We start from the raw sequence: 72089 nt of genomic DNA, 5'->3' as shown, positions 1-72089 counted from the left end.
TGTCCCGGTAAGTCCCCACTCCACCAGACCGGTCACGGACACGATTTTGGAGGCAGCCATGGCGCTAATAGCGCCATGGCTGCCTCCAAAGTCGTAATGAGGATAATGGAGTTTTTTTATCCCCGCCAGAGCCCTCTGTGTGTTTTTGTCGTGCTCCCTGGCCGGATCGTGAAAAATGTCAACCCCCAGGTAATGAAATGTGGTCTTACTCCAATTTAAGGCCAGCACTGGCAATTGGTTGGGTTGTGTCTTAGCCAGGCCGGCCAGTGGCAACAGCAAAGATTTTGCCATGCTAACTGTGATGCCCAAGATCTGTGCAAATCTGGCAAGGACCTCAAGTATCAATTCAAGGTTATCTTAAGGGTTTTGCACATATATGAGTGTGTCGTCCACATACATGGAGATCAGGTGGTGTGTTCCCATACCGGTATACCCGCCATGATATATTGCGATCATAAGTATGCAGCCACTGGCTCCATCGCCAGAAGGTACAGCAGCGGGGATAACGGCAGCCCTGTCTAGTGCCCTTTTCCAACACCCAGGGTTTAGAGAAGTGCTTCCCTTTTTTGACCCTTGCCACCGGCTCCTTTTATATTATTTCCACCCAGCACAAAAAATAAGGGCCGAATCCCAACCTGCGTAGAGTGGCTGCGTAGAGTGGCATGCAGCCAATCCCACTTAATAGAGTCAAATGCTTTTATCACGTCGAGGTCAGCAATAACGTACAGTGTCTCCCAAGAGGCAGTGCAGTGCATAATATGATGTAAATGTCTTAGATTCCAGGACATATTCCTATCCGGCACATAGCCCGTTTGGCCGTGGTGCATCAATGTATGTATTACTTTCTTTAACCTATTAACAATGTTGCCGTATAAATTGAGCATGGACAAGGGTCTATATGAGCTACATTCCTGTTGAGGCTTATTGGGTTTTAGCAGGGGTATTATTGTAGACTCTCTAAGGCTGAGCGGGAGGAGGCCGGAGTCGTACGCCTCGCTCTGGGCACTCAGGAGGTGGGGGGCTAATTCTGTAGCAAATTCTTTATAAAACTCTCCGGGCAGACCGTCTGTGCCCAGAGTTTCCCTGTACAAAGTGACCTTATTGTATTAATCAGTTCCTCTGACGTTATAGGGGCATAACTCCCTGACCGCCCCCGCATCCAATCTAGGGAGGTCTATGTCACCCAGTACTTCCTCCAAGACCATGTCTGTAGCCCAGGGCATTTCTTGGTATAGACTACTATAAAAATCGCTGTGCCCTGATGTGTCTGTATTGAGTAGATGGGTTTACGCTGTCTCTCTACATATCTGGTATCGCTGTGTTTCCCCAATTGTTCCCAGCAACTCAGACATTGTTGGCACAAGGCTGCTTCCTTCGCTACCCTTTTTTCTGGGTCTATGTGGGATTGAGTCAGCACTTGAAATGCGTCCTCCGCTGCGTACAACTCCCCACAAAGCATGACTTGAATGCCCCCTGATTTGGCAATTGCTTTGCCCCTAACAGTCACCTTTAGGGATTCCCAGAGGGTACCGGCTCCAGGTACACTGCCCTCATTATATTGAAAGTATTCCTTGAATACAGTCTCTCAAGTGGTCCCGAAAAGCAATGTCTGATAGGGCCTCACTTCTCAATTTCCATGTAGGGATTGGGGCTTTGGAAGTGCATACCGCCACTGCAGCTGCAGAGGAACATAGACAAAACCGTACTCGTATAATCTGCCAGCATGGAGTTGTTCATTACGTCCTTTCCCACAAAGAAATATCTAGCCTAGTGTGTACCGTGTGTGCGAGTAGTGTCTAGAACTCGGTGTGGAGTGCTCTCCAAATGTCCACCAACTTGAATGATGTCAGTAGCGACTGTAAGGCCCTAGCAGACGAGGAGGGTTTCTGGGCCCTGGAGAACAATCTGTCCATGCAAGGATTTAGGACACAATTAAAGTTGTCCTCCCATATGACTGTGCTATCTCTGTAGGGACCAGGTCTAGGGTACAGTGTCTGAAAGAAGGCTGCTGTGTTGTGATTAGGTGCATATGTATTTATTAGACAAGTGCCCACGTTCTCCAAGCGCCCTTGTACCAGCACCATTCTCCCCTCATTATCTGATCTAGACTGCGTCACCTTTAAAGGTACTGTAGGTACTATCCAGGTCAGTACCCCCAGTGCATACGCTGAGTATGAAGAGCCTATGATTCCCCCCACCCCCTTTTTCTGTTAAGTAGCGCTTGCTCTTCCGGCATAAGGTGTGTCTCTTGTAATAGGTCTATTATCTATTTTATGTTTGCGGAGGTAGGTGCACACTCTAATCCTTTTAACATAATTATTCAGTCACCGGACGTTCCATGTTAGCAGTTTTATCTCGCTAGCCATCATTACTCGTTTGCATTGAAGGAGGCAGATCTGCCCGGCCCCCCTTCCCTTTTTTCACTGTGCCTCTTATGCCTGACCTACCGTTGAAAAGATGGATCTGCATCGCTGAGGCTACTATCGGCAACACCAAATTCCTTGCAACTTCCCCAACTACCCCATCTAACAACAGTCGCCCAGCATAGGAATCCATGCTCAGGCGTGCCCGCTCTTCGCCACTACCAATGGGAAATCGTCCCTAGGTAGCATGCAACGGTTGGGCACAAAAACAAGTGCCTGGATAAAGGAAAAACCAAAATTGTGGGTGGGTTAGTAGCAGCCACTGGAGCAGTCCGCTTCTACAAAATTAACAAGTGCAACCATGGTGTGCATCCTGCCAATGAGCAAGCTATGCAGTAACTTGGGCCCGAGGGGAAATCTGTCAATTCCATTCACATTGTCTGTCCTAGGAGCATTTGTTGGATTACTGCCATCTGCACCACAGTATAAATGCGCCCTCTCTCTGTTCAGACGTCAAGTTCCACTCGGGTCTGCTTTTGAGGAATCCTTATGTTTACTTGGAGAAATGGCGTTGTCTGTCCATGGGTTAATCTCCATCCACTGCTGCAACTCTTAGGGATGATCAAAGTATAGAGTGCGGTTCTTGTGAAAGACTTTTAGTCGCAAAGGGTACATTAGCAAGGGTACATTAGCATGTACTTCAATCCAGCGTTGCACAACCTAGCCTTGGCTAAGGAGAACTGTGCTCTGCTTTTCTGGACCTGGAAGGTGTAGTTTGGGTATACTGCTAGGTTTGCAGATGCCCTCTTCAATGTGCCGCCTTGTCTGGAGTAGGCCAAGATCTTCTCGCCATCTCTGTAATTTAACACTTTAGCTATTATTGGACAAGGAGGAGCGTCGGGTGGCGGTTTCCTGATGAGAGCTCTGTGCGCCCTTTCTATTGTGAAACCTTGTGAGAGGTTTCCCGGCCCTATGTCTTGCATAGGATTTCAATGTAAGTCGTGGGGTCAGCGACCTCTTCACCTTCAGGTAGGCCAACAACGCAGACGTTGTTCCTTCGTGCCCTCCCCTCCTCATCTTCCGCTCTGCTCTCTAGGAGGTTTTCCTTTTGCTGCAAAATTTGGATCTGGGGGCTGTTGTCCTCTGCCATTGTACTGTTGTCCTTCTATTTAGCTTCCAGTTCGGTGGTCCTCTCTGATAATTTCCGTACACCTTGCCGTAACAGCCCGACATCTATTATTACCTCGTTGATCTTGACACTCAGTGACATCTTCAGTTCCGCAATTGCCAGTAGGACTTGGTTGTTGGCCTCTCCTGTCTCCATTTCGTTGACTTACATTGTAGCCACATTGTTTGGGGCTTGTGGAGCGGGGGTGCGGTAAAGTCGTCCAGTGTTTTTTGGCTGCCCTTCACTTTGGCCGCCTTAGGAGGCATCTGGCTTGTTGGGGTGTGTCATTATTGTAAATGCAGTGTAGGGTATGCCTGTTTTATTTTCGAGGCACACTGTGCTTATCTGAGCAGTTGGGTTCTCCTGCTGGTCCTCCTGCATGCACTGTCCTATCGCTGCCCAGAGGTGGATCTCAGGGTGTGGGGGGAAAGTAGCAGTATAAGTGGGGCGGGAGGCCCCTCGCCTGTAGTGTCTCTAGCTCTGTTCCGCCTGTCCCCCCACCGGGCATGTGCACTTCAGAATCCTCTTGCGTGCTAAAGTATGTTTGCCTAGGCGAGGCAATACAAGTATTACTTGATGGCGCCACGCGGTTGGGGTTATCTTGCAGAAGGCATGCAGTCACAGGGCAACAGCCACCCTGTGCTTCTTTTCCTTGTCCCTGTTAACACTGTGTGTGCTTGGTTACAGCTGTTGAAGATGTTTAGTCTATAATGCCTTGGGTCAGCTGCCTGCGCGCATTCACGGACTTCGCAGCAAAATGTATGCACTAATTACATGTCTAACTTGCCTTCTGTTTGTTGGGAGTCCTATCCTCTCCACTGACCTCCATAGGGGTGTGTAGGAACTAATGCGGGGCTCCGCGCTGCCAGTCTTGTAGTGGCACACTGGCCTCCCCACCGCCAGCACCCTCCAGCGATAACGATCCAGAGGCTGGTACACACATGTTGCTCCTTCACACCAGCCTGTTCACGCTTGCTTCACCTTTAAAGGATAGTTCCGGGACTTTTTTTTTATTGTCCCTACGGGTCGGCCATGTGTTTGTAAGCATAAATCGGTAGATCGTAGGAAACTTTCCTATGGACCTTACCCGACTTTTCGCCCATTATCGCACTCGAAATCAGCCTCCATTTTGTGATAATCCTATCATTCCGCCGCATCGACCTGGCTCACCTGCCTTTGCGGCACTAAATCAAATCCCCCGCCCCTGAGCCTGACATCAGCAGACGCGTACTGCCCATTTCAAGCACGTCTCGTGTCAACAATCGCTGCGCCTCAGCTATTGACGTGTTGCCATGGAAATGGCAGGACGCCTCTTTCCCCAATAAGTATAAACAGACCGTTTCACAACACACAGCAGCAGATTTTCGATTCCATTCCTCTCTCTGTGTTACTTTGAGTATTCTGTGACTCGTTTCAGTGCTCTGGTCAGCTACCTTCGCCGCTTGTAGCCCGTGTGAACACCTGTACCATCTCTGTAAATTATTTTACTATCTTTACCGCACAATGGCCACAATAATGCCGTATATGTACGAGCCCGAGTACACCGAGGAAGAACTACTGGAAAGTCAAGCACGCGAAAACGATGGGGATTCGGACGGCAGTTGGGAGGACCAGTCAACGGATGAAGAGCCTGGACCATGTCGCATGGACGGCGTCTCCACCTGGTGCACGTGCAATCGGTGCGAGCTAATGCCAACTGAGGAGGAGAACTGCTGCTGCCGTGAAAATTCCGGGTGCTTGGCCTACATTTCGGAAAGCGAGCAAAGTCTGCAGGAAGGCGAGCAAAGTCCGCAATGCATCACCGAGCTGCCAGAGTTCAGGGAAGCCTGCCTCTCACGGACCGTGTTGAGGATGATGATGGTGCTTATGCACGAACTTCGCGGCACTGTTCGTCCGCGTAATCCGAGTAACGAGTAAGTATACTCTGTTTGTGATGTCAGTGATGCCACCACTATTTCATGGTCGTCTCCCACATATAAAATTACATTTACATATCATTCGAACGCATGTAAATTTGTTCCATATAGTGCATTTTCTAGATATAATTTTTTTCTAAGAAAAATGACATGTGTTACCTGAATCGACATTGATAAGAAAGTTTGGTCAGTTTAATACAGTTTGCATCTTTTTTTTTCACAGGTGGTACAGGCTGGTGGCCTATCGTTGCTTCACTTGGTGGCTTCACGGGAGGCTCGGACACCGCGTTCGGAGAGTAATACCTGCCTGTGCGGTACTTGCCATTAGACAACATTTCCCCAGTGACAGTGGACAATACCGCGGATTTTCCCTCGATGTGCTGCAACCTCAACTTTACAATGTGTAATGTTTATTATTTATGTTTAATTAAAATCTAAAATAAAGCCCAACATATATTTTAACAATGGTTGTTTTGATTTTTTAAATGAATCTAGTGTATATTCTCCTGGGAGGGTGAGGTATTTATAAACTCACCCCCCTGCATTCCATGTAGTAGATCCTGCAGCCATCCTCTTACATTCAGTTAGATGGCCTCTCCTTGGTGAGGCCCTGCGGCAAACTGGTCTTGTCTGCACGACCACCGCCCCGATCCACCCCCCGCCCTATCAAAGGCAGTTCGCACCGGGGTACTTGTGCTGGCAAGTGGAGCTGTCAGGGAGCGATAAAGGCCAAGAGGTGCCAAAGACCATGTACACTTCAAAGTGGTCTATAGAGCATGGGTTGTTGTTCCCATGTCTACCTACAGACCCCGTGTCTCCTGCCAAGCATCCCCCCTCACGCTGGACGGCCCCCTGCAATCCACATAAGTGTGTCTCCATTCACGAGTCTTCCTGTGTCTTGTCTGCACGACCACCGCCCCGATCCACCCCCCGCCCTATCAAAGGCAGTTCGCACCGGGGTACTTGTGCTGGCAAGTGGAGCTGTCAGGGAGCGATAAAGGCCAAGAGGTGCCAAAGACCATGTACACTTCAAAGTGGTCTATAGAGCATGGGTTGTTGTTCCCATGTCTACCTACAGACCCCGTGTCTCCTGCCAAGCATCCCCCCTCACGCTGGACGGCCCCCTGCAGACCGCATAATGCCACGACATATACACGTCATTCATTCACAAACACACCCCTGTTTCGAATTCTTTATAACCCACTTCATATTTCTAATGAGAACTTCTTTGCGCTTTGCTAGTCAACCCGTGAAGGTGCTGGTTATCTGCTCTTCGTCTCTGTGAACTTCCGTGACCACTTTGAGCAAACTCGTCAGTTTGCAACCTGTGAACTGCTCCCTGTTCTACGACAAGAAACTACTCTGATCCCTGCATCCAACTGTTTGTTCGTCAAGGTAAGTCCATGTACCATAATCATTTTGCGTCCAATTTTTTAATTTATATCTATTTGCTAGTAGTCATCAAATTGCATCCATGTTTTCTTTTCGTTCACGACAGTACATGCAAGGAACTAGTCACATGTTCTGAGTTTAGTCAAATTACTTTTTCTATTTTTTGAAAGTTATTGAAATACTTATCCGCATGTGAATAACGTGTATAGTTCCAAGAACCAAAACGGACCTTGCATTGAACCTTTTATGTGTCATTTAATGTTTTAACACATTGGTATTCATAGAGAATTGTTGATCTTTACTTTTCAGAACTTTCCATAATGCCTGCCTGTTCCATTGGCGGTTGCCCTTCGAAGACCCATAACAAATCTGAAGGTACTATAATGCATGTTTTCCCTAAGACAATAGATCAGATAAGAGAATGGGTCCGATATTGCGGATATCCAGCCTCTGAGATAGAAAGTAGAGTCCTAGAAGTCTTTGCGGACAAGAGGGGTGATCGATACCGCATCTGCAGCAGGCACTTTAGCCCAGACATGTACTCCACATCATTGCTAATAAGGACGAAAACACCGCGAGCGAGGCGAAAATTGCTCTCAACCGCTATTCCCACTCTATTCGTCCACATCCCTCCACTGGTGAGTCAAGTTTACGTATTTATCTCTCGGCATTGCGGTAGTGTGTAGCATTAGCTAACAATAATTTCCCCATTTATGTATCCACTCAATATGAAGGCTGAAGATTCTCCATCCGTGTCGTTATTGCAGTCATCAGCCACTTCAAGCGCCTATCGGGTAATCTTACTTAGCTATTCTGACACTGACTTGTTTTAGGCATGTAAATCAATAGTTTTAATTGATCGTGTAATTATTTTACCTAATGGTACACCACAGTACTCGTCCTCTAGTCTTTGTTTTCAGTTATAATTATTGTTATCCAAAATAATGCAAGTACTGTCTTTCAGGGAGATGCTGAGGAGTCCAACGCATTGACGACAACCGTAGATGTCACTCAGATGCTCGAGGTACGTTTCCGGACAGTTCCATCGATGGAGATCATCAGATCTTGCATTCTTGTAGCGTGATTGTTACACACAATGTTTCTTTCGTTTTTAGCCATTGGTATGTCCTTCTGTCGTCGCCCTCCTATGTGTCTTCTTTTTTCAATATTGTGTTCATTACTAATGAAAGTCCTATGTTTCAGGGAGTCGATGGAGCATTAGTCCAAGAGGAAGGGGGAGCATGCAGTTACGGGTCGGCGCAACAGCTTGCAGAAGTGTGCACCGCAGTTACAGCGTCCCTTGATGTTCTTATGCATTTCGAGGTATGGATACTGACAGATCAATCATGCGAGATCAAATGACGTGATTACATCCGCTATACTTCCTTCTTTATTAACGCAAGTACTATGTTTCAGGGAGCTGACGGAGCTTCTTCAACAAGAACATCACCCCTAGTAGTTGATGCAGATCTCTGGGTGGTGACACTTCCAACGATGGAGCAAATCGAATCATATTTAGATATCCATTATTTATTTTAGACAACTGATCATTTGTGCAGGTCTATTTAGATGAGCCGTTGACGCCTGCAGAAAGTTTATGTTCTTTTAAACAAAATACAAAACCATACTAATGCAATTACTGTGTTTCAGGGAGTTGCTGAAGCCTCATCTTCAATAATATCATCAATGGAAGTCTATGCGGAGCCCGAGGTATGGATCTTGACAGTTCAATCTAACTAGATCAACAATGCGTGAACTATTGTCGTTTGAATGTTCTACACAATGCGTTCATTCGTGTTTTGCTATTGAGATGTACGTATGGGTATTGGTCCCCAAGTACATTTTGTGTTTTCAATATTATTATACATACTAATGAAAGTTCTATGTTTCAGCGAGTCGATGGAGCCTCAGTGAGTGATGGATGTGCTTATCATGAAAGTATAGTCGTTGCAGCGCGAGAGGAAGTGGAGACATGCACACACGAGTCGGAGCAACAGCGTCCAGATGTTGAAGTTCGAGGAAAGAAAGTTTCAAAGAAAAGAAAGCAAAAGAAGGTTAGTGTCCTGTTCACTATATTATGTTGTCTTTCACTGTCAATAGTTCAATACTGTAAGTTGTGTTTAAACTGAACATCCCTTTTCTAATCTGTCCTCTAGTTGCGAGTGGGTGTAAGAACTAGATCTACACAGACAGTGAAGCGAACGAGAGATGTTGCTTGTCAAACCTTTTGGCAGGGACTTGAGACTGGAGATGCATCGTGCCAATGGGAAGAATATGAAGTGATTGACAACGGAGCTATACCACCACCAGCCATTGATAGTGAATGTCCTCCTGGTAGTTTGGATGCAGTCGTAGATCAATTCACAGAATCCACACCCGCAAAAAATAAGAGCACGCGAAAGTTGAAGACATTGTTTTTTTCTCCCATCTCCGGACAAGGAACAGATGTTGCAATGGAAGAGAATGAAGTGGACGACAATGAAACACCATCAATATCACTCAGCATAGCGGAAGACGATATCAGAGATTGTACCTTTCATGCGAGTGACATGTCCTCAACGTTACAGGCCGAACCAGCTGGGATGCAGAGTGACAGTATAAGGAAAGAGGCCAAATTCATTGTATTCGATAGCTGTTTGATGGATATTATTATGATGATGAAATGTGGGCATTGGGTTGGTGGGGAAGTATGTGGGGAGCCATTGATTAATGTGACTCGTGCAATTCGAGGCACTAACCTTAAAATACATGCCACCTGTACACAATATCATCCGTTCGCATGGTCTGCACAACCCATGCTGGGGCAACTGCCAGCAGGCAATCTACTTTGTGCAGCGGCCGCACTTTTTAGTGGTTCAAGTTTTAAAAAGTTACAGTATTTCTTTCAGTTTGTGAGAATCCATTTCATTGCGAAAAGTCAGTTCTACAAATACCAAACCGATTATCTATTTCCAGCCATCAGCGAAGCTTGGAGAATGGAAAAAATGTCAATGGAAAGTACATTCGCGGGCAAACGCTTCAGGCTAGCCGGTGATGGACAATGCGACAGTCCAGGATTTTCAGCCAAGTACTGCACCTACCACTTTCAGGACATGGAAAGTAAGAAAATTGTGAGTTCGGTGGTCGTGCAGGTGTCACAAAGTACATCCTCAGTGGCCATGGAGAAAGTTGGCTTTGTAGCATCATTGCAAGAACTACAATCGCGGGGAATGGTGATCGACCTGATAGCCACGGACAGACACGTTTCAATTGCCAAGACAATGAGAGAACAGTACAAAAATATAAATCACCAATTTGACGTTTGGCATCTTGCAAAATCAATCAATAAAAAATTGTCGGCTGCAGGAAAAAAAAAAGATATGCAAGGTATTTCACAGTGGTCCAAGTCAATCAGCAACCATCTTTGGTGGAGCTCAAAAACATGTGAAGGGTCGTTGGAAATTCTACTGGAAAAATGGCGGTCAGTAATGTTGCACTGTAGCAACGTACATCGATGGTCGACAAATGAGCATTTCCACAAATGTGAACATGGCCATTTGTCCACAGAGGAGGCACGGAAGAAGAAGTGGTTGATTCCTTCATCACCCACTCACAAGGCCATTGAAAAGATTGTATTTGATAAAACTATAACAAGAGATTTGAGGGGACTCACGGAATTCTGCCACACAGGAGATTTGGAGGTGTTCCACAATATGTGCCTAAAGTACAGGCCCAAAAGATTGCATTTTGGCATGGAAGGCATGATAAATCGGACTCTTCTAGCGGTCTTGGCACATAACCATAATGTTGGCCGTCAACAAAGTAGGACGACCGGAACTTTAGGGACGCTTCGCTACAATAAGGCCTTCACTAAAAGAAGTAAACAATGGGTGATCAAACCAGTGTTTGAGGATATGCAATATGAGTTTATTGAGAGACTTATCGTAGATGTCCTCGATAGGCACATACATGGAGTGGTGAACGAACCTATGCAGGGGACAACTGCATTGCCACCCAACATTGCCTCTGTTCCATGTCCACCTAAAGCAGAGCTCATTGAGAAATACACATCACGGTTTAAATGATTGTAATTCGATTGTCTGTTCTCTCGAGTCTCCTCATGTTGCAGGCCCATTGCAATTAAACCAAACAGTAATATAAATCATTTTTACAAAAATTATAGAATGTTTCCGTATTACAAACACATGGCCGACCCATAGGGACAATTAAAAAAAAGGCACGCAGACAAGATGCCCTTACACTAACTGGAGCTAACTAGAAATGTGTGCTCGCTCAAAGTGAAGGTCAGCTGCTTTGATGTTTTGCTCGGGTGGCGGAACGGCCCACGACCCAATATAAGGTTCTATTGTGATTTGACCTTGACAGGCCGGGACCATCCTGAAAGACTAAGAAAAGATAATGAATAAAATTTCAGAAACGAAACGATGAGCCACGTTCATTAGAAGAAGTAACGTCGGCAAAGAAGGAGTGGTGTTTCGGGTCTGCCCTACACAGAGACACAATGGAAAATGCAAATATAATGTAAGTAACTTTTGATGAGTTTATACCGCAATTTCATTACTATACAGTGGCTTTAAAGACGGGTTCAGTTGTACTTGTTCGTTCTATGTGGCATAGTGTTTTCTACCGCGCACTATCTGGAGGAGAAACATCTGCTTTTACTGAAGCACCTCAAAACCTTCCTCTTTGCTTCTGCTTTCTCTCTCCCTCTCCCCTGCTACAACTGGTCCACTGTCTGCGACCTCGGTCCTGGGCCCTTCCACTCTCCACCTGCACTGCCTCCCTGTCAACCCCTGCACTGGGGGACTGTCTCAGTATCCTACAGCCCCCCCTTCCCAGCACTTGTTCTGCACTTACCTTGCACTTGCCACCAGCTGGCCCTATTTATTTATTATTTTATGCTACTTACCTTGTACTCCACTCCCCCCCCCCTCCATGCCTCGCCACGCCTTTAAACACTTGTGTACACCCAGTAGCGCTGTCCTCGCTATGAAATGAATAATTTTAATAAGGATCTGATGGTGAGACTAATTTCATTTTTTATGTTTTTAGGTACATCATTCACTACTGTCTGTGTCACGAGTACCAGACACCGGCGGACGGCTTCTACAGCCGCCAGTTGCTTCTCCGCGTGAACAACGTTACCACCCTGACCATTTTATGGGACGATCGCCAAGTACAAGTATGCCCTTACGCGGTACTAACGGTTAGATGCAACATACCTACCGTTGTGGTGGCCTAGTGCCTCGTTGTTGGAACAGCCATGCGATTATCAGTGCGACAGAAGAGCTTATTTTTATCGTAAACCAACACCCTGTGTACTGCACACGAACATCGCTTCCCTCAAGACGAACTAATTTGGATCGAGAGCAAAGAAAAATGCAAATCGCTGAATATTCTCTAAACATTTGATGTCCAATAAACGTACTTTGCCAAATGTACAATCTTGCCGTTTGCTTTTAAACCACGGTTTCACATTCCGAATTGTGGTGCTGTATTGTGAGATGCTCTAAGACCCTGTGTACAGCAAAGGACCATCGCGTTCCTCAATACGAACTTTTTGGAACATGAGCAAATAAAAATGCAAATCGCTGAATATTCTCTAAACATTTGATGTCAAATAAATGTACTTTACCACATTTACAATCTTGCGGTTTGATTTCAAAGTACAGTTTCATATTCCGAATTGTGGTGCGCTGTATTGTGAGCTGATCTGTGTTGATTTCCGGGGTCTGTGTGGAGTCGCGTAGAAGACGCCTGGGCGCGTTTGCCTACGCAGCTCAGTCACGTCACGGATAGAGGCGGGGAATATGAATGTTTTGATAAAGTCTGTTTCAGGGGCGGGGGATTTGATTTAGTGCCGCAAAGGCAGGTGAGCCAGGTCGATGCGGCGGAATGATAGGATTATCACAAAATGGAGGCTGATTTCGAGTGCGATAATGGGCGAAAAGTCGGGTAAGGTCCATAGGAAAGTTTCCTACGATCTACCGATTTATGCTTACAAACACATGGCCGACCCGTAGGGACAATAAAAAAAAAGTCCCGGAACTATCCTTTAAGTATTTACTGCCTCAAAGTCCCACAGCGCGTTAAGGGTTCTGATTCCCCCATTTCTGGTTATGGGGGCGTGTAGGGGACAATGCGGCTCGAGCGGCAAGCTGTAATGGCTCTTCCCAGGCTGCTGTTTACATCGGCGTCTTCAGTAGTGGCGTTGGGTGGCAGGCGCACCACTTCAGCTCCTCCTCGCCAGCCGGCTCGACACCGTGCTCCGCACAATCCTGGCTTGTGGTTCAGGGCTGGCTGAAGGAGCTGCCATGGGACAGCAGCGAGAACCTCTCCTCCCCACTCCACGTCCTCACTGCTCCTCCTCCGCCTCGGTGCCTTCTATCGTATTGTCGCCGCACTGACGGCTCAGGTTTTATCTACGCTGGGACTTTGACTCTGGATGAGGCTCTTCTGCTGCGACACTGTTGTCCCCCCTGCAGCGCACGGCTGCCATCGCCACTGCCAGTTGCTGCCTCCCTGAAGTCTCCATCTTGCTCCCTTTGTCTGCTGGGACGGCGCAACTTCGGAGGTTGTTCCCAAGGCAAAGCACGGTGTAGAAACGTAGTGCAGACTAGGAATACTTTGCACTCCTATTCCGACAGGTCCTCTCATATCCTCTACGCCAGCTCGCTATGTCTGCATAAAATGCACGGATTTCGTAGGATCTGGCAGGAGCTCCTCCTAATGCAGCCTCATGCCATGGCTGCTGGCCACGCCCCCACACCCGCCACACAATGTCTTCTGGGGCTCAGCATTCCTTAATGTCTGTTAACCTGGCGGTCCTATCTGAGAAATTTGGGATGAACCTCCGGTAATAACCAATCAATCCTAGGATTGCCCTGAGGTCTCTCTTGGTCTTGGGCGTCTAGGACGGCTTACATTTTTTCTTGCTGGGGCTGGGCACTGCCATTCCCTACAAAGAAGCCAAGGTATTTCATGGCCGATTGAGCCAGCTTACATTTGTATGGATTGTCAGTTAAGCCGACTTCTCTGAGGGTTCTCATAATAGGAGAAAGATGAAAACGATGGTCTTCCCAAGTTTTACTTTAAATGACTGTCGTCAATAGAGGCCCCACAAAAATCGGAGTAGGGCTGTAATATCCTGTCCATAAGTTGTTGGAAAGTGGCTGGGGCTCCATGTAGGCCAATATGGAGCACTTTGAACTGGAATAGTCCCAGGTGTGTTGAGAAAGATGTCTTTTCCTTATCAGGTCCATGTACTGGGACCTGAGGAAGGGAAAGTATTCCCGAAACGCATAGAGCAGAAATACAAGAAAATTGGGTATCTACAATTAACATGAATCTGAATCTGACAATGAGTGACATTGTTTTGGTTTATCTTGTGTAAAACTGGATTATTGGTAATGTTTCATAGAATTTAAAGACACATTACTTGGAAGTTTGTTTTTCTTGGAAGTATATATCTAATTGTACATATGATATTAATTACTACTTTGCGCATTAATATTGTTATATAAACAGAACAAGTTTGTTCTTTAGAAACATCACTTTGTTCAGAATCTTTTTTTCAGATAAAGGTTAAGAATTATTGGTTGTTTCATCAACACACATTGGGTGTGCAAGGGACGGGAGTGTTCCACAAGAGTGTGGACATCTGCTCTTTTTCATTGTTGATACCACCTAGTGTCAAGGCTGGTTTTTCTCCCTTTCACCCCACGACTTACCTTAAAAATGTAACAAATTGCAAAAATACTCTAGGTGTTTTCCTAGTTTTACAGGAAATAGGTCTGTTGTATATCCCTTTGTGATAGGGAGTAACACAACAACCTAGGCAACACCCATACCGAAGGAGGAGAGGCTATGTCTTTAAAAAAAATCAATAGCATAACAGATAAACATGCCACAACACTTGCGTTCAATGAAGAATAAGCAAATCGTATTCTCGGGCTTATAAAAGAAATAGAAACCAATATACCAACATCAACAAACCCTGAGAAACTGATATTACAACTAGAAAGAGTCATCAGGAGAGAAATATCACAGAAGCTTCATGCAACAACATTAGCACAATACTATCGGGCACAAAGGATCCCTCAAGGCTTAAGGGTATACCTCAAACCAACACTCTGTAAGGACAATCCTGACTTTATAAAGAAGTGGGAGCAGGTCTTAAATAAATGCTCACTAGATCTAATCTTGCTGACCATAGAGTGTTAGGCAGAATCCTGTGCAGTTCCCTTAGGGAGCACTACACAAAATTAGGACTACAGGTGAGAACAATAAATCCCCTTTGGTATCAGTCTGTACCACAAAGATTTAGTTGGTAGCTGTGGCTGAGCAGTCAGACTTATCTCAAGAGGGAGATGAGCAGTATTCAGGGTTTACACAATAGGCCTACAGTATTCTGGCACAAGGAAACAAAAGCTTTGTATTAAAAAGTAGATATATATTTATTTTATACACTTCTAGATAAACACATCTATCACAGTTCTTAAAGCAATTTAAATAAGTCAGAGGAAAAATATACACACTCCCTATTTAAATTGTAGACCAAGTGAACCAGAGTGAAAACTGAGCAAAACGGCACAATGAAAACTACACACAAGGGATACTCTATCAATTTCTCACAAGGAGGGAAAGCACAAGTTATATAGAAATAGCTTCTTCAACACCCTAGCAACCCTTCCCATACGTTTGTGAACCAGATTATGCATGACAGTGCATCAGTATAGACAATACTTAAATGAAAACTGAGCAAAATGGCATTTCACAAGGTTTAGAAAGGGGAAGAAAAGGGTAGTTATAAGAAGTAGGTACATCAACACAGTTTTAGTTGAGAAGCAGTCTAAAGAAGGCAGTTCTAACAAATGTAGCCAGAGTCAGTAGGCCTGTGCCAGAGTCAGTGGTACAGGACAAGGGCCCAGGAGCGAAATGTTCTTGTAGCTGCAGTAAAGTTTTTGGTTAACGATTTTGAAAAGGTGGATGCAGAAGTTGAAAGACAATGTTAAGAGGGAGGGGCGGCCGACCCAACAGGTAGGTAAAGGATTTAAAACACCTTTAGTGCTACCGCGAAGAAAGGGCGGCCTGGCGGAACAATGTACTTTAAAATGAAGAAGTGGCTCCTGCGGTGGTGGTTGTTCCTAGTAGTTCCTGCAGTTCGGGTGATCCAGCAGAGTAAGAGAGGCTCTCGTTGAGGAGGAGGGTTCGAGTTACTGCACTACCCAGGGATGAAACCATCCGCGGTGCTGCCCGACGAATAAAAGGTATCCTCCTTTAAATCGCGGTCCGGGTGGACTGGTGTCTGGCTATTCGGCCTCCGAGTACAGGGTACGGGAGGTTCGACCAAGGCAGGTCCGGGAATGCGATTGGGAAACTGGTTGGCCCCACCAGCTCAAGAAAAGAAGGCTCTTGCAGGTGAAGATCTTCTCTCGTCGTGTGGAGAAAAGTGGTGAGACGCTGCAGCAGTGCTTCACCGGTGGTTCAGTCGTTGCAGATGTCTTTGGCTTCTCTCCTCCCCGGCTTCTTAGTTCCAGTAGTGAGGTCTTCCTCTTCCCGTCCTCAGGACCCTGCTTTTATGCAAAAAGATCCCCATTCATACAGCCTAGCTGTCACTCACACAGTGGAGTGGTCAACTTGGCGGGAGACCCTCCAGCCTATCAGGATAGAGTGCGACATGGGTTGTTGAGGCAACCCTTTCCAGGGGTCCTATTCCCCCTCCCACACAATGGACCCACCCCAGACTCAGTGGCGCCGAAAGGAGGGCTTCTCTGCAGAAACCCGCCAAACGGACGAACAAAGGATCCCCGACCTGGGTTCGGAGTTTAGAGAAAGACACGAGAAAGAAGTTATATTAAAGTTCTGGCAAATAAAACCTACCGGAGTAGTTCATATTAAAATACACTGCCAGTATGTTAGAGGCTGTCAGAAAAATTGGTAGCCTCGAACAATGGGAAAATCCCATAGGAAAACATTTGCGGTTGAATATTTGTGGTAGTAACCACTGCCACCAGCCAGAAACTTTTGAGAGAGGGACTGTACGGTACCCTCTTGAAAATGAATATAAGAAAAAAACTATTAACCCTTTCCAGTACCTCCATAGTAAGATGGGTTGTACTGGTTTTGTTCACAGAAATTGACTAGTAAAGTCAATGGGGACTTTACATGCCCTGGGAGACAGTAGTCAGTCCCAGGGTATGGAGTCTATGTTTGGGGGTCGCTACGACACCCCTATGTCACTGCACGGAGGGTGCTGTGTAACACATGTGCATAAAGATGGTTCCTATGGAGGGGAGAGAAACTCCATAGGCATTAAACACAAAAATAGCCTAGAACACACATAGCAAAAATGCCTAAGAGTGTGAATAAGAGTCTCACTCTTAGCAGGAGAAAAAAACAAACCCTTCAAATCTAGCAAAGCTGCTGGGGGACTTTATAGGTAAGGGAAATTAGCCATAAAATGAGAATTCTCCCTAACATAGAGGAATTATCAAAATCAGTGAGTGGTCTAGACAAAGAGATAGAGGAACTGACTGAACAGTTAGCGACATTCAAAAGCACAGAGGAGATAATGGAAGAAGTTAACACCCCCCTCCAGAGTTATAAGAAATATATCGAGCAAAGGAAAGTAAGGAAATTTCAGTGTGATATCTTGGATTAATCTCAGGATATTGTCTATACATGGAAGGAACATTATGGCCAAATGAGACCATTCCCAAATAGGAGACTACCACCAAATCCAAAACCATCCGGCCACGACGAAAGCGATCCCAGTAGTGAAGCCCCAACAAGTGGGGAAGAAACCAGAAAATTGCCATCACATCTACATACATCACAGGAAGCAACACCATCAAATGCCAAACAACCTGCACCTTTTTTAGACAGAGGACAAGAGGAGGCGACAAGAAACCTAAGATCGAGAATAAAAACCGAACAGTTAGTAGTCTACATTTCTTCAAAAAATCTCACAATAAAACAACTGGACATGTTGAAATTGGCACTATCTTTTATGCCAACCCAGAACTCAATTCTGTTAGAAGAGAAAATCAACCTACACAGACTAACTAGGAAAATGAGACTCAAGGTATTCTTCGACAACCAACCACCAATTGAAGGACAGAGGCATGAACATGACTACTTGGCAATCAAACCAAAAAGCCACTTTGATCCACAAATAAAGAATATGGCATAGAGATCTGAGAACAGTGAATTTTACCAAGAACAGGAGCTACAACATCAGACAACATCAAAGCCAGCTAATTAGAGATCGAGCTGATGACCTATAGCTAACCTTGAAACCCGCCTACAAAGGGGGAGCAATTTTAATAATGGATACAGAGTTCTAAGATAACCAGATCAGATCATTACTGGAGGATGAAAATACATATATTAACCCTTTAAGTGCCATGGGTATTTCTCCCCAGTGCCATAGCCTTTTTTGGTGATTTTGGTATGTGGCCATTCAATGGCTTGTAACTTTTTCGTTACATGAGATATCTCGGCCAAATTTGGCTCCTTTTTTTCCCCACATGTAGGCGGTCATAACGCCACCCAGGAATCCCAGGTTGCTGTAGGGGGGTGAGAGAAAATAAGGAAAATGTGCGAAAATTTTGGGTTTTTTCAAAAAATGCCAATAAAATGATATACAAAGAAGCCTGTGGTTTTTTCCTTGTAAGAGCTAGGAACAAATGGTTTGCTGTGCTGAGTTCCCCAATGTGTTGGCTTTCAGGAACAGGTTGAGTGGAAATGGAAAAAAATTATTTTGATGGGGTTATCAACCGTTTGGTGAGAGGTAGCCGATTTTTGCCATTTTTGCCAATTGGACATGCATGGACGGAATGGAAGAAAAGGGCAGGAAAGCCAAATTGGAGGACAGAAAGGCATATATTTCAGAAAAGAAGACAAAATTCCAAGTTTAGGAAGGGGTGATTTGCATAGGTCAGCCAACAACTAGGTAGGGGAAACTGCCATCGAATGGGGGAAAAGCGGGAAAATGACTGAAAAAAAAGGTATTTGTTGGACATGGTTGGCTTGGTACGGCAATGGCTTCTATGAATTTTGAGAAAAGCAATGCTCCGCTACATTCCCCCGACTCTTGCAGTTAGGAGAGCATACCATTTTTGTAGTGTTTGTACAAAACAAGCAATACCACAAGCCAAACACTGAGCCATGGTAAACAGGAGTTTTACGCTCACGGCCTGACCAGACGCACTTAGCATGTGTAAATTAGGAAAACCAATGTGGTGAGGAACGGCAGCCATACATTTTTTGAAAGAGCACAGGCAGACCTTTTCAAGGGTAGGTGACTTGTGCAGGTTACAAAAGTGTATGGTGGCTAAAGCAGCGACTAAATGTAGGTCACATTTGGGAAAAGAAAGGGTTGTGAGACAAAGGGCTCCAGCAAATGGGTCAAAACGTTATGAAAACCACACAAACACAACACATGGCCTACCGTCCCGCGTTCCCACAGGTGTCCCGATGAAAATGGTACCTCACATGTGTGGGTGCACCTACCTTGCCGCCAAGGGGAAAGCCTAAAACACAAGTAACCCCAAGTCTGTTTTCACACCGGAAATGTCACACTCTCACATCATACAGATATGGGCCTCGGGTGTCCAAGCCACCGAGGAAAACATGGAACCCCATGCATTTCCGAAAAGAGGACACTCGTGGGAATCCGCAAAGGTATGATATGCCCAAATTGCCCCAGATTTTATTACCCAGACACCCCCGCAAAGTCCGAAATGTGGGAAAAAATACGCAATTTCCGCACATTTCGCTCGGCTCACCCATCGAAACACGCCCCCAACAACACATGGCCTACCGTCACGCGTTCCTACAGGTGTCCCGATGAAAACGGTACCTCACATGTGTGGGTGCACCTACCTGGCCGCCAAGGGGAAAGCCTAAAACACAAGTAACCCCAAGTCTGTTTTCAGAGGGAAATCTCAGACATTCTGCCAACCGGCACCATGTACAGATATGGGCCTCGGGCGTCCAAGCCACTGAGGAAAACAGGGAACCCCATGCATTTCCGAAAAGAGGACACCCGTGGGAATCCGCAGAGGTATGATATGCCCAAATTGCCCCAGAATTTATTACCCAGACACCCCTGCAAAGTCCGAAATGTGGGGAAAAAACACTGTTTTCGCACATTTCGCTCGACGCACCCTTCGAAACACGCCCCCAACAACACATGGCCTACAGTCACGCGTTTCCACAGGTGTCCCGATGAAAACGGTACCTCACATGTGTGGGTGCACCTACCTGGCCGCCAAGGGGAAAGCCTAAAACACAATTAACCCCAAGTCTGTTTTCACACCGGAAATGTCACACTCTCACATCATACAGATATGAGGACACTCGTGGGAATCCACAAAGGTATGATATGCCCAAATTGCCCCAGATTTTATTACCCAGACACCCCCGCAAAGTCCGAAATGTGGGAAAAAATACGCAATTTCCGCACATTTCGCTCGGCTCACCCATCGAAACACGCCCCCAACAACACATGGCCTACCGTCACACGTTCCTACAGGTGTCCCGATGAAAACGGTACCTCACATGTGTGGGTGCACCTACCTGGCCGCCAAGGGGAAAGCCTAAAACACAAGTAACCCCAAGTCTGTTTTCAGAGGGAAATCTCAGACATTCTGCCAACCGGCACCATGTACAGATATGGGCCTCGGGCGTCCAAGCCACCGAGGAAAACAGGGAACCCCATGCATTTCCGAAAAGAGGACACCCGTGGGAATCCGCAGAGGTATGATATGCCCAAATTGCCCCAGAATTTATTACCCAGACACCCCTGCAAAGTCCGAAATGTGGGGAAAAAACGCTGTTTTCGCACATTTCGCTCGACGCACCCTTCGAAACACGCCCCCAACAACACATGGCCTACAGTCACGCGTTTCCACAGGTGTCCCGATGAAAACGGTACCTCACATGTGTGGGTGCACCTACCTGGCCGCCAAGGGGAAAGCCTAAAACACAAGTAACCCCAAGTCTGTTTTCACACCGGAAATGTCACTCTCACATCATACAGATATGGGCCTCGGGTGTCCAAGCCACCAAGGAAAACAGGGAACCCCATGCATTTCCGAAAAGCGGACACCCGTGGGAATCCGCAGAGGTATGATATGCCCAAATCGCCCCAGAATTTATTACCCAGACACCCCCGCAAAGTCCGAAATGTGGGAAAAAATACGCATTTTCCTCACATTTCGCTCGACTCACCCATCGAAACACGCCCACAACAACACATGGCCTACTGTCCCGCATTCCCACAGGTGTCCCGATGAAAACGGTACCTCACATGTGTGGGTGCACCTACCTGGCCGCCAAGGGGAAAGCCTAAAACACAAGTAACCCCAAGTCTGTTTTCAGAGGGAAATCTCAGACATTCTGCCGACCGGCACAATGTACAGATATGGGCCTCGGGTGTCCAAGCCACCGAGGAAAACAGGGAACCCCATGCATTTCCGAAAAGAGGACACCCGTGGGAATCCGCAGAGGTATGATATGACCAAATTGTCCCAGAATTTATTACCCAGACACCCCTGCAAAGTCCGAAATGTGGGGAAAAAAACGCTTTTTCCGCACATTTCGCTCGACGCACCCATCGAAACACGCCCCCAACAACACATGGCCTACCGTCACGCGTTTCCGCAGGTGTCCCGATGAAAACGGTACCTCACATGTGTGGGTGCACCTACCTGGCCGCCAAGGGGAAAGCCTAAAACACAAGTAACTCCAAGTCTGTTTTCACACCGGAAATGTCACACTCTCACATCATACAGATATGGGCCTCGGGTGTCCAAGCCACCGAGGAAAACAGGGAACCCCATGCATTTCCGAAAAGAGGACACCCGTGGGAATCCGCAGAGGTATGATATGCCCAAATCGCCCCAGAATTTATTACCCAGACACCCCCGCAAAGTCCGAAATGTGGGAAAAAATACGCATTTTCCTCACATTTTGCTCGACTCACCCATCGAAACACGCCCCCAACAACACATGGCCTACCGTCCCGCGTTCCTACAGGTGTCCCGATGAAAACGGTACCTCACATGTGTGGGTGCACCTACCTGGCCGCCAAGGGGAAAGCCTAAAACACAAGTAACCCCAAGTCTGTTTTCAGAGGGAAATCTCAGACATTCTGCCGACCGGCACAATGTACAGATATGGTCTTCGGGTGTCCAAGCCACCGAGGAAAACAGGGAACCCCATGCATTTCCGAAAAGAGGACACCCGTGGGAATCCGCAAAGGTATGATATGCCCAAATTGCCCCAGAATTTATTACCCAGACACCCCTGCAAAGTCCGAAATGTGGGGAAAAAAACTTTTTCCACACATTTCGCTCGACGCACCCATCGAAACATGCCCCCAACAACACATGGCCTACCGTCACGCGTTCCCACAGGTGTCCCGATGAAAACGGTACCTCACATGTGTGGGTGCACCTACCTGGCCGCCAAGGGGAAAGCCTAAAACACAAGTAACCCCAAGACTGTTTTCACACCGGAAATGTCACACTCTCACATCATACAGATATGGGCCTCGGGTGTCCAAGCCACTGAGGAAAACAGGGAACCCCATGCATTTCCGAAAAGAGGACACCCGTGGGAATCCGCAAAGGTATGATATGCCCAAATTGCCCCAGATTTTATTACCCAGACACCCCCGCAAAGTCCGAAATGTGGGAAAAAATATGCAATTTCCGCACATTTTGCTCGGCTCACCCATCGAAACACGCCCCCAACAACACATGGCCTACCGTCGCGCATTCCCACAGGTGTCCCGATGAAAACGGTACCTCACATGTGTGGGTGCACCTACCTGGCCGCCAAGGGGAAAGCCTAAAACACAAGTAACCCCAAGTCTGTTTTCACACCGGAAATGTCACACTCTCACATCATACAGATATGGGCCTCGGGTGTCCAAGCCACCAAGGAAAACAGGGAACCCCATGCATTTCCGAAAAGAGGACACCCGTGGGAATCCGCAGAGGTATGATATGCCCAAATCGCCCCAGAATTTATTACCCAGACACCCCCGCAAAGTCCGAAATGTGGGAAAAAATACGCATTTTCCTCACATTTCGCTCGACTCACCCATCGAAACACGCCCCCAACAACACATGGCCTACTGTCCCGCATTCCCACAGGTGTCCCGATGAAAACCGTACCTCACATGTGTGGGTGCACCTACCTGGCCGCCAAGGGGAAAGCCTAAAACACAAGTAACCCCAAGTCTGTTTTCAGAGGGAAATCTCAGACATTCTGCCGACCGGCACAATGTACAGATATGGGCCTCGGGTGTCCAAGCCACAGAGGAAAACAGGGAACCCCATGCATTTCCGAAAAGAGGACACCCGTGGGAATCCGCAGAGGTATTATATGCCCAAATTGCCCCAGAATTTATTATATTACCCAGACACCCCTGCAAAGTCCGAAATGTGGGGAAAAAAACGCTTTTTCCGCACATTTCGCTCGACTCACCCATCGAAACAAGCCCCCAACAACACATGGCCTACCGTCCCGCGTTCCCACAGGTGTCCCGATAAAAACGGTACCTCACATGCGTGGGTGCACCTACCTGGCCGGCAAGGGGCAAGCCGAAAACGCAAGCAACCCCCAGTCTGTTTGCAGAGGGGAATCCCAGCCATTCTGCCGACCGGCACAACATACAGATATGGGCCTCGGGTGTGCAAGCCACCAAGGAAAACAGGGAGCCCCATGCATTTCCGAAAAGAGGACACCCGTGGGAATCCGCGGAGGTGTGATTTGCGCACATCGCCCCAGATTTTTTTACCCAGACACCCCTGCAAAGTCCGAAATGTGGGGGAAAAAACGCTTTTTCCGCACATTTCGCTCGACGCACCCATCGAAACACGCCCCCAACAACACATGGCCTACCGTCCCGCGTTCCCACAGGTGTCCCGATGAAAACGGTACCTCACATGCGTGGGTGCACCTACCTGGCCGGCAAGGGGCAACCCGAAAACGCAAGCAACCCCCAGTCTGTTTGCAGAGGTGAATCTCAGCCATTCTGCCGACCGGCACAACATACAGATATGGGCCTCGGGTGTCCAAGCCACCAAGGAAAACAGGGAGCCCCATGCATTTCCGAAAAGAGGACACCCGTGGGAATCCGCAGAGGTGTGATTTGCGCACATCGCCCCAGATTTTTTTACCCAGACACCCCTGCAAAGTTCGAAATGTGGGGGAAAAAACGCTTTTTCCGCACATTTCGCTCGACGCACCCATCGAAACACGCCCCCAACAACACATGGCCTACCGTCCCGCGTTCCCACAGGTGTCCCGATGAAAACGGTACCTCACATGCGTGGGTGCACCTACCTGGCCGGCAAGGGGCAAGCCGAAAACGCAAGCAACCCCCAGTCTGTTTGCAGAGGGGAATCTCAGCCATTCTGCCGACCGGCACAACATACAGATATGGGCCTCGGGTGTCCAAGCCACCAAGGAAAACAGGGAGCCCCATGCATTTCCGAAAAGAGGACACCCGTGGGAATCCGCAGAGGTGTGATTTGCGCACATCGCCCCAGATTTTTTTACCCAGACACCCCTGCAAAGTCCGAAATGTGGGGGAAAAAATGCTTTTTCGCACATTTCGCTCGACGCACCCATCGAAACACGCCCCCAACAACACATGGCCTACCGTCCCGCGTTCCCACAGGTGTCCCGATGAAAACGGTACCTCACATGCGTGGGTGCACCTACCTGGCCGGCAAGGGGCAAGCCGAAAATGCAAGCAACCCCCAGTCTGTTTGCAGAGGGGAATCTCAGCCATTCTGCCAACCGGCACAACATACAGATATGGGCCTCGGGTGTCCAAGCCACCAAGGAAAACAGGGCGCCCCATGCATTTCCGAAAAGAGGACACCCGTGGGAATCTGCAGAGGTGTGATTTGCGCACATCGCCCCAGATATTTTTACCCAGACACCCCTGCAAAGTCCGAAATGTGGGGGAAAAAACGCTTTTTCCGCACATTTCGCTCGACGCACCCATCGAAACACGCCCCCAACAACACATGGCCTACCGTCCCGCATTCCCACAGGTGTCCCGAGGAAAACGGTACCTCACATGCGTGGGTGCACCTACCTGGCCGGCAAGGGGCAAGCCGAAAACGCAAGCAACCCCAAGTCTGTTTGCAGAGGGGAATCTCAGCCATTCTGCCGACCGGCACAACATATAGATATGGGCCTCGGGTGTCCAAGCCACCAAGGAAAACAGGGAGCCCCATGCATTTCCGAAAAGAGGACACCCGTGGGAATCCGCAGAGGTGTGATTTGCGCACATCGCCCCAGATTATTTTACCCAGACACGCCTGCAAAGTCCGAAATGTGGGGGAAAAAACGCTTTTTCCGCACATTTCGCTCGACGCACCCATCGAAACATGCCCCCAACAACACATGGCCTACCGTCCCGCGTTCCCACAGGTGTCCCGATGAAAACGGTACCTCACATGTGTGGGTGCACCTACCGGGGGCGCAAAAGGAAAAGGGTAACCGACTGGGAACCCCAAGCCATTCGCCACTGCCCATTTTGTTCATGTGGGCAACCTACAGATTTGGGCCTAGGGTGTCGCAGCCAGCAAGGGAAACAGGGAACCCCATGCATTTCCCAAAAGAGGACACCCGTGGGAATCCACAGAGGTCTGCCTTGCGCAAATTGCCCCAGTTTTTATTAGCCACAATCCCCGACAAAGTGTGATATTTGGTGGGGAAAAAACACAATGTTCACTTTGTCTGGGGTTCTGTGTAATAAATTCTGGCCCGCTTCGCGCAAATCAGACCTCTGTGCTTTCCCACGGGTGTCCTCTTTTGGGAAATGCATGGGGTTCCCCGTTTTCCTTGCTGGCTTGGACACCCTAGGCCCAAATCTGTAGGTTGCCCACATGAACAAATTGTGCTGTGGCGAAAGGCTTGGGGTTACCAGCAGGTTACCCTTTTCCTTTGTGCCCCCGGTAGGTGCACCCACACATGCACCGTCCACACATGTGAGGGTCCCACCTCATGCAACCCTCCCTGGGGACAGATATCTGCTCCTAGGAAGGGGCATCTGACCCCAGGGAGGGATGCATGAGGTGAGGCCCCCCCTATCTGCGCCCAGGGAGGGTTGCATGAGGTGGGGCCCTCCATTTGGGGTGGGGGGGGTTGAGGGCCACCCCCCGTTGCGGTACATCATGCGCTGCCAATTTAGGGTGGCCCTCAGCCCCCCCTAAAAAGCAGCCTGTGGTTTTGACCCAACTTTGCTTGGTGCAGATGGGCCCATTAGTGTGGCTATCTGCCCCCAGGGTGCCCAAACCCTACTGCCCCATCTATTGGGGGTCCTGCCCCACCTTTTGGGGTGCCCCCCCACCCCACCCCCAATGGCTGGGGGACAAACCTCATGCAGGCCTCCCTGGGCCTCCTCCAAACGGCTGCGTGAGGTACACCCCTCCTCCATTTGGGGTGAGGGGGGAGAGGGCCACCCCAAAAGGTGGGGCAGGATCCCCAATAGATGGGGCAGTAGGGTTTGGGCACCCTGGGGGCAGATAGCCACACTAATGTGGCCATCTGCACCAAGCCAAGTTGGGTAAACAAAAAAAAAAATACAAAATCACAGGCTGCTTTTTAGGGGGGGCTGAGGGCCACCCTAAATTGGCAGCGCATGATGTACCGCAACGGGGGGTGGCCCTCAACCCCCCCACCCCGAATGGAGGGCCCCACCTCCTGCAACCCTCCCTGGGGGCAGACATCTGCTCCTAGGAAGGGGCATCTGACCCCAGGGAGGGATGCATGAGGTGGGCCCCCCCCTATCTGCCCCCAGGGAGGGTTGCATGAGGTGGGGCCCTCCATTTGGGGTGAGGGGGGGTTGAGGGCCACCCCCCGTTGCGGTACATCATGCGCTGACAATTTAGGGTGGCCCTCAGCCCCCCCTAAAAAGCAGCCTGTGATTTTGTATTTTTTTTTTTGTTTACCCAACTTGGCTTGGTGCAGATGGGCCTATTAGTGTGGCTATCTGCCGCCAGGGTGCCCAAACCCTACTGCCCCGTCTATTGGGGGGCCCCCCACCCCACCCCCAATGGCTGGGGGACACACCTCATGCAGGCCTCCCTGGGCCTCCTCCAAACGGCTGCGTGAGGTACACCCCACCTCCATTTGGGGTGAGGGGGGAGAGGGCCACCCCAAAAGGTGGGGCAGGACCCCCAATAGATGGGGCAGTAGGGTTTGGGCACCCTGGGGGCAGATAGCCACACTAATGTGGCCATCTGCACCAAGCAAAGTTGGGTAAACAAAAAAAAATATACAAAACCACAGGCTGCTTTTTAGAGGGGGCTGAGGGCCCCCCTAAATTGGCAGCGCATGATGTACCGCAACGGGGGGTGGCCCTCAACCCCCCCCACCCCAAATGGAGGACCCCACCTCATGCAACCCTCCCTGGGGGCAGATAGGGGGGGGCCCACCTCATGCATCCCTCCCTGGGGTCAGATGCCTCTTCCTAGGAGCAGATATCTGCCCCCAGGGAGGGTTGCATGAGGTGGGGCCCTCCATTTGGGGTGGGGGGGGTTGAGGGCCACCCCCCGTTGCGGTACATCATGCGCTGCCAATTTAGGGTGGCCCTCAGCCCCCCCTAAAAAGCAGCCTGTGATTTTGTATATTTTTTTTTGTTTACCCAACTTGGCTTGGTGCAGATGGGCCCATTAGTGTGGCTATCTGCCCCCAGGGTGCCCAAACCCTACTGCCCCGTCTATTGGGGGTCCTGCCCCACCTTTTGGGGTGCCCCCCCCACCCCACCCCCAATGGCTGGGGGACACACCTCATGCAGGCCTCCCTGGGCTTCCTCCAAACGGCTGCGTGAGGTACACCCCACCTCCATTTGGGGTGAGGGGGGAGAGGGCCACCCCAAAAGGTGGGGCAGGACCCCCAATAGATGGGGCAGTAGGGTTTGGGCACCCTGGGGGCAGATAGCCACACTAATGTGGCCATCTGCACCAAGCAAAGTTGGGTAAACAAAAAAAAATATACAAAATCACAGGCTGCTTTTTAGGGGGGGCTGAGGGCCACCCTAAATTGGCAGCGCATGATGTACCGCAACGGGGGGTGGCCCTCAACCCCCCCCACCCCAAATGGAGGGCCCCACCTCATGCAACCCTCCCTGGGGGCAGATATCTGCTCCTAGGAAGGGGCATCTGACCACAGGGAGGGATGCATGAGGTGAGGCCCCCTATCTGCGCCGGGCTCATAATGCTTGGGTGGACTTACCTGCAGCAGACCATGCTGCTTACTTGCCTGCCAGTTGAGCCTCTGATCCTCTTCTGTTTGGAACTACTTTTCCTGTTGGGTGGGGCAGGAGCCACTCCCTAGATTCAGAACACTGGAACTCTTCTGGAAAGCAGGAACTCTTTTCTTACCTAGGCGTGGCTGTGGAAGGAGACACCTAAGCACTACAGGAGGCTATTTAAACCACACCCGATGGATGAATCTTGCTTTGCGTTATTCTGCATCCTCTGCAGCAGAACGCTCCTCGTGTCTTCTGCATCTGATCCTGGGCCTAAGGAAAAAGGCTTACCATCCTGAATCCAGTCTTCAGCAACACCTATAAAGACAAGAAAGAACAGGTTAGCATTACGGTCTTCAGTGACAGCTCTTCACTTACCTGGTCCATCGGCTGTCACCAACGCCTCGCGCTGCATTCCGGCATCTGAAAGACAAAGGCTTACCTACTCTTCGTGCGCTCCGGAGGTCTTCACACTGCATTCCGGCATCTGAAAGACAAAAGCTTACCAACTCTTCGCACGCTCCGGAGGCCTTCGGCGCTGCATCCCGCATCTGAAAGACAAAACAAGGTGCGTTTAAAGACATTGGGGAACTTTAATACTCACGTGCCATTACTCCTTTCCACATCTAACCCAGTTGGTATTCCGGCACCCTGCAGCCGCTCCGAACTTGTACCTGCAAAATAAAAAGACAGTTAGAGCGCATCGTGAAGCAGGCAACAAGCGCTTACTTACGTGCTTCCAGGCGCTTCTATTCATCACACAGGCTCCATCTTCAACTCACTTCAGCCCGTCATCCGCCATCGCCGGAACCCTGCAAAACAAGAAACATCATTACTAAAGACTTTAAAGACATTAGAATTACTCGAAACTTACCGTTCGTGCAGTAAACGACGGACAGCAGTCCTCTGAAGTCAAGAGGCCTACTCCCCTTATCCAGTGAAGAAACTGGTTACAGCACCCTGCCCCGAGGCAGATGGAGAGCACGGCGTTCACTTACCTAAGGTGAGAGCGTTAACCTTTGGGGTTCTACAGGAGAAGAGAAAGGGAAGAAGAGAGAGACATTCAATAACCCAGTTCCTTAATCCCATATTTTCTATCTGCAGACATCTTGTCCTTCAAGTCAGACATACAGTGCACAGAGGTCCAGCCCAAAGAGCCAGCCGTGTGATACACATCACCTTTGAAGATACGGTATACGCCCAGTCAAGACCGGCGCCTCTACGGGAATCAGGTGAGCGTTACAGAACGCAAAGCCTACCACAAAACTTCCGTCCAGGCGCTATGGAAACCTCGGATACCGACCAGCTAGCCAAGTTACTTGGGGAACTAAGGGCAGAAGTCCATGCAGCCCGTCAGGAAACGAACGCTCTAAGAAGGGAACTGATTATTTCCAAGGAGCGAACAGATGATCTCGCTAGACAATTGCTACAGTCACAAGCCGGACAGACCCCGTTACCCGCATCTGGGGGAAATCTTCCTTCTACATCCTCTATGAATCCAGTGCAGATCAACCTACCTGGGAATGTACCTCTGGCTCCGCCCGAACGATTTTCTGGTGACCCAAAGAGGTTTGCAGTATTTATCAATCAGTGCCGGTTGCATTTCTTATGCCGGCCAGCAGCCTTTCCAACTGATCAAGCTAAAGTAGCTTTCGTGCTTTCGTACCTTAGTGGCAATGCGGCAGACTGGTCGATCCCTCTAGTAAATCAAGATGATCCGGTCCTCCATGATTTTCAAGCTTTTCAGCTCAGTATGGAAAAACTGTTCGCAAGACATTCACAGGGGCAGGCCTTGGACAATGAGCTTCTTTCGTTGCGACAAGGTAATCAAGACCTTTTGGCTTATATTGCGTCTTTCAACAGACTGATAGTGGAAACTCAATGGCCTGAGGACAAAAGGATTACGCTGTTTTATAGAGGTCTACGTGGAGAGCTCAAAGATGTGTTAGCCCAAGTAGTGAATCCCCCACAAGATTGTTCGGACTATATAGACTTAGTCGTTCAAATAGATCACAGACTGCAGAACAGGAAGGCCGATCATTCCAAGTTTGATGCTCGAGTATTTTCCAAACCGCCAACTCCTTCCAAAGGAGTAGACTCCGGGGAACCCATGCAAATAGGGGGTCTGAAAGGTCCTCTAACACAAAAGGAGCGGGAAAGGAGAAAACAGTTGCAATTATGCCTCTATTGCGAAAACTCAGGGCACTTTCTTCGAGACTGTCCGGTGAAACCTGCCAAGAAGGCAGTAGGAGCTGCAGTTACCAAAGTTACAAACTCTGAGCAGGGAAACGACCTCGCCCGACAAGAATAGAGGTCCTCTTGCCGAGCGTGAAAACCAGTTCCGTGACCTCGCATTTCGTGATACCTATGGTCCTCATTAGCCCTGATAATCTGGATCGATTACATGCAATTGAAGCTTACGTCGACAGCGGTGCCATCGGCAATTATGTGGATCATGAAATGGTTTTGAGGATGAATCTAACTCTTTGTCCCAAGGCTGTAAAGGACGTCATTACTACGGTGGATGGTACGGAGATAGCCTCCGGGCCAGTAACGCATACCACTCAAGAGGTGACGCTAGTAAGTCAAGATGGACACCATGAGAAGATCGTGTTCGATGTGATCAAGGCCCCTCAGTTTCAGATTATTCTAGGAATACCTTGGTTAGAGAAACACAACCCTCTGATCGATTGGCGAGCAAGAACGGTCCAGTTTCCAGAATGTGTCTCTACTTGTCACCCTCCACCTGGTGTTGCACTGGCAGCAATTTCTTCAGAGACTCCCCAGTTACCTCCCGAATACCTAGAATACCAATATGTTTTCCGGAAGGATCAGGCTAACTCTCTACCTCCTCATAGGTCTTATGACTGCCAGATAGACCTGATACCTGGATCTACTCCTCCTTGTAGTAGAATTTATGCCCTCACCGAGCCTGAGAACCTTCACCTTCGACAATACCTGGATCAATACCTGGCAAATGGGTTTATTCGTCCTTCCAAGTCCCCTGCTTCTTCAGCTTTGTTCTTCGTTCCAAAAAAGGAAGGAGACCTTAGAACTTGTATAGATTATCGCTCCCTGAACCAGATCACCGTTAAGAATAGATATCCGTTACCTTTGATCCCTGAACTCCTGGACCAGGTCAGAAAAGCATGCATATATACAAAGCTGGATCTTAGAGGAGCTTACCACTTGGTACGAGTAAAAGAGGGCGATGAATGGAAGACGGCCTTCCGCACCAAGTATGGGCTATTTGAATATCAGGTCATGCCCTTCGGACTTTGCAATGCCCCGGCCGCCTTTCAATATTTTATGAACGATGTCCTCAGAGAGCTCATAGATGTGTGTGTTGTTGTTTACATTGACGACATCCTCATTTATTCTTCATCGGAATCTGAACATCGGAAACAGGTGAAAATGGTCCTCGAAAGATTGCGTCAACACAAACTTTTCGCTAAGTTGGAAAAATGTGTTTTCAACGTGACTGAAGTTGAATTCTTGGGATTCATATTATCACCTGGCGGAGTGCGTATGGATTCAAAGAAGGTCGATGCAGTTCTCAAATGGCCATCACCATCCTCCGTAAAAGGTGTGCAAAGCATGTTAGGCTTCGCTAACTTTTACCGCAGGTTTATCCCCGAATTCTCTCGAATAGTCCAGCCCATCACTGCCTTGTTAAAGAAAAACAAACGTTTTGAATGGTCTACCGAGGCGGAACAAGCTTTCCAGGATTTGAAGACTAAATTTATCTCTGCACCAATCTTAAAACACCCTCGCCCCAAATTCCCGTACATCGTGGAAACTGATGCTTCAAGCCTTGCCATGGGGGCAGTTCTATCACAAAAGGACCCGGTAACCAATCAGTTGCATCCCGTGGCATTTTGGTCCCGCAAATTCTCGCCTCCTGAAATCAATTACACGATTACTGACAAGGAACTTCAGGCTATCAAGTCTGCCTTTAAGGCTTGGCGGCATTATCTGCTGGGGGCTCGACACACCGTTACTGTGATTACGGATCACCGAAACCTGCAATATTTGAAAACCGCAAAAGCCCAATCCTCTAGACAACTCCGTTGGGCATTATTCTTTGCCGAGTTTGACTTCATAATTACCTATCGACCTGGTACAAAGAACGGTAAAGCTGATGCCCTTTCTCGGATGGGAGTGGAAGAACACTTGATCAACCCTAAACCTGTACCAATCATTCCCGAACAAAGAATTCTGGGTGTAATCGCCACAGAATCCATAGAGGAAGTTAAGGATAAAGCCAGGCAACTTGTAACTCCAGCAGACATACAGAATTGGCATCTGCAGGGAAAGGACTTTGCAGTAAAGGACAACTTATTGTATTTCCAAGAACGATTATACCTACCCAGCACAGATTTACAGAAAAAAGTAATCTCTTGTTATCACGATTCTTTAATGGAAGGACATCCCGGTATGGCCAAGACCTCAGAAAAGATCAAGCGCTACTTCTGGTGGCCGTCTTGGAAAAAAGATATCAGAGACTTTATAATGTCCTGTGGAGTATGCACCCAAAACAAGAGTCAAAAGGAAAGACTAGCAGGCCTCTTACGCCCTATTGACATCCCACCTCGCCCTTGGCATATGCTTTCTATGGACTTCATCACCGATCTACCTCCATGCTCCGGATACAATACGATTCTAGTAATCGTGGACTTATTCTCCAAGATGGCGCATTTCATTCCGCTCAAAGGCTTGCCAACAGCAGCAACTCTGGCCCGAGAATTTCTCGAAAACATCGTCCGACTGCACGGTTTTCCTTCGGTTCTAATTTCGGATCGAGGTAGTCAATTTATTTCTCATTTTTGGCGAAGTTGCTGTCGGTCGGCTCAAATTGATGTGAGATTATCGACCAGTCACCACCCTCAGACCGACGGACAAACCGAGAGGACCAATCAAACTCTGGAACAGTATTTACGCTGCATGCTGCAACAAACTGAAAAAACTTGGAAAGACATCCTTTGGATAGCCGAATATGCCTACAATAACTCTGTCCATTCGGGAACTGGGAAAACCCCGTTTTTTCTTTTTTACGGCAGTCGCCCTCGAACCTCGGAGTTGGATCCCCTCCCAAGATCTTGAAACACCAGCAGTAGACTACCTGCATTCTACAATCACCCAAGCCTTTAAGGAAGCTGTTTCTCACCTTCAAAGGGCTAAAGAACAATACAAGAAAGGAGCAGATCAACATCGGAAGGAAGTCCCTCAATATCAAGTAGGGGATCAAGTCTGGTTATCCACCAAATATCTACCTCTAAAAGGGCCACGCACATTCAACCCAAGATACCTTGGTCCCTATTCCATCACTACCATAGTAAACCCAGTAGTGGTCAAGTTGGACTTGCCCCCGCACATGAAGATACATCCGGTCTTCCACGTCTCTCTATTAAAACCCGTGCAACCTCAAACCCGACTAACTAAATCTCCAAAACCTATCCTAGTTGATGGAGAACTCGAGTTTGAAGTCAAAAGCATTCTGGACTCCAAGATCTCCAAATCTAAACTATTTTACCTAATTGACTGGAAAGGCTACGGCCCCCAAGAGAGATCCTGGGAACCTGCTGAATATGTCCACGCTCCTCGCCTAATCAAAAGATTTCACCGAACATTTCCTGACAAGCCAAAACCCCTGGAGAAGCCCAGTTTGGGAGGGGCCTTGAGGAGGGGTACTGTCATGATCTCTGCTTCCAAAAGGTCAGGGTTTTCCCAACTCCCTTGGAAGCAGATCCATAACCCAGGTTCCGAGTGCCAACCAGTCCCAATTGGGACCTTTTGGACCCAGTCCTGGCGCCAGTGACACCAGGCTCATAAATATGCCCAGTCCCAGCGCTGGAAGCGCCGGGCTCATAATGCTTGGGTGGACTTACCTGCAGCAGACCATGCTGCTTAATTGCCTGCCAGTTGAGCCTCTGATCCTCTTCTGTTTGGAACTACTTTTCCTGTTGGGTGGGGCAGGAGCCACTCCCTAGATTCAGAACACTGGAACTCTTCTGGAAAGCAGGAACTCTTTTCTTACCTAGGCGTGGCTGTGGAAGGAGACACCTAAGCACTACAGGAGGCTATTTAAACCACACCCGATGGATGAATCTTGCTTTGCGTTATTCTGCATCCTCTGCAGCAGAACGCTCATCGTGTCTTCTGCATCTGATCCTGGGCCTAAGGAAAAAGGCTTACCATCCTGAATCCAGTCTTCAGCAACACCTATAAAGACAAGAAAGACCAGGTTAGCATTACGGTCTTCAGTGACAGCTCTTCACTTACCTGGTCCATCGGCTGTCACCAACGCCTCGCGCTGCATTCCGGCATCTGAAAGACAAAGGCTTACCTACTCTTTGTGCGCTCCGGAGGTCTTCACACTGCATTCCGGCATCTGAAAGACAAAAGCTTACCAACTCTTCGCACGCTCCGGAGGCCTTCGGCGCTGCATCCCGCATCTGAAAGACAAAACAAGGTGCGTTTAAAGACATTGGGGAACTTTAATACTCACGTGCCATTACTCCTTTCCACATCTAACCCAGTGGGTATTCCGGCACCCTGCAGCCGCTCCGAACTTGTACCTGCAAAATAAAAAGACAGTTAAAGCGCATCGTGAAGCAGGCAACAAGCGCTTACTTACGTGCTTCCAGGCGCTTCTATTCATCACACGGGCTCCATCTTCAACTCACTTCAGCCCGTCATCCGCCATCGCCGGAACCCTGCAAAACAAGAAACATCATTACTAAAGACTTTAAAGACATTAGAATTACTCGAAACTTACCGTTCGTGCAGTAAACGACGGACAGCAGTCCTCTGAAGTCAAGAGGCCTGCTCCCCTTATCCAGTGAAGAAACTGGTTACAGCACCCTGCCCCGAGGCAGATGGAGAGCACAGCGTTCACTTACCTAAGGTGAGAGCGTTAACCTTTGGGGTTCTACAGGAGAAGAGAAAGGGAAGAGAGAGACATTCAATAACCCAGTTCCTTAATCCCATATTTTCTATCTGCAGACATCTTACCCTTCAAGTCAGACATACAGTGCACAGAGGTCCAGCCCAAAGAGCCAGCCGTGTGTTACACATCACCTTTGAAGATACGGTATACGCCCAGTCAAGACCGGCGCCTCTACGGGAATCAGGTGAGCGTTACACCACCTCCATTTGGGGTGAGGGGGGAGAGGGCCACCCCAAAAGGTGGGGCGGGACCCCCAATAGATGGGGCAGTAGGGTTTGGGCACCCTGGGGGCAGATAGCCACACTAATGTGGCCATCTGCACCAAGCAAAGTTGGGTAAACAAAAAAAAATATACAAAACCACAGGCTCCTTTTTAGGGGGGGCTGAGGGCCACCCTAAATTGGCAGCGCATGATGTACCGCAACGGGGGGTGGCCCTCAACCCCCCCCACCCCAAATGGAGGGCCCCACCTCATGCAACCCTCCCTGGGCGCAGATAGGGGGGGCCTCACCTCATGCATCCCTCCCTGGGGTCAGATGCCCCTTCCTAGGAGCAGATATCTGCCCCCAGGGAGGGTTACAAGGTGTGCCCCCTTTCTACTTCGGTTGGGGGGGCACCCCCCATGGGGAGACACCCCCCCCTTTCATTCAGTAAAAAATCCATGGTGGCTAGTGGCCCCCACCCCTTCCCCCAACCCTGTTTCCCATCATTTCATTTTTATTTTTTATTTTACATTCCTTGGGGCAGATGGTCAGCCATCTGCCCCAGGGTTCACATGCACGTGCCCCCATGCTTTGGGGTCGGGAGGGGGGAGAGGGCTGCTTACTTGAAGCAGCCCCCTTCCCCCCCACCTCACAAAGAGATCCATGGTGGTCTAGTGGGTTGCTGGTCACGGATCGAGCGCTCTGCGCCGATCCGTGACCAGCAATGCCTCATATGTGGTGTCCTTGGAAAGGGGAGAAAGTCCCCTTTCCAGGGACACCACTTTCTGCTCAATCACTGGTGGCCTAGTGGGCCCCAGGACCCCAAACCCCTCCCACCTCCCCCCATCCCTCGGATTATTATTATTTTTTCTTTTATATATTTCCCTGGGGGCAGATGGTCAGCCATCTGCCCCCAGGGTTCATTTTCATGTGTCCCCATGCTTTGGGGGCCGGGGGGGGAGAGGGCTGCTTACCTGAAGCAGCCCCCCTTTCCCCCCAACTCACAAACAGATCCATGGTGGTTCAGTGGGTTGCTGGTCACGGATCAGCGCTCTGCGCTGATCGGTGACCAGCAATGCGGCATATGAGTGGTGTCCCTGGAAAGGGGAGAAAGTCCCCTTTCCAGGGACACCACTTTTAGGTCAATCCCTGGTAGCCCAGTGGGCCCCAGGGCCCAAAACCCCCTCCCACCTCCCTCCTTCCCTCGACATTTTTATTATTTTTTTTTTCCCCACCCCTGGGGGCAGTGATCATCTGCCCCCAGGGGTCCCTGGCGCTGTGGCCCCATGCTTTGGGGCCACGGGGGAAGGGGGCCACTTACCTAGTAAGCAGCCTCCCCTCCCCCACGCGTCACAAAAGGATCTTCGTTGGATCCGTGACGTTGCTGCCCGCGGATCGAGGCGCCCTGCGCCCGATCCGCGGGCAGCAAAGCCACACAATGGGTATCGTTGGAAAGGGGAAGATCTCCCCTTTCCAGCGATACCCGCCTCGATCTCCAGCTTGAAATACAGCCGGAGATCGAGGCGGAACAAGAAGGTCACTCACCTTCTCTCTCCAACGCAGCAGCCGAAAATGGCTGCTGCGGTGGAATTACTTTCCGTTTCACGCCGACGTGCGTCACGCACGTCGGCGTGAAACTGAAGGAAATCCAACCCCCGGGCAGTGAGGGGGGACCTCCCCCTCACATAGCCCGGGGGTTGGATTACAGCTCAAAACAAGGTGCCGAAAAGGACGAGCTATCTCGTCCTTGGCACTGCGTGTGCACTTCCAAGGACGAGATACCTCGTCCTTGGCACTTAAAGGGTTAAAATAGATCAGGATCCCACTAAGGAGGTGGCAAAGATAATTGAGGAAACCCTAATGAGAGCGCGAGAACTGGACTGGATACCGGAAAAGACAGACATTTTTAACTAATGATTATCCGATCACTCCAGTATTCTATGGATTACCGAAAATTCACAAAGACTCAAGTATGCCCTCTCTAAGACCTATTGTAGCGGGCACTGAAAGCATTTTTAACCCATTAGCTATGTACGCAGACCAAGTACTTCAACCCTTGGTATAGACCACAAACACGTATCTGAGGGACACTACTGATTTTCTCAACTTCATACAGGAACTGACAAATATACAAGAAACTGACATGTTGGTATCATTCGACGTTCAAAGCCTCTACACATCAATTCCACACCAGGATGGTCTGGACCCACTGGAATGGGCATTATTGAGGGTAAATATCTGTGAAGCTAATAAAGTTTTCTTTTTGGAACTAAGCAAGATAATACTAGTGAACAATTTCTTCAGGTACAGAACTCAATTCTTCCTACAAGCCTCGGGAACATCAATGGGGTCGTCAATGGCCCCAGCCTATGCAAATCTATTCATGCACCATTTAGAAATTACAACCATTTTAAGCACTGAAAGGTGGACTGGGAACATCGTCACCTGGAAAAGGTATATAGACGATGTGTTCGTTATCTGGAGGGGGAACCGACTAGATTTGGACACTTTTCTTGAGTACATCAATTCAATTCATGAAATAATTTGATTCACTATAGAAGTGGGCACACCAAAACTGCACCTCTTGGATGTGGAACTTGAAATTAAGAGCAATAAAATACTAACTAACATCTACCACAAAAAGACAAATGTAAATAATGCACTACATTACCAAAGTCATCATCCCCAACATCTAACGGATAATTTACCCTATAGCCAATTTCTTCATCTTAAAAGGATCATTTCATCGGAGGATACATTAGCAACCGAAAATGAAAAATTGACTGCGAAACATGTGAGGTGGTGTTACCCCAATCAAATTATTGATAAAGCAAGAATAAAATCAAGGACTTTGGAAAGAACAAATCTATTGATCCTAAAATCTAAATCTAAAGAGATTGCATTTTTGTATGCTTTGAGGTATTCAGGACAAAGTCATCAATCATGTGACCAGACTGATTAAGAAAAATTGGTGTTTTGTAGAACTTGATCCACAACTCCGACAACTGTTTCCAAAACCACCCATCATAGCCTATAAAAGGGGACGCAATCTGAGACACCAGTTGGTCAAAGCAGAAAGGCAACCTAAACAAAAACAACCAACATTAAGCACAAAGAAAATTGGGACATACATGTGCTTGAATTGCAATAACTGCAATAATGTTATGAAAGGGGCATACGAGAGACATCCTAAAAAGGGCAATAAAATCAAGCTGAAGGATTTTGCAACATGCGCCACTAAATCACTGATATAGGGCTTGAGTTGCCCATGAGGAATCTTTTATGTAGGCCAAACCTCAAGGAAGGCGGAAGAGGGGAGGAATGTACATAAAAGTAGTATAAGAACTAACAACATGAAATCACCAGTGGCCCGGCATTTTAATGCAAATAGACATTCAATTGCGCAACTAAAAGTAATCGTATTGGAAGTGGTGAAAAAAGCGCACAGAGGAGGGAAACATGCTAAACGGATGGACCAGAGAGAAGTACACTGGGTTGAAACTTTGAATAGCCTAACGCCCGAAGGGATGAATGAGGATTTCAGTCTCGGTTCATTCCTGTGACAAACACAATCACATGATTATGTTTCCCTAATGTTATCTAAAGTACTGACAGTGGAAATGGGGACAAAGATTTAAATAACAGACTGTGGCTAACCCCCGATTGGAAGTCGAGATTATAAAAAACTATATGGTTTAATTTGAAGATATCGATAGAAAAAGATGGATACAACATTGAAATCTTACATTCTATCAGTAACAAGGAATCCCATATTAAAGCCATGAGAGAGGGAATACGTGTAAATGTGTTTTGAATCTTGAACGTTTGATAATATGATGTACCACCTGCTATTACAGAGATCACCAAAATATTTAAATTATTTAGCATTGGGACCAGCTGTTAAATAGAACAAGATGAACTCCTGTAGATTGTGAGCATATCTTTGAACAAAAAGCATTGGGATGATGCAGTAAAAACTGACATAATTCTAACCCTAAAATTTAGGAATAATTGAGACCTGTTCGTGGACTGTATAAATATTTTTTTATTATCAGTATCATAAAACCATTGTAATTATTTAACATTTTGAATGGTTATTAATATAACCACAAAGTAGTCTATGGACTTGAAATAACACAAAAAACATGGTAGTTCAAAAAATGTCTCTTATAAACATATGGGAATGATACATGGTAAAAATGAAAACCGGAACCTCAATGTTCTGTTTTTCCACTTGTGTCATTGATTAGAATATCCACCATTAGATGTGACATCATTAGCTATGCAGACGGGTAGATGGATATACTGATATGACTTCTAACTAATGGAAATAGTATACATAATCATGATAATTTTCAGGGAACAACCGTGTGAACACCAAACTAAAAGGTAGCTAATGTCCTGTTCTCTTTTAATTTCTTATTCCTTTTTTGAAATAATGACAGAAAAATGTAAACAATGATGACATCATCACGCTGCGGCGTGATGACGTGGCACTGCATACAGCAAACTCCGCCACCATACTAGTGGGCGACATGAATAGGTGGAGGGGTGACCCGGCGGACAAAGAGGCATTGGCACTAGAAAAAGCCCTGAATAACACAGGTTTCTATGTTGTTAATAATGACCCGACCACACCACAAGGGAACCAGCTGGACTGGGTGTGTACCAATAACGTACAATCAGAACAGGTCTCTACTGAGCCGTGCATCTGGTCCGATCACAGTCTGGTTACCCTGGAACTAAAATTAGACCCCCCACCCCAAAGAAAAGAAAACCCACATATCGGAATTCAGAGCAGAAATTTTAAGAATCTAGGGCCAGAAGTTCTGGCACCGTGCTTACAGCAAGTCCTGAATTCATTTTCAGAAAATGATAGCTGTGAGACCATGCTAGAGAAATACACCTCCGGCCTGCAAAAATTAGTGGACAAGTATGCCCCACTTAAAAATAAGCTAGTCAGAAAAAATAACAATCACTGCAAATGGTACAATGATGAAATAAACATATTGAAACAAGAGAAACGGGCCAAAGAAAGAACTTGGCTGCAGAACCAATCACTAGAGAATAGAGTGGACTGGAAACGAAAGGACCTAGAGTATAGAAAGGCAATCAAAAATGCCAAACTCAATTATTACAACAGAGAAATAGAGTCAGCTGCTAATTCAACGAGTAAACTCTTCGATATCCTTAAGACAATTGAAAAGCCAAAAGCACTCTCAGTACCACATAATCCATCTAAAGAAGACTGCGAGAAAGTACAAGAAGCCTTTGCAGCTAAAATCTTAAAAGCTAGAACTAATATAATTCAAGCAAGGGAATCCACGAGCACGGAAACTTGCCCCACAGCAGAGCCCAAATCAGGTAATAGGGACAGTTTTCAGTTCAAAGCTATAACAGAGGAAGTTTTCTGCCAGGTATTAGCCAAAATGAAACCTACTTCATGCGCTGAGAACATCCTGCCCACAAAAATCATCCTGGATAATAAAGAAATTTTTGCACCAGCTCTCACTAAAATAATTAACACCTCGTTTTCCGAAGGGAAAATTCCCAACAGCATTAAAAAAGTTACAATAACCCCGCTGGTCAAAAAACCGGGCCTAGATCCGAAGGACCCTAGCAATTTACGGCCAATAACAAACTCCAATTTTGTTTTGAAGATTCTAGACAAAATCGCCACTAATCAGCTACAACAACATGTTGAAGCACAGGGGTTGCTACACATACAGCAATCGGGCTTTAGAACAGCCCACAGCACAGAATCAGCTATGCTTGACCTACAAACCCACATGCTAGAGCTGATAGAACGGGGCAAGTCTGGGATGCTCATGCTACTAGATCTTAGTGCTGCTTTCGACCTAGTGGACCATCAACTACTACAAAAGGCCCTAGACAAAACCATCGGCTGCTCTCCAACAGCATTGGCCTGGATAGCTTCCTTCTTAAGTGATAGGAGAGCACGCATTCACTGGGGAGACACTTTCTCAGAAGCAGCTCTCATCCTATTTGGAGTACCGCAGGGAGCCAGTCTGTCCCCTCTGCTTTTTAATATTTACATGCGCAGTTTGTGTGAGTTATTGGAAAACATTGGTGTGTTCTTCACCAACTACGCCGATGATACGCAGCTGGTCTTTGAAATGACGGGAGACTACACACTAGATAGTGCAAAAGTAGAAGAGGTATATAAAACCATTGATATCTGGATGCAGAAGCATTGGATGTGCCTCAACAACAGCAAGACTGAGCTCATGATCTTTGGAGCTCAGCATGCCAGAATCAAACTAGGCGATCAATACGAGGCTTTTAGTATAAAAGATGCCAAAATTCCAGTACTACCCCAAGTTAAAACACTTGGGATGGTGGTAGAAGCCTCAGTAGGGGCCGAATCGCAAGTCAACTTTCTATACAAAAATAATACTTATTACTTGCGCCTGCTGAGAGCCATCAGACCCTACTTAAGTGAAGCAAATGCGGCTAACATCGCAAGAGCGGTCATACTATCCCGTCTTGACTATGGAAATGCACTATTAGTGGGGGCCACCAAGAAAGAGTTGCATCGTTGTCAGGTCATTCAAAATGAGGCAGTCCGTATTGTTAAGGAAATCAAATTTGGAAACCATATTTCGGAGGCAAGGAAAGATCTTCACTGGCTCAGAATCGAAGAAAGAGTCCACTTTAAGGCCATGACGATCGTGCATAGATGCCTATTTGGCACGGCGCCAGGATACCTAAAAAAGAAATTCGCACCTTATACACCTAAAAGAAACCTGAGATCAGCCGACACAGGCCTCTTGGCCATCCCCAGGGTGAAACGAGCAGCAGGGGGGGGGCCGAGCCTTCCCATTTATGGCAGCCAAATTTTGGAACAACCTCCCAGGGAATCTTAGAGTAGAAGGAAATTACGGCAATTTCAGGAAACTTCTAAAAACATACCTCTTCCAATAACCCCCAGTGATCTCAGAACCTCTCACTGGTATCTCGACCCTTCCGGCGTTCGACAAGACTCCTTTCTCAGATGTTCTCCGCGCCCTGATGCCTGCGGGCTGTCGGCGCGTTATAAACACATAGACATAGACATAGACATAGACAGTGGCCATTTTGGAATCCTCAATTCGCGCAGTTCCAGTTTGGAAGCATTCAGCACACGGACATGATCTAAAAAGGTGAGCTCATACCATCAGAGGTTAAAGCCATTATTGGGTAACTAAAAGATCTATTGGATACCAATCCAAGGGGTAGTTTAACATTATGCTATTCCTTATCCTAAAAAACTCCCCTATCTTCTTACAGAATATACCTCTTGATAAAATGAATATCGTATGAAACGCAAAGGAATCATAGACATTCATATCTTCATTAGGTAAGAGCTGAATTTTAATACGACAATGTAATGATACATCTCTAAAATATTAGGAGACTGAAATCCACAGTGACACAGTTTCTTCACCTGTATTACAGGAAGAAACTGGAAATGTAATCAATGGAGTTTATGAGTGGATATTGCACTGACAATAGATTGAGCCAAGTGACCTACAGACGACAGAATCCTCTTTGATCACTTTTGACAGGTACGTTCAAAATTTGATTGAATTTTATCCAGCCCAGGGCTAATTTTATTAGCTTAAAGCTTCGCTCAAGGAGGCATGCTATAGCTTATATTTTTAAAAAATAATCACGTATATCCTCCTATCTTTAGCTGGATCCCGATAGGCTTTAGAAAAACTGAACACGGGACATATTATTCATATTGGAATAACATATCTGCATAGCATCATCCAGGTGATTATTGATATTTAAGAATATATGATGGACAGAATTGTTTTAAATAATCTTGCAGTTTAATAGACACTAAAATATGGTTCTATGTGATTAATTCTAGAAATGAAAGAATTGTAATCAGAGTGAATTAGCAGCTCCTGAGGAAGGGAAAGTATTTCCAAAACGCTTAGAGCAAAAATACAAGAAAATTGGGTATCTACAGTTATCATGAATCTGACAATGATATGATATGGTATTTGTAACGCGCCTATACACATGTGTTTCAAGGCGCGACGAGGCAGGGAGGGGGGGACAAGGGGAGACAGACAACGATCTTACTAGGCCAGGTGTCATTCAGATCGCGCAAGTGCAGGGGTGGGGGAGGGGGAAAAGTGCAAGGGGAAGGGGAGGGGGGGAAGTGCAGTACAAGGTAAGTGGCGTAACGTAATAAATAAATAAATAGGGCCAGCTGGTGGCAAGTGTGAGGTAAGTGCAGAACAAGTGCTGGGGGAGGGGGGGGCTGTAGGGATACAGAGACAGTCCCGCAGTGCAAAGGGGTTCCAGGGCATCAGTGCAAGTGGAGAGTGGCAGGGCCCAGGGCCGAGGCCGTTTAGAGTGGTCCAGTTGCAGGATCAGTGCAGTTTCAGTGAGGAATTAAATTAGCTGTTCAGCAGGGGAGAGGGAGAGAGAAAGCAGAAGCAAAGAGGAAGGTTTTGAGGTGCTTCCGGAACCGGAGATGGTTCTCCTCAAGTTTCAGGGAGGCAGGAAGGCTGTTCCAGAGGGAGGCCCCTGCCGCGGAGAGAGATCTACCCCCAGCTCGTTGCTTCGAGAAGCGGCTAACCCTGAGGGAATTGGAGGCGGATGAGCGAAGGGCTCGGGAAGGAAGATATTTGGGAAGAGAGAGTTGAAGGTATTTAGGACCCAGGCCCCAGAAGGCCTTGTGGACAATGCAGATGGTTTTGAACTTTATCCTCGCAGCCACTGGGAGCCAGTGTAGAGATTTCAGTCCTGGAGAGATACGGTCCCTGGGCTTGAGGCCAAGGACAAGTCTCGCAGTTCTGTTCTGGATGAGTTGCAGAGGGCGGAGAGTGGAGGCAGGCAGATTAAGATAGAGGCTGTTACAGTAGTCCAGCTTCGAGAGAACCAGGGCTTGGGAGACAGTGAGCTTCTGGGGGAAGGAGAGGAAGGGAAGAATACCTCTGAGGAGGTGCAGCTGGTAGTGTGACCTCTTGGCGACGTCAGAAATATGAGGAGAGAAGGAGAGTGTGGAGTCGAAGATGACCCCAAGGTTTTAATGAGTGAAATTGTTTAGGTTTATCTTGTGTATAGCTGGACTATTCATAAAGTTTGCGAGAATTTAAAGACAAATTACTTGGAAGTTTGTTCTTCTTGGAATTATATATATAAATGAACATTTATGATATTAAGTAATACTTTGCGCATGAGTATTGTTTTAGAAACAGAACAAATTTTTCTTTAGAAACATCACTGAGTCAGAATCTTTTTTCAGATAAAGGTTAAGAATTATTGGTTGTTTCATCAACACACATTGGGTGTGCGAGGGACGGGAGGGTTCCACAAGAGTGTGGACATCTGCTGTTTTTCATATACTGGGACCTACCAATATCCCTTGGTTAAATTTATGGTTGATAGAATTGTGGCATTTCCAAGTTTACCTATTAACTCATTGATGCATGGCATTCGATAGACATCGAAGGTGCAGATGGCGTTGACCTGCCTGAAGTCTATTCAAAACCTCCAAGAATGATCAGTTTTAGCTATCAACACAATAGGGGAGGGCCATGTACTTGAAGAGGGCTTGATAATGTTTTCCTTCGGCATTTTTCTCCTTCCTCAACCACTATTTGTTTTTGTTCTTCTGGGAGTCTATATGGTTTCAAATGGACCCCTTCTTCCTTTGGAGTTCTGATATAATGATAAGTACCATGTACTCTCCCTGGTTTCTCGCTTAATACATCTGGGAAAGTCATAATAATGTAGTTTAAATCTTCTTGTTTCTGTCTAGATAGTTATTGGGGAATAAGCTCAGAATTGTCTATCTCCTCCGGTACCAGACATGACAGTATCAAGACAGTGGTAGCAGAAGGATTTTCTTCCCACTCATTTAAGAGATTTACGTGGTATAGGTGGGTCTTTTGCTTCCTATCAGGTTGGGCTATTTTATAGGTACAGGTCCCTGTTTGCTCTAGTACCTCAGATGACCCATGCCACTTTGAGACAAGTTTATTTTCAGAGGTAGGTAAGAGGACTAATACCTTTTGTCCTACCGGGAAAGATCTTAAATTCACCTTCTTGTCATAGGTGGAGTTCTGTTTGGCTTGAGCTCTTTCCATATCCTATCCCCCAGCAGCAAAACCACGAATCCCTATTATGAAAATGGCTAATGCTAAAACTTCAGCTTCAGAAAATAAATGCACATCAGAATTACAATCAGAGACAGGGTGGTATAATGCATAGAACGCGTAGACCGCCGAACAGCAGGCTGTAAAGGAAACATCATTAAACCAAGACGCGTTAAAGCACAGGGGCCACCTGAAATATTTGTGGGAATATATGCATAGGTATAATTCCCACAGGAGAATAACCAGCCTGTGGGAAGTTTACATGATGCAGGTGACTCGCGGTTAAAACAGTAAAATTACACAACATGTTATTAGACACATCAATACAAACACTTGTCGGTTGCGCACATTAGCGTTGCTCAGAAACATTCCTTCCCTTATCCTTGTACAAATCCGGTTGTTGACATTTATCGATATAATTCGGATCACAAGTCATTTGATAACAAACATCAGCAGGAGCGATATTGTAAGTGATGATATGAGTCATGTTTTTCCATCTGCAGTCGTGTCCGCACAAAACTTACAATACTTGTACATAGATAGAGAATCCCTGACATCAGAATCCTCCACCAAGGAATCCTCCTGCAAAACCCCAAAAAGGTTTCTTAAAATCAGGGTAGGCCTTGGCACAGCCGCAAGGCAGGAGGAAATTAGATTTGTGGAATTATGAACAACCGTCAAACAGAATGTGAAATGTTCAACACGTGATGCGCCAGGTAAACCCATATATTCTCAGGCTGCCCAACAATGGTTGAATGGTGTTGCACAAAGGACATAGAAACAGCAGAAGGAGGCAAGTGCAAGGCATTTAGTTCCTGCCCCTGCCGTTTCCTCAAGGTACCACAATAAGCTACAATGGACGCATGATCCGGGGCAATAGTAGTAGCAAGCGTGTCAGTTTTCATCCATATCCCCGATTCCATCTGTAGAATGGAGACATTTGCCATCTCTCCCAGCAGGTCGTTGGACCCTCCGTAATACACTCCATTGCGCTCTGAAACTCTTGTGTATGAGCGCGATACAAATAAAATATCAATATCAATATTGTGCTGCACACCAAAAACCAGCATACTCAGGATCTCGAAATCAGAATTAAAAAACAAGATATCAGCGGTGTACATCATTCCCGCAAGTTACATTTGTCAACGGGAATGTGTGTCCATTTTCGTTTCCCAGGTTCCATCACAAGAACCACTTGATCTTCTCCTGAAGCTACTACATCTGCCAATACGGGCGGACCATTAGGTTTTTCCACCCACACCTTTGCTTCTGGAACCATTGTATCCATTGATCCAAAACCTCTGTCCCCACGAGTGGTAACCAGGGTTGGTGGCTCCCCTTTCTTCACCAGAGACCAATTTCACGGGTACCAATATCAATTGTGCCACCCAATCACCCTAATGAATAGGTAATGTTCTCACCACTATTCATGAGAATGACTTTAATTTCTCCTTGATAATCTGCATCCACAATTCCACCTAACACCTCAATACCACTTAGGGCTAGTCCAGATCTAGGGGCAATTAATCCCATATATTCAGACGGAATGTTTACCCCAATCCCTGCTTCAATCACAATTATGCCTCTGGGTTCCAGTCTAATTTCTTCTCTTGCAAGCAAATCCACCCCAGCCGACTCAGGAGTGGCACGATAAGGGGCCAACGCCACAGGAGACATTTCCCAAAACAAAAGCGGTTTGTTAGGCAGAATCATATGCAGTAACCTTCGGGAATACTATACACAATTAAGACTACAAGTGACAGTACAATTTCACCTTTGGTACAAGACTGTACTACACAGTTATAGTGGTAGCAGTAGCGGAGCAACCAGACTTATCTCAAGAGTAAGTGAGCAGTACAAATAGTTACACAAAGGACAGCAATTACTATGGTTCAGGCAAACACTGACTGAAGGTTTCAAAATAAAAGAATATATATTTATTTACTCAACAGTTGTATAACATTTCACTATTATAAGCAAGTTAAAAATCACAATCATAAATACAGACACCACTTCTCTTAAATTCCAGACAAGTTAAGCTCACAAAATTAAGTGGGAGCAAAATGGCACACCAGCAATTTAAAAGGGAGGGAAAGACAAAGTTATTAGAAATTAGGCAAAAACAACATGTAAGTAATCAGGGCAATTGAACAAGAGAGACTACAAGGTTAAAATCAGATGGAAAAGGTTTAGGGCCAAAGTCAATGGGTCAAAAGTCTTTTGCTCAAGATAATATGGTTCAAAGTATTTTTCGGTAAAGTTCGTGGCACAGATTCCGGATGAAGTTGGTTGGTATAAAAGTTATTTTGAAGAGAAGGACAAGCCCTCGGATTGGAGAAAGATTTCAAACACTTTCACCATGGTTGAACGAAATGGACCACCGGATTTGCACGGTACCTTAAAACGGAGAGGGAGCTGTAACTGCGGCGGATGTACCTGGTGGTTCCTGCAGGCTCACGGTTCCTGAAGCAACTGTCGGACTGACACGAAGTAGGAAGACTGGAGGGTCCTGCGCCACCCAGGGAAGAAACCAGCAGCAGAGCAAAACAACGAATAAAAGGTGCGCTCCTTAAAACCCAAGCAGAGTCCGACCTTCCTAGCTATACGGGCCACTGCCCAATTCGACCAGAAGAGTGATCCTGGCTTGTAGTTTAGCGAACTGGTTGGTCCCACCAGCTCAAGGGAAGAAGTTTCCTGGAGGATCTTCTCTGTCGTCGGATTTGGTGATTCAGACCTGCAGCAGGGCTTCACCGGGCGGTTCAGTAGTTGTAGGGGTCCTCTTCCTCCAGTGCCTCGTTGGTTCTTTTGTTCCAGTGGCGACTCTACTCTTCCAGTCCCAGAGACCTGCTTTTTATGCAGTTTTCCCCCATTCATGCAGCCTGGCTGTCAATCACACAGCAGGGTGGCTGGCGTGGCAAGGCCAGTCCCCTTAGCCAATCAGACAAGAGTGCGACTTGGGTTTCCAAGGGAACCCATGGCAGGGGTCCGAAGATCCCTCCCTCACATCCTGCCTACCTAGACTATCAGGCGCCTTAAGGAGGGCTTCTGTGCAGAAGGCCGCGAAAAGAGATCGAACAAAGGAATCGCCCCCTGTTTGGCGCGCAGAGAAAAACATGAGAAAGACTTTAACAAAAAGAAATGGCGAATAAACCCAGCCGGTGCCAAAATAAAATGTATTTGGTCAAGCGGGTTTATGTTCGAGGCTAATATAATAGCCTAAAACAATACCACGTTTATATAATATAATCGCGGTAGAAAAGTTAGGGTACATACCACTGCCACGAGCCAAGTCTTGAAGTTAAGGGAGCGAAACAAGGCTCCAAGAGCCACAGACAAAAAGGGATAGGAATTAACCCTTTCTAGTACTCCATGTAAGATGGGGTGTACTGCGTCTGTAGTTTAAAGTGACTATATAAAGTTAATGGCAACTTTACATGTTTCGGGGGGCCAGTAGTCAGCCCCAGAAAAATTGAGTCAGTGGGAAGTCTCAAAGACAACCCTGTGTCACTGCACTGAAGCTTTTGTGTAACACACACAAAAGGTGGTGCTCTGGAGTGCCCAAGATCACACAAAAAGTGAAAACACACACAGCAATACACATTTAAGAGTGGGAAAAAGGCTCACACCCTTACCAGGTGAAAAAATAAACCCTAGAAATCCAGCAAAGCTGCTGAGGGACTCATTAGGTAAGGGAAATCAGCCATTTATTGAGAATTCTCCCTAACAGGGTTCCATTGCTTTGTTAGGTCTGAATTGCAAGGTTGGCGTTAACATGCGCATCAACGGAGTCTCGCCATTTGCAATGGGACTGTGATTAAGTATCTGAACCGCCTCTAACACACATTCCCGCCACCCTTTTAAGGTATCTTCTCCGGTTTTACGCAACTGTTCTTTCAACAATCCTTTCATCCTCTCAATTAACCCCGAAGCCTCAGGGTGATAAGGGACATGAAAGATCCATTCAATTCCTTTTTCTTGATAATACTCTAGAACCAACTTTCCCTTGAAGTGAGACCCATTTTCGCTCTGGATTTGTAAGGGAACTCCATAATACACAGCCACTTGATCTAACAATTGAATTGTGTTCAATTGAGTAGCTCTCTTGCATGGTAACGCCATTAAGTAGCCTGAACACGTGTCCACAATGGTACATGTATATTGACATCCTTGGCTAATGGGCAAGGGACCGATATAATCGATCTGCCAGATTTGTCCGGGCAATTGACGTCTTTTCAACGTACCATGTATTATATGGGGGATAGATCTGTTTCTGATGCCGACACATGGGACACTGCAAAATCACTGTTTTCACAATCTCTAATGGAATGCTAATTCCTCTGTCTTGCGCCCACCTGATAGTAGCTTTCTCTCTGAGATGTCCACTCTTTTGGTGGGCCCACTTAGCAGCCCCTTCTAAATCATCCTCCTCAGCACTTGTGTCCATGATAGAAATGTTGGCATGTTCGTCTGCAACAGAATTGAACCATTGTTCTAATGAGTCGGTTGCACAATGTGTGTCTACATGATATACAGTTACTGTAGTATGCATTAACATCTCAGCAATGTCCTGTCATAGTTCCTTACCCCATACCTCTTTGGCATAGATCTTCCATCCATTCTTTTGCCATTTAGGCAACCATATCACCAACCCGGACCATGAGTCTGCGTAAATGTGACAACACCCAGGCATCTCTTGTTTCAAAGCCTGATAAATGGCATACAATTCCACAAATTGGCTACTCTTCCCTTTTCCAGAAGTAGTTAACAGCTTTTTAGATTTGGGATTGTACGCCACTGCTTTCCAGTGTTGCTCAATTCCCACATATTTGGGTGAACCATCAGTAAGCCAGGCATTCTCAACTTGCTCCTTCGATAATTCTCCATAGGGAATTCCCCATTTGATCAGAGATTCTCCAATTGTCAATTCTTCCCTGGGCTCCAGATATACTAGCGGAACCACCGCCACTTGCTTGTGTAATTTTGCCACTCCGCCCTTTCCTGTCTTTCGCATGACCTTAACTGTACCATTTCCATTTGATAATACTGGCCTCTTGTGCATGCCCTATTCTATTCTTCGGGGAGCTCAGTATCCACTGCATAATCAGTATTTCCAGTCGGATTAATACACCATGATACACCATGACCCACCGTCATTTGTTCAGTATCCACAAGTGCTCAATTACATGCCCAATAACATGCTAACAATTGTTTCTCAAAGTTTCTCAAAGGGAGTATATCGGTCACCAGCCTCTGGCAACTTCCGACTCCAAAAACTCTAAGGGCACTTGCTTCCTGTCCTGTTTTTGCCATAGGCTCCAGTTGGCATAGACATCCTGTACTGGTATGTTGAGTACCACTTCTCGATCTCTCAATGGCCATAAATCAAGTACTTTCTGAATCGTGTCTTTGGCTAATTATACGCCCCTATCCTTCTCCTCTCCCCATTCAAAATTACATTTCTTACGTGTCACTTTATAGAGGGGCGCAAGGATCTGTCTCAGTGTGGTATATGTTGGAATCAAACAGCCCAATAAACTGCTGAGCTTGTTTCTTAGTCCTCTGAGTAGAAAACTCAAGGATCTTTTGCTTGGCTTTTGGCACCATTTCTTGATGTCCATTGTGCCACTTTATTCCCAGAAAAATTACTTTTTCTACCAGCCCCTGAGTTTTAGTGTCATTAATCTCCCACACCTCCTTCGTTCGTTCTTCCCTGATGAGATCTAGGTGCACACGCATACTCATCTGTGCCTTGGATCAAGATATCATCATTAGAATGCACAATCTTCACATCCGGTTTGCAAGGGATTTTATCTAAATGCTCTGCCACCAGCTGGTGACAGATTGTCGGACTATGTATATAATCCATTGGTAAACATTGGAACGTATACTGCCTCCCATTCCAAGATAATGCAAACTGCTCCTGACACTCATCAGCTATTGGTACGGTGAAGAAGGCATTAGCCAAATCTAACACTGCATACCAAGTTCCTTCAAATGTTTGTAAATTTTCAATCAAAGTTACTGCATCAGGCGCTGCAGGAATTAACGGAGGAGTATATTTATTCAACTCGCAAAAATCCACAGTCATCCGGTAGCTACCGTCCGGTTTAACAGGCCAAATCGGATTGTTCCAAGCCGTGGTTACGGGATGCAACACACCAGCTTCTACATACCCTTTAATGGTTTCCGTAATCTCCTCTGCCCCCTGGGAATTCGATATTGTTTCATGGACACCCTTTTTGTGGCTATCGGAACATGCACCATGGGCATTTTAAATCGTCCCACAATCACGGGGGTACAAGTAAAAGCACTCACTGCAAACTGATAAAGTTTACCTCACAATCCAAGGATAAAACCCTCTAAAATGTCAAATCCAATCATATATTCAGGAATGGGGACAACTAACACTTGATAAGTGTCTCTTTTTAGTCTTTCATATCAATTTTAGTCTGAACGGTAGGGGTCTCTTTCCCCCCTAAACCTGTAATCGTAAAATGTCTTCCCTTGAACTTTGAAGGATTTCCATGTATCAATGAGGCCTCTGCACCGATATCAGTTAAGGCGCAAACCTCTTGTATGTTTCCTAATTACCAAAATAATTTTACCTTTGCATGAAGCCGTCTGTCTACCTTAATATGGGCAGTTGTTACAGAGTTTGACCATTATCCTAATTATCCTATTTTTATTTGGAGTGCTTGTTTTTAGACTCCATTTCCACCATAGCACTCACCATGTTCCTCAAGTCTGCATAAATTGGCGGGGTTTGTGGGGACATCCCTAGGGACCCAATGCCTTTCTCCTTTGGAGGTGGTGCGGAAGGACCCTCCTAGACTTGTGTACATCCTGCCACTTCACCTGTTTGTACCGCTCTTTCCCATCTAATCCTTGTCTTAATCCCGTCAATGGCTTCCTCCGGCACTCCTTCTTTTAGCAGTGCTAACAACATATCCTTTCTAGATACACAAGAATCCTGACCATCCAATCTCTTTCCAGGGGTACGTCTTTCACTACGCCCCTCTCTTTCCCGTTCTTTGGGTCGTTCCTCAGCACTTTCCCATTCTCCTAGGTCTCCGAATTGTCTAATCGCATCCATCACCATCAGTCATTCTGCCTGTCATTCCCACCAATAAGGTCATAATGACATTCTTATACGCAGGTGGAGCAATTCGAATAATGGTATTCTTAGCGGAAACCGATAATGCCACAATTCCCATATGTTGAGGAGTATCTAAATGAATTGCCTCTTTCATGGCATATTCCCTCACTTGTTGTATGGCCTCTCTCAATGTATACCACTTTCCTCGCTCGGCCAATCCGTGGCGAGCAGAGACTTATGATTACATCCATGGGCCGCCTAATGCAATAAAGAAGTCTGACCCTCTCCCCCACCATCCTCCCGTGGGGGACCTACCCGTAACATTTCCTGCACCTGGGTTTCCTGCATCTTGGGAAAAAACCTGGTGTATTCCATCGCGTCTACACGAAGACCTGCCACCCCTTCATCAAATGATCTAATTATCCAGGTTAACAAGGGTTCACCAGCCCTCTGTTTCAGTCGGCTAATGATTTCCCCAATCTCTTGCTTAGAGTAATCCTCGAGCACTGTCATATCCACCATCCCTGCTCCAGGATTGTTCTGATTAGGACCCATTTGCCTACTGGTTTAACAATTACCTCCTTGTGGCCAGACGCCGGCTTGAGCAACAACCTCTGACTCTGAACTACTCTCTGTACTAGTGCTGCCAAATACATCTCCATCACACGTGTCATGGTCCCATTCCATCCCTGATGAAGCAATAACAGTTGCCACCTTAAGCGAATTCACTCTTCCTTGTCTCTTTCTATACTTATAACGGGCAACCCTCACAGCAACTCGCTCGGCTACTGCCTGATATTTGCCTTATCATGATACAACTTCATTTGGAGCTGCTGCATTAACACAATCTGTTTTTCGGCATCCTACTCCTTTTCTAACTTGAGGACACTCTCCTGTAGTTCCACGTTCTGTTGGTGCATCTTTCGAAAAGCATGCAGCAGAATCCAGCCCCTCCTACCTAGAGCTGAACACTTTTCCTTTTTCCATTGGCACCTGTTGCAGGCAGCCGCCACTTCTGCAGGTCTCGACTCTCCTATATTCGTATCGCAAGTCTCGCTCAGACCTGCCCCACATGCCCATGTCTGTGCGACTTTGTCATATGGACTTTGAGTCCACCCGGGAATATTCACCTCGGGACAATCTTCGCCTGCTGAGCTTCCTTTTTTCCTAAATAGGGAACTCATCTTGCCAAATGGATATTTCACATCCCCTATTGTCAATACCTCACAACACACCTTTCTTTTTTCTAAAATTATTGCCTTTCTGAGTCCAGAACTTTAAAATCTCAAATTAGCAGGGTTCTTTGGCCTCAATGTCAGCACAAGATCCTGCTCACAGAGCCAAAAATGTCTTGCTTTTTTCTTGGCCACATGTAGGGATATCAAACATACTTGCCTGTAGGCCCCAACAAGACAAGTTAGTGGACTCGGATAGGCAAATAATCACACTTAGTCAATATAGTTATAAAAGAATGGCTCATTATAGGCCCTTTATTCACCCCTTAAACATATGCACATAACTAACAGCTCACATATATTCGATTATACATAAACATAAAGAAAATGTATCATTGTTCTAATAGTTGCAGAAGATACCTTCATCTCGGCCACCACAACACTGCTTAGTCCCAGAGCAGGTAGGCAGAGAGATAATTTGTGCTAACAGGGTCTCGAGCGGAGCGTCCTCCCTCTGTGAGAATGAGTCACCTGGGGTCCAGATTCTATCTGTCTTTTCCAAGAGGAAAACCTCTTCTCTTTATGGGGAAATCTCCGCTCCTCCTGGTCATGACTGCCCTCAGACGAACAGCAGACCACAAGCATAAGGCACAAAAGAGTGGAAGAATCCTGCTAGAAATGGAAATCCCCAGCTTCCCTACCTTGCCTTTATTCCCAGTACACCTTATCACTGCACCTGCAGAGCTTTCAGACTCCCTTCTTTCTCTTCCTTCAGCGGACAATACAACAACTATTCCCCTCAGTTAGACCATCTGACATCAATATTTATGTGACCTTGCCTTCACTGCAAAAATGCATGTCTTACTTACTGAGCCCACGACAACGTAGGCTTTCATTGCGGTCATGGCAGTGAATGTCCAAAATGGCTGCGCACGGGCGCCATGTTATTTTAGCTCAGTTTTCGCATAAGCGCTACACTCCACCCCTTGGACAATAACTACTATAACCCACTGGGTGAAAGGATAGCTTCCAAAACCTCTGAAACATCCTCCACAAATTCGGAATACAGGAAACACAACAACAACAGATCAATATACCAACAGCACCAAACATCCAAATAAGAACAGAACAAAATGCCTCGGGAATCCACGCAAACAACTGATCCCACCAATCTCCGTCCTGATCCTGGGTGACCCAGGCCACAAGATCTTTCAATCCCTTAATGTGTTGCTCAATGGAACTGGAATGGTCCCCCAGATCAAAACAACACATCCCTTCCACGGCATCACACCCCAAATTATGTTTCAAAAACAGGTAATCAATTTTAGCCCTATTCTGCAAAATAGCTTTTCTAAAATGTCCATTATCTATTAACAATTCCGTAAAAGCCATGTCATTTTAGCTCAGTTTTCGCATAAGCGCTACAACTTGCCTGTGGCATGGGTGTTGGGTATCAACATGCCCGTCCCAGCTCCTGCCTGTCTAGATTTCCTGAGTTGATGCATGATGGTCCATGCTATTCTTAATGAATGCTGGTTAGTAAGGAGGTCAGTGCCTATAGATCATCCCCATCTCCTACAGGTCTGAGCCATATCTGGTGATGTGTGGGTGTGTATGTGATTCCTGATCTACGCAGCCAGATAGGAGTACATATGCATTAGCCAGTCGGAGCACTTCATGCTCTAAGAATGTGGTGTAGATCAGGTATGGTATTTAAGGGTTGCCAATTATCTTTTTGCACTAGTGTGGTTTGATTCATTCCCTAACCATGACAAATGGTTAGATGGTACTAAAATAAAAAAATAGGCCCTCCTTCCTGAGAGAAAATAAATGTGTTAGGTGTGGGAGTGAGCTAGCGATTGGCCAGCAACATATGCTTGCATCTATCTTACAATATAATAAAAGTGCAGGTGTATGTTTGTCCGATGCAGTAGCTTCACCGTTTGTCACCGCTAGAGGGAGCTGTTGGTTTAGGATATATAGTGGTCCTTCTCTGTCAATATACACGGGCCTGTATACTAATTCTCTATATGAAAACAGAATGGATGTCATTGGAGTACGATGAAGTGTCTAAAAGGTTATGTTATGAAGCATTTGGTTTTGTTTCTGCAACCTTATGTGACATTTGAATGATTAATGGTTGGTCTGTGAGAGTGGCTTGTTCTCTCAGGGTGATAATGATTTGCAGCCCCCTGTAACACCTTAATGTGGAGTTAGTGTGAATCAGTTTGCTCCTGGGAGATGTTCCAGAGACCTCCAAATGCAAATGTTTGTGGATTGTTCTGTAGTGAGGCAAACATGACATATTCACTCGAGCGGGTATGGTTCTTCGGCGATGGTTTCTGTGCAGATGTGTAGGGTAAAGATATTGTATATGGCGACTGGAGGGTGACAGTCATGTGGGGGGAGATGTGAAAGTTGTTAACGTGGAACCTAATAGTGATGCGGAGGTTGGTGTAGAGGTTGATGGTGATGTGGTGGGTGATGCATATGCGAGAGGTGTGTGGAAGTTAGAGGGAGATGTGGTTATAAGGGAGGCATGTAGTTGTTGGAAATAATGAAATGGGAGGGTAGTATAAAAGGTAACAGTGAGTTGGAGGGCATTTTGGTGGTGGAGTGTGAAGGCATGGCAGAGGTAGACATAGAGGCATCTGGCCAATCTGGGGACAGCTGAATAGAGGGGGCACTCTGCACCACAGCAACTGCAGCAGTGTCTGTTTTTCCCTTATTTGTATATAGAAAAAAAAATGCTCTTGATGGGATAGGCATGGACAGTATGTCCCTGAAACCTGAAAGATCCCATAGCCCATAAAACACATTACAAAGTCAAAGGACATTCCCAAATCATGCCTAAGATTGGGAGAAAAAAGAGTCTCACTCTTAGCAGGAGAAAAAAATAAACCCCAAAAATCCAGCAAAGCTGCTGGGGGACTCACTAGGTTTGGGAAATTAGCCTATACAGAGAATTCTCCCTAACAGGGCACAGTTCCCTGTGTCAGATATTGTGCCAATTAGGCGGTCATCTCACCTCTCTTTGGGAGTTTATGGTGCCATGATGTTTTTGAACACATACAGCAAGATATCATGGAATTTGTCCAAGAGAGTTGTTTCGTTTTGCATTTCTGGCGATCAGTGGTTACTGTCATGGCAACTCCATTCAGAAGAGAATTCTGAGCAGTGGGTGCAGGAGGTATTCCATTTACCGTGGCTTCCCTCTACAAGGCATATAATAAGCAGTGTCGCATAGCAATATGCTATGCAATTCTGTAGGTTAGCTAAATAAATTGACACTTGTGCAGCAAAGCTAGCTATTTAAATTAACCTGTTCAATGAAAGCACAGCTCACCCATCATTCCTCTCTTGCCCTCTAGGCTCTTTCCGCCCTCTCTTTTTTCTGTTAACTGCAAGTTCAAATGGGTTAATGGAGAGAGAGTACAACAGTAATCATCTTCCCTACTCTTAAAAGCACCAAAGATGTGTCTGGGAGTGCTGGACAAAAAAAGTTCTTTCTTCTTCAAATTATTGCAAACCAGTGGCCATTCATGCAGCAAACCTTTACATTTTACCGATTCCTCTCACTAATGTCTTACTTCTGTGGTACACATAAATGTTGCTCATTTTATATCTTGGTACAAATAACTTAAGGTGACATTAACAATACTAGTACAATATTGCTAATTAAATAGGTCTGTTTGCTAATCAAAAATATTTTGATTAGCAAACTCTGCTAATCATATTTTTTAAACAAATGTATGCCTTGCTCTATGGTTCTTGTTCAGATGAAGACATATCAAGGCTGAAGACCGAAGCAGAGGTACCAAATATGTTGACTTGAGGTCTAAGAGAAAGCAACATAAGTCATACCCTTCTTTTTATTTTTTAAGGTAACAGTTTATTGTTTTTTTGGGGACAATGTTATCAAAGTCTGGCTATCCACCAGAAAGTCATAACTATCATTTGTTATCATGACATAGTCCACTTAATCCCCTTTCTCCCTACCCGCAGGAGTAGTCCATAAACTAGTGCATAAAACAGTAAACCGGGTAATGCAGGTAGTGTATCTGTTCGTTATCCTGACTAAGTTTCAGGGCATGTCTATAAGGTTCAGAGCTCTCAATCTTCTTGGACACGAGAGAGCATTACAGTCTTTTTCTATATAGGCCAAAAAGGGGGACCACACCATACATAAAGGGAAGCTAGGAGTGTCTAATGTTCGCTGTATGTTTCGCCATATCAAGCATAGTCCACGCCTTGTCCAGCCATAGATGCGTCAATGGGGTCTCTGCTTTCCTCCAAAGTTGAGTATTGCCAATTTGGCTGCCAAAAGCAGGTGGGACAACAAGGTTATTTCAGGGGCAGTACATTACTGAGGCCCAGAATTCAAAATACCAGATCCCTTGGCATGTCCACCTTAAGCAGATCCTTTAACTTAGATCTCATCTCCAGCAATAATCTTGAATCATTGGGTGACCCCACAGCACATGTAGCAGCGTGCCTTCCTCCTAACACCCTCTCCACCAGAATTTGGAGTTGCCCGGGTGAGTGTGGTGTAGGCGAGACAGAGTTTTGTACCACCTCATTAATATCTTGACCTGGGTTTGGCTAATTGAGAGCCTAATGTAGTCATCACCGCATTATAAATGATTTTCCATTCCTCCATAGCAACTGGATGACCCAACTCTCGCTTCCAGCCCTCGCAGTAGGATCTATGGTCAGGGGCGGACAGAAAATTAATACATTTATAGAGTTGAGAAATAAGTGCCTTGTGATCTGCCGCCACCCATTCCAAATCTGTCAGCTGCCTAGTTGATTCCGCCACATTGGACGGATGTAGGACCCAATGTCTGACCTGTAGATATCTATACTGGTACGCCTTGTCTAGCACCAGGGAAGCCTTACAATCCTCGAAACCTGGACCTTTCCATCCACTGGGTAAAGCCTCTATCCACCAATTGCCCTGGTATGAAATCCTCATTGTGAATAAACGGGGTGAACCGGGAGGGAATGGTGGTGGACCCCTTCATCTTGCTTATGCGGTCCCATGCTTGCACTAGGATAATGCAGTGTCTGTCTGGGATAATGGATGGGACGAGGCTACAAAAAATACAGAAATCTACGTAAAATGTTTATCTTTATAACTGCTATTTCCCCAAACAAGGATAAGCGGAGGCCAGACCATCAATCCAGGTCCTTCTTAATAGCTTAATAGCTCCAAGTAGTGCCGGGTAGTTGGCCCCAAAGTGCGCCCCTATCTTGGCTGGAATGTGAACCCTAAGCTACTTCACTTACCTAGAGTCCCAGGAATATGTGAAGGATTGTTCCAATTTTATCTTCAGAGGTGGGGGAAATACTGAGACCTAATATGTACGATTTGGACGTGTTCATTTTGAACCTGGATACCAGGTGTAAGGAACTCATGGTGGCAACAGTAAAGCCTAAATCTAAGATGGGAGCAAGCTACGACCATCAAATAATAATAAGGCATTCCTAGTGGTGTCTTGTCAAATTAAAGAGCCTATACTAAGATAAACCTATTGCCAATCCTATGTGGGATAGGGTTCACAGGAAAGAAAGAGGTGTTCACAAATAATGTCAGGATGCGCCAGTCTGGTCTCCCTTCCCCACGTTTTGATCACGGGTAATCAAGCTTCTTGCTTCCGAGGGTCTGATGAGTTCTCAAAATACAAAAAAGTCAACACTGGTTCCAAAGTTCTTCTTTGATTGTCTTTACATGCGTTTGGGTGATAGTTCTTCACCCCTGGGTCCCCCCTCGTTCGGGCTCAGGACCCTCTTGATTGTTAGCCTCTCTCAGCCGGTTTCACTATGGCTTTCAACACAATCTTCATCTGTAACATTCACAAATCTTAATGTCTTTTTAAACAAATCTCTGTGGACATCCCTCTGCCGGGTTCACGCTTGTCAACACACTGTTAATCGAGACTTCATTGTCAACACACTGTTAATCGAGACTTCAGACTTCACCCCTAGTCGGCATTCCCTTAGTCGGGTTCACTCTTGCCAACTCTACGATGCTGAATTCACTTCCCTTTTATGGGCATCCCTCGATCGGGTTCCCTCTTGCCAATTTTAAGATGCAGGATTTGTTTCCCTTAGTTTCACAATCATCTGTCGGTCAAAGGCTTTCGACTGTACAGAGGATTTTACTATACCCCTGTATGACCACTTTGACCCCCCTTCTCACCTTTCTCCCTAGGCCTTCTGGTTACTGTAGTTCAACAGGGTAATCGCCCAGAGTTTCTCAAGTGAGCACCCGTGTGGTGCTTGAATCTGCTATGTTGGCTTTCCCCTTGCGTATCAATAGTTCTTTATAATTTCTCTAATCAGTTTGCTACTTTCGTTCAACACAGTTCGGTTTCTTATCGGCTTTCCCCTCAGCTCACCGGCTGTGATGAACTGCTTGACTTTCTTGTCTGTGCAATCAAGGCCGTACCATTCGGCCACACGTCTCTCCCTGGCTTGGCTGTCATGGAGGGAGGCGCCCGTGTACCGTTCACATCTGCTGCAACACACGCTGGCTATTGTTTGCGGTCTTACAATTCCTTCTCAGGGGGTTTCACGGGCCTCTATCGATAAGGGCAAGGTCTCTTCTCTCCTTGGTATCCTCTCGTATCGTGCTTTCTTTCCCCTCCTCTTGGAGTGCTGTGCTGAGTTAGCTCTCACGTGCAGTCTGCCTTTCTCGTATTGTGCTCTTGTGCTACACCTTTTATCCTGGTGGGGAAGGGAACGGGTGTGTGATTCAGGTTCATTGCATGACTTTGCCTGACCCTGGTGTTGGGACAGGTCGGTGTTAGGCAGAAACCTGTGCAGTTCCCTTAGGGACCACTGCAAAAGATTTAGGACTACAGGTGATTGGCAGTAAACCCATTTGGTAGCAGTCTGTGCCACACAGATTCACTTGGTAGCTGTGGCTGAGCAGTCAGACTTCCCTCAAGAAGAGTTAGGCAGTGTATAGATAGGTAGAGAGACACAGTAGCACAAGCAAACACTGACCAGAGCTTTGGAGTAAAAGTATATAATTATTTATTTAAAGACACACTTGTAAATTACACTAGCAAAAAAAGAGGTAAGTAAATTCAGCACACAGTCACTATCATATATATACAACCCTAATTACTTATTAGACAAGTCTTAGTGAGAAACACCACTTATTTTCAGACAGAGGTGAGCGCTTAACATAAGATGGCACTCTAATAAGTTATGAAAAAGGGAGGGAAAAAGGCAGAGTTATGGAAGCACCCAAGTTTCAATACTTTTACAAGAACCACAGTAAGGCAGGACAGGCAAAGTTATACTGGAGAGCAAGGAAGTCAATTGCAAGGCCCACTCTTGGAGAGAGCAAGCAGAAGGGGTCCAGGTTCACACAGTGGGGTTATGCCCAAAGAGTCTTGTAGATAGTTTGCACAAAAAGGATGAAATGAAAGTCAGGAAAAGTTAGCTAGGTTGTCCCAGGCCAGCCCAGGTTAGAAAGTCGAGGCTTTACTGTCACCCCGAACGATCTGTTGCAAGGGAAGCCAGGCGGGACACAGTACCTTAAGTGTGAAGGAAGCTCCAGCGGGGGCAGTTGTTCCTGGCAGCGGGTGCAAGTCGGTGTTCCGTCCAGAGGAAGAGGAAGTCTCGCCATGGAGGAAAGATGAAGGTCGTTGCACTGCCAGGGAAGAAACCAGCCGCAGAGTTCTTTCGGTTAAAAGGTACTACCCTTCTCTTCGCGGTAGTGGTAAGCCGTGGTATTCCGGTTGCCGGGGTGCTTGGCACGGGCAAGGCGGCCACGAGATGCTCCAGGAAGGTGAAAAGAAGGCAAAACTGGTTATCCCCACCAGTCAAAGGAAGAAGACTCTCCGGACTGGAGATCTCCTCTGTCGTCGGGAAAAGTGGTGAGACGGTTCAGCAGGGCTCCACCGGTGGTGTCGTCGTTGCAGGTCGGCTCAGCTTCTCCCTCCTCGGATTCTTAGGTCCTGTGGCGACTTCTCAAGTTCCACTCCCCAAAGCCCTGCTTTTATGCAGCACACCCCCATTCATTCAGCCTAGCTGTCAATCAAACATGCTAAGTGGTGACGACTTGAGTTACCAAGGTAACTCAGTGCAGGGTGCCTAAACCCCCTCCATCAACCCACTGTGGTATCCAGACAGAGTGGCACCACTTTTGGAGGCTTCTGTGGAGAAGCCTGCCAAAAAGTGGAACAAAGGGCTCAACTTGTCACAGAAGAGAACACAAATGCCATTTTAGAATCGAGTTCTGGCAAAAAATACCAACCGGTGAATTAATATTAAATAAATAAACCGGCGGTATGTTCAAGGCTATAAGAATTAAATAATTAAAGTTGGTAGCCTTGAACAATGGGAAAATCCCATAGAGATATATTCGCGGTCGAATATAAAAAGTAATATCCACTGCCACCAGCCAAAACTCGATCAGGGGGGACGGAGACGTGCTCCCTTGAACAACAGACCCCGGGGCAAACAAATTGCCCCGACCAGTACGTCCACAATATGATGGTTTGTACTGGTTTCTGTTCATAATTTGGGATTGGTAAAGCCAATGGTGACTTTACATGCCCTGGGAGACAGTAGTCAGTCCCAGGGTATGGAGTCTATGTTGGGGGGTCGCTACGACACCCCTGGGTTACGGCACGGAGGGTGCTCTGTAACCCACATCAAAAACACATGAGACCCTATGGAGTAAAAGACCCCATAGCCCATTAAACACATGGAAAGATAAAGGAACACCTCAAATCATGTCTAAGAGTGGGAGTAAAAGAGTCTCACTCTTAGCAGGAGAAAAAAATGAACCCCAAAAATCCAGCAAAGCTGCTTGGGGACTCACTAGGTTTGGGAAATTAGCCTTTTCAGAGAATTCTCCCTAACAGTCGGGTAAATGGCCTTGATGTTTGTCCCCCATCTCTCACGGTGTGCAAAAGTGTTCGTGTTGGAAAAGTGGGCTGTAAAGTGTTAGAATATGGTACGGGGTAGGATGGTGAAAAGGTATAATGAGAAGGGGGATGCCGCATCTCACCCATCAGTGTCCCACTTCCACTCCCCAATGACCCCCGAACTGGATCCAATAGCGATGGCTGTGTCCTGGCCACCTGGATGACAGATCCCTGGGGACTAATAAGTGAGACATCTTCAGGGTTCTCGCAGTAGTTACCAGTTTCGTTACAAAAATGTCCACTCATACCCCGGAAACAGGCTTCAAGAAATGTGCTGAGTATTCGGCTAAGATGTCTATAATCGATCCTCATCGAGTATGTCTCTGGTGACTGGGGGTGGGTCACATCGTCTAAGATTGTGGTTTGTGCCCGTCTATGACTGGAAAAGCGTTAAAGGAGAGGAAGCGGAAACCTGCTTTAGGCAAACCATCCCCGAGTTCGTCTTCGGTGAACCCCACAAAAATGTCTGAAGATCCCAAGAGGGAGATCTCTGCACCGGGCCAAGAGGCACAGTAAATGTTCGAAGTGTTAGAGATCTCAGCGGTCCTCTTCATCATCATCGAGGAGATCAAAGAAAAGGAGTCATTGCTCCAGATCGCCCTTCACGGTTTCCTTGCCCGAAGGGAAACGGGTAAGATTTCCTAAAAAGGGGCTAGTCAAGTGGAACTGGAAAAGTTCTGATGGCAGATGTTAAAGGTGTTTGAGAAGGCGGCAGAGCCAGCTCCTTCGTTGAAGTTGTTAGAGACTCCCGACGCCCGGCACGTAAAAAGCAGACAGGGTGTCATCTATGAAAACCACTGACCGCGTGTCCGAAGGCCTGGACCGTAGGCATTGATGGCCTCAAAAGCATCTTGTGCACCTCTCAAGGCCTGGATGCCTCAAAGGGATCCTCCTCCGACCTATTAGTCGACATCGAAGGCGTCGAAGTTGAGTTTATTGATGCTGAGACAGTCAGGGACGAAGCCCTTGAGGACATTTGAAAGTCTGTCGAAGGTTTTTATACCTCAGGGAAAAATAGACTTTGTCCATGGCCTCTATTTATGATGAAGAGGTGGAGGAAGAAAGCCCTATTTATAGTTTTGGTAGGGAATATGGCACTCCTGGTGTTCCAGAGGAGCTGATATCACAGGAATCCAAAACGAGAGAACATGTGAACACCCTGCTGGATGACAGTGGTATAGACACCTCTCCAGAGGTTGATTCTGGCACTCCTGAAGGTTCAGGTCATGCTGATTCATCTTATAGATCAGTAATGGCACAGGTTATTGAATACCTTGGATGCAGTAGATCACCTGTTGAATATGAACAGGATGACCTTACAGATATTTTGGACAGTTGACCTCCTAAGGACCCAGTCCTTCCCTTACATACAGCAGTGAAAAATAGAGTTCTAGAGATACCATCCCTGTGGTTCACAAGGATTTCACACAAAAATACAGACCCTTATCAGTGGATCCAAAGTTTCTTTCGAAACAACCGAGTCGACAAAGCCTTGTTGTGCAAGCACCTACTGCTGCATATAAGGGAACAGCCTATCCCAAAGTCACTCCGCACAGGGAGGATAAAAGGCTCGATGCATGGGAAAGAAAGTTTTCTCCACAGGGAGTATGGCACTGAAAGCAACAAATACAACTTGTGCTATAGCGAAGTTCATCTACACTTTGTGGGAGGTAATAGCCATGGCATCTGAACACATCGCAGAGGGTGAAGAAAGGGATGGTTTTATGAGCATTATTCAGGACGGTAAAGATGTTATGTGCCAATAATTGCAGTCTGGGCTAGACACTGCAGATTGTTTTAGCCGTTCTATGGCTGCTGGTACAGTGCCTAGACGATTTGCATGGCTTCATATATCAGGGTTTCCTTCTGACGTGCAATCCAGATTATTGGATATGCCGTTTGAAGGATCTTACCTGTTTGGATCTAAAGCAGACGAAAGTCTTGAAAAGTATCAGTCTTCTAAGGCAGCGGCGAAATCTTTGAGTCATGCTATTAGGCAGCCACAATAAGGTCGAACAGCCCCATCTTATGCTCACGGATGGAGAAATTGTTCATTTCGTTACTATTCCTCAATTAGCAGAGGAAGAGGTCAATTTAACCAGAGGAGACAGAGAAGGCAACGTCGAGGCAGTCAAGGGCATACAGGCAGAAGAGCTGCAGCAGTATCTGCTGCCTTGCCTTGTGTTCGAACCAGTGCCACAAAAGCATCGGGTTGGGGAGGTACACCAACAGTCTAACAATCAGCGGATACTGGTCTCCGTCAGAGTCCAAACTGCATATAAACCTTGTGGAGCTGAGGGCAATGATACTAGTGCTGATGGCCTTCCTGCCCTCTGTACGAGGAAAGAGTGTCCTGATAATGACAGACAACACAGTGGCCATGAATTACCTAAAAAAGAGAGGAGGTTTGGGGTCGCTGCCTCTGTGCAGAGAGGCAATGCAGCTCTGGTTTTGGGCACTGCAACAAGGAATCTCTCTTTCGAATGGATTGTGTCCTCCAATGTATTCCTCATTTTAGGTGTATTCCATCCAGCTTCAGCTGATGTATTCCATCCAGTTTTAGCTGCTTTGGAATTTTTTTCTCGGCAGAGGGCACCGTGCGTCGATGTCGTCGAGTCAATGGCCCCTCGAAGGCCTTGGTCGAGGGTGGCGTCATCGGGTATACAAGCAGCACGCACTGCGCCTGTTGGCCTCAGTTCCGTTTTTCCGCAGTATGTGTTGCTTTGGAGACTCGGCGCGCCTCGAGTAGTTCTGTGACGCAGTTACTGAAGATATTTGATATGTCCTCGTCGTCGACCCCGACTACGACCCTGCAATCGGGATTCAAAAAGTGTAAATCCTGCGGTTCGAAAATTTCCATCACAGACCTGCACCGGGAATGTCTTTGGTGTCTGTTACTCACCGGACGGAGAGTGCCAAAAGACAGGATGCCTGGATTTCTCAGGGACTTGCTTGAAGGAGCCTGGTTGGGGCCTCCAACCAAGCCTCCTCTCTGCGAGGGAAAGAAAGACCTTTTCTGCGATATGACTCTCTGTAGTACTGTATTACTAACAGAGAGACTGATCACATAAAAGAGCGGGGAGAACTGCACCGCCACAGACTCAGCTGTAAAGAAAGGAATAGTGGTGAGTCACCATGGATTTAGAGCACTTTCCTAATTATTAATAATCTACTACAATTACCTTTAAGTCTCTCCCCACTATCCTATACTGATCAAACAGGAACTGGACCCCAGCCAACCCCTAGGAACAGAGATCAGAATCAGATAATAAACCCTTTAAAGAACTGGAGATAAGTAAGATGGTGTTTTTCTCTTACCACTGTTGGAGCATAAGAATGACGAAAATCCAAGAGGAAAACAACGAAAGTATAAAATAAAAAAAAGGGAATGTTAGTAGGGTAGCTTTTGCCCGGGCGACACGAGGAGCGCACTAGGGACGGGATGGTGCACTTCAGCAGAGCGTCCCAATGTGCACTGAAAGGTAGGAAGTCCAGGTAATGAAGAGGAATAAACAGGACAAAGGGCAATCAGCTCGAGGGGTTGATGCTTGTAATCCAAGAACAGTTCAGGGTCGTGGTGCAGTGTTTGGAACACAGGAACCAATGAGTTGAGAATCAAAAAATCCAAAGGCAGTCCGTACAATGAGCAGGATCTGGTACACACGGAGCAAAAATGGGACAGAATCGAATCCAAAAGCAGTCCGTACGTGAAAGGCAGGGTTTGGTACACACGAAGCAAAGTTGAACGGAATCGAATCCAAAAGCAGTCAGTACGTGAAAGGCAGGGTTTGGTACACACGAAGCAAAGTTGAACAGAATCGAATCCAAAAGAAGTCCGTACGTGAAAGGCAGGGTTTGGTACACACAAGTAACTTTGAAAAGGAAGTTGACACTGAGGTCAAAATAGCGCCGGTAGCAACTACAAACAGAAGCAGCGTTCACTGAGCTTCCATTCACTATATCAGGAAGGAGGAGTGACTCGGCGAAAACGAGGCTCAGGTGTCTGCCTACACAGGACTACACCTAGTGTCTAGGGATCATGGGAGTTGTAGTCCGCAAAGGTCAACCAAGTCTTTTCCTCCAGGAAAACCGCCAGCGGTTCAGGAATGGAGCCGCGACATTCCTTATGCCGCGGTGAAGTGCAATGCGACACCTGCAAAACCTGGGTTTGTCTTTATTATGTGAAGCCACAGACACGGGAGCCCCCCTAAATGCTGGCCGTAGTGTAACAGCGTCTCGGTGAAGGCCACGACATGGAGGCCTGTAAGAAGTGTCAGGCGATGACTGGGAAGGCCTTGCGAGAGAGGAAGGGAAAACTGAAGGTAGGGAGTAAACCTGACCGAAAAGCCTCTAGCGCCGAGTCGAGGTCCGGTGAGGAGAAATCTCCTTGACGCGAAAGGCATCAGTCTAGATCCCAAAGCGATTCTCATCGCTCTTCGGCTTCGACGAAAAAGTCCAAAAAAGGCGCCACCGGTCCCCTTCCGCCTCGTCTTTGGACGAATCTCCAAAAAGAATGAAATGCCCCACAAAATGATCTTCCTCCGAAGAGTGGGAAGCATTCAGGGTAAAAATGATGGAGGTGTTTGAAAAGGCTAAGCCTTGGTCCGCTCCTTCTTTGGAAGCTTGCCGGGAGCATTACTGTTCGAGCCCGGTTGATTGAAGGAGGAAGGATCGGGAACCCTCCAGGACGCCGAGCGAAAAAGACCGCTCGAGGTCATCAACGCCATCTGATACCTGCCACACCTCAAAGGGTAAGTCTTTGAAGAGCGCATCGACGCCCTCGAAGCCAGCTCCTTCGACGACCAATATTTCGTCTGCACCACAAACACCTTTGTCAACGTCGACCCGGAAACCCTTGGCGCTAAAGATTCAAACAAAGGCTCCAACTCAGCCAAATCAGCCAGAAGCTGTCAAAATAACAGCAAAAGAGAAGGCTGCAAAGGCTATAGTGCCTTCGGGTTCCACTAGTACACCTCCCCCACCTCTCCCAGAAAAGGTTTTTAATCCTCTTCCAAGGAAAGAATTTTTCAAATCCTTAACTTCAATTTTTGAAGAACAGGAGAGGTCTGATGAGAATGTTCCTTTTGGACTGGAATATGGCACCCCAAATGTCACAGAATGCCTGATTTATGAGGAAAGCAGGATGACGGACCTGGTGGAAACCTTGCATAATGCAAGTGGTATTAATACTTCGCCTGAAACAGATTTTGGCAGGCCAGAACCAGGAAACATGCCAGTCCCTCATACCGTCAATTAATGACAAAGGTGATTGAATACTTAGGATGGGCTAGACCACCAACTCAGTTCATCCAGGATAATCTGACCGATATATTGGATCATGGTCCCACCGAAGATCCGATTTTTACCCTTCCGTGTAGCCTTGCAATATACGGTGGCCAAAAATTGTGAGACTCTGGATTCTATTCCTCAGGTGAATAAATCCCTTAATTCAAAATACCGCCCATCCAGTAGTGACCCCGGATATCTGTCTAAACACCCTACTCCCGAGAGTCTGGTGGTCCAGGCAGCCACAGCTTCTAATAAGGTGGCGTACCCTTCTATGCCTCCGGATAGGGACGACAAGCGTGTGGATGGTTGGGCACGCAAGGTATTTTCTGCTGGGAGTATGGCGTGAAAATCGGCCAACTCCACATGTGCCATGGCAAAATCTTCGTACAGTCTGTGGGAGTGCATTGCAATGGCGGCGGAGCACATACCAGAAGGAGATGAAAGGGAAGGATTCCTAGCCATTGTTAAAAATAGAAAGGAGGCCATGCAGGAATCCCTTCAGTCTGGATTGGACACTGCAGATAGTGTGAGTAGGTCCATGGGCACTAGCACAGTAATGCACAGATTTGCGTGGTTACGGAAGTCAGGTTTCGCCCCAGACGGGCAAAACCGTCTTCTGAACATGCCCTTTGACGGGTCTCACCTTTTTGGTAACAAGGCTGAGGAGAGCCTTGAAAGGTTGCAGACCTCAAAAGCAGCTGCCAAGTCTTTAGGAGCTGCTATTAGGCAACCTCATCCTTTTCGTGCGCAAGGACAATCGTGGAGGGGACGATCCTATCGTTACTACACCTCATATGGAAAGGTGAGAGGAATGGCCAGTCAAAGGGGCCAGAGAAAGGCCATTCGTGGTGGACTAGGAAAACGTGCAAAGCCAGCTCCAACTGCAGCCTCTTTGCCATCAGCGGCCGCAGCAACCGCCACAAAAACACTTTGAGGACTTTCATCATAAGACACCTGTGGGAGGCAGGCTGTCACAGCATCTGCAAGAATGGCGAGCCATTACTTCAGCTGTTTAGGCTCTAGAAATAATAGCCCAAGGTCACTGCCTTCCTTTTCTAACGCAACCTCAAAGAAATCCAACAGGGAGGCACCCTTTGAAGTTTCCAGACCCGCTCCTACAGCAGGAAGTTCTAACCCTGCTGGAGAAAGGTGCTATAGAGCCAGTACCTGTAGCGGAGAGAAACAAGGGATGGTACTCCCCTTACTTTTTGATCCCCAAAAAGGACGGACGACTGAGACCCATCTTAGACTTAAGAAGCTTGAACAAGCTCTTCAGGAAGGACAAGTTCAAGATGGTTATCTTTCTCAGATCCTTCAGGCCCTTCAACTTCAGGATTGGCTGGTGTCATTGGACCTCAAGAATGCTTATTTTCATGTGCCAATTCATCTCAAGCACAGAAAATACCTGAGGTTCGTAGTTGGTGACTCACACTATCAGTTTCGAGTCCTGCCATTCGGATTGACCTCTGCCCGAGGGTCTTCACCAAGTTAATGGTAGTGCTGGCAGCGCATCTCAGGAGAGGGGGGATTCACATCTACCCCTACTTGGACGATTGGTTGATCAGGGCACGTTCTGCCGAACAAGCACTGGATCATCTGAAAGTCACCTGCCACTTCCTCCACAGACTGGGCTTCTCCCTCAATTTCAAGAAGTCACAAATGACACCTTCCCAACAGCTCCAGTATATAGAGGCTGTATTAGAGACATCCTTGGGAAAGAGCTTGCCTCCCAAGTCGAGGGCTCAAGACATTCTTCAGATGGTTTCCAAATTCCAAAATTCCCAAAATCTCCAGGCCTACGACTTCTTAAGGTTGCTCGACCTCATGGCATCCTGCATCTTCCTAGTGCCAGAGGCACGCCTGAGGATGAGATCCTTTCAATGGGCTCTTAAAGACTCAATGATCCCAGTTCTCAGGTCAAATGACAGATCTTCTTCAGATTCCGAACAAGGATCGGCAGGATATTCTGTGGTGGACTTGCACAGAGAATATCCTAAAAGGAGAACATTTTTGGCAACCATGGCTAGAGATTACAGTAGTGACAGACGCCTCACTCATGGGGTGGGGAGCTCATGCCAACGATCCGACAATCAGCGGTCGTTGGTCTCCATCGGAGTCCAAACTACACGTTTTAGAGCTGAGAGCAATCAGACTAGCGCTGAAGGCTTTTCTGCAATCTGTCAGAGGAAAAAAAGTCCTGATAATGACGGACAACACAGTGGCCATGCATTATCTAAACAAAAGAGGAGGTATAGGGTCACTACCTCTGTGCAGAGAGGCAATGCGGCTCTGGCATTGGGCAATTCAAGAAGGAATCTCCTTAACGGCAGTCCATCTAGCCGGGGAGGAGAATATGACGGCGGAGGCTCTGAGCAGGCAGAGCATGGTGGGAACTCGCTCAGGAAGTCCTTCAAGAGATCTTCGCGAAAGGTATTGCTCAAGGGAATTTCCCCCGAGAGGAGCCCTAAGGGACGCGTTTGTGGTGGAGTGGAACTTCCCACTATTATACGCGTTCTCTCCGATTCCCTTCATTCCTCAGGTCATCAGGAGATTGAGACGGTTCGAAAGCTGCATGATCCTAATTGCCCGGATTGGGCCAGGAGAACCTGGTACCCGGACCTTCTAGACATGTCCATCTGTCCTCCGTTACGTCTTCCTCAGAGAGAGGACCTTCTCTCACAAATGGAGGGCCAGGTTCTCCATCCAGAGGTCAAGACTCTCAACCTTCATGCTTGGTATCTGAAAGGCTGAGATACAAGGATTGGGACCTTCCATATGACAACATGGAGGTGTTGCTTTCGGCAAGAAGGCCAGCAACAAAATCTCTATACCATTGCCGAAAAAGTTTTGCAACTGGTGCAGAGAAAAGAATGTTGATCCTTTTCTATGTTCCATTCCGGAAGTGTTGTCCTTCCTCTTGTCTTTAGCACATAGAGGTCTAAATGTTGGGACCATTAAAGGTTATTTTGCAGCGCTTTCCATTTTTAAGCGCTCTTCGGAAGAATGCTCCTATTTCGAAATTCCTTTAATAGTACAATTCTTAAAGGGACTCACCAATATGTTTCCTACTTACCCCTTCCAAGTACCAATTTGGGATCTTAATATGGTTTTAAAATTCTTAATGTGTGCCCCTTTGGACCCCTGCACACTTGTCCCTTAAGATTACTAACATTGAAAACCACTTTCCTAGTTGCTTTAACATCTGCAAGAAGAGTGAGCAAATTGCAGGCACTGTCTTCTCGGCCACCCTATACTGTGTTCCATAGGGACAGAGTGGTATTAAGGGTTAAGCTTTTACATTCCTAGGCTTTCCAAGCTTAGAGTGGATAATCAACTTTTCATTGGCTACTCCGGAAGGAAATTGGGTCAATCGGTGTCGAAACAAACCATATCACGTTGGATCATGCTTTGCATTTCAGAATGCTACAGATTGGCGGGAAAAGACCCACCAGAAGGCTTAAGGGCCCATTCCACCAGAGGTATTGCCTCTTCGACAGCCCTTCAAAGAGGTGTTCCCATAAAATCATTTGTGAAGCAGCAACTTGGTCATCGCTGCACACTTTTTCAAAGTTCTATAGTCTGGATGCTTCCCAGTCTAAGGAGCTTGCTTTTAGTAAAGCAGTGCTATATTCCACCATATAATGGTATCAAAAATCTACTCCCTCCTCCAGAGAGTTTTCTATACTGCTTTGGGAGTCTATCTAAGATGAGGAATATGTTGGAGGACACAATCCATTCGAAAAAAAAGTTACTTACCAACTGGTAACATTCTTTCGATTGGATGTTCCTCCAACGTATTGCTCATCGACCTCCCATCCTACCCCTCTGTACATTTTCCGGGTTATTGTCACTTCAATTCTCGCAAGGCTGATACCTGACTACCGGCACAATGTACACAGTAGAGCAAGAGGGGGAAAAACAGAACTGAGGCCAACGGGCGCCACATGTGCTACTTGTATACCCGATGACCCTTCGAGGGACCATCGACTCGACGACATCGACACACGTCGCCCTCTGCCGAGAAAGAATTTCTGAAGCAGCTAAAGCTGGATGTAATACATCAGCTAAAGCTGGATGGAATACATCTAAGATGAGGAATACGTTGGAGGAACATCCAATCGAAAGAACGTTACCAGTTGGTAAGTAACTTGTTCGGAGAAGAAAACACAGTGACGGACGC

This window comes from Ambystoma mexicanum, chromosome 9, assembly GCF_040938575.1.
Source record: "Ambystoma mexicanum isolate Mex_15411 chromosome 9, UKY_AmexF1_1, whole genome shotgun sequence".
NCBI lineage: Eukaryota > Metazoa > Chordata > Amphibia > Caudata > Ambystomatidae > Ambystoma > Ambystoma mexicanum.
This window is presented reverse-complemented; position numbering follows the sequence as displayed.